Source organism: Mugil cephalus, chromosome 10 (assembly GCF_022458985.1).
Source record: "Mugil cephalus isolate CIBA_MC_2020 chromosome 10, CIBA_Mcephalus_1.1, whole genome shotgun sequence".
Lineage (NCBI taxonomy): Eukaryota > Metazoa > Chordata > Actinopteri > Mugiliformes > Mugilidae > Mugil > Mugil cephalus.
The window spans coordinates 24,801,636-24,873,724 of NC_061779.1; the positions used below are offsets into that span (position 1 = coordinate 24,801,636).

Here is a 72,089-nt window from a genome sequence, read left to right on the forward strand (position 1 = left end):
CAGACACAACGTGAACTAGCTTAAGTCTATAAGAGCTAGCTGAAATGTTAGTTTGAAAGTCAAGTGCTTACTTTGAATTTGATTATTTTTTGATACTTTGTTGGGGGCTGGGTGGATCTTTAAAATGTGTTCGATGCAGTGATATAAAATAAAGCTAATTGAATAGAAATGATACTGGAAGGAATTAAATCTAGTGAGTTGTGGTAATAAAAACATTCAGTAATCATATTACATTAATGACGCAGTAAGATGAGGCATTGTTTTAACCCACTGAAGATATTTTCACGACCTGGGAACACATGGGTGTCCCAGTCCCTGTCAGCGTCCTCAGATTTTGGTTTTCGCCCCTGCTGAACAGCATCAAGTTCAGCCCCGGCGTCCTAAGCCTGTGGATGGTTAGTGTAACCGGCCTGACGTCACTCCATGACGAGAGAGAAAAGGAGAGAGAGCAGGGAGGTGGGGGGTATTCACAACTGCACAGCTGCACATCCTCTTTCACTCTTCACCACCAGGCGACCGGGCACCGGCCCCGATCCGATCCAACGGGGAGACGTTCAGTGTGCCAGCTGTAGCTCCAGCCGGGTCCAGTGTCGGTTCTTCCAACCCTGGAGGGATTTACACGGGTGACACTCCTGATGCGTAAGGAACGCAGTTAACATTAAGTTGGAGGCGTACAGCTGGGAAACTTCTAGACTAGTTCGGACTTGCTCAGTGTTTTGGTGAACGTGATTCAGTGGAGGGGACCACCTGCATCTGCAGCTGCTTCACACTGTAAAGCGCCGGGAAGCGCTGCGAGCACCCCGAGGAGTGTGAAGAGAGAGAGAAGTAAAATAAATAAATAAACAAATAAATAAATACCTCTTTCCTGCGTAAAAATCTTCTCCGGTCTGGAGTTGACGCTTCTGCCTCGCGCGTGGTTACATATCCAGGAGATGACACCTGTCTCCTCCTCTGGGTCGGATAGGCATGGACGTGGCGTCGTGACGGGGACACCGGCCTGCGGATAATCAGTTTGGACTTTGTGGCTCACGGCGCGGCTCGCATCTCTCACCCATGCAGCTCCTCCGACTGGCCTGGGCTCTGACTGCCGCTGCGGTCTGCTTCCTGCTGCTGCTGTTCATCCACAACGAGGTCTTAAGAGAAGGTATGACTCTGTAGTCTGCTCACAGTCTCCGTGACGGTGTGTGTGTGTGTCAGTATTCTCAAACTAAGTGTCCAGAAAGTCTCAAGAGGCCGCTGAATATAAGAATACGGGTAATTATTTTATTGGCGTCATTTTAGTAGGCTGGTCCACGATTAGGGATGCAATCTCTGCGCGCAGTCGGGCATGCTGTTGTGCGCACCTGTCGCCCCGAGCATGTGTAGGAGTCGACGGTAAAAGGATAAAAGGCGGGAGATGGAGAACAGATGAAGCGAGAGCAGCATAAACGCAGAGCCATGCCTTTTACTGGGGGAATGAGGTCTCCAGTCAGCCTACGGTGATGTGTCTGTATTGTGACGAGCTAGAAATCTTCTGTGTCAGTAACTTTTAGTGCCCTGGGTAGCGGCAGAAACACAGAGCCATCCTTTGAGACAGGGAAACTCTCTCTGTCTGCCCCTCTCTCTTCCTTTCTCCCTCTCTCTGTGCTACACTCACACACACACACACACACACACACACACACACACACACACACACACACATTAACCGTACTGCAGGGATCGCAAACACTGAAATCAAGTGTAGGGCTGCATTTGCCCTGTCATTATTGTTTCATTTGTAGATTACTTATTCAGTAGCTGAACTGTTGATTCAGACGCTTGGCAGTTTATATTCAGTGCAAATAGCAAATAAATAAAACAAAATATGGTAAAAATAAAACCAAAAAGTCAGTGACTTAAGAGGAAATGTGAGAATAAACTTCATTACTATTACCTCTCAAAGTGAATGGACATGAAGTGATCACAAGTAGCAAAATACTATAAATAGGTAAATAGTAGAATTTAAATTAGCTGCACATATTCTATGATTAAAAGTCAAAAGTGCTCTAGTCCGTGCACATAAAAGCTTGATGCACACAGCAACTGTGCCATCTTGGTAAGAGGCCCAAACACAGTTTGTCACGTGCAGCTTTTTATGATGCTCCTGGCGACACTTTGACTAGTGACCACTGGTGATGGCTTAGTCAGTTGGGTTCAGTCTCGTCTTTAGTCCAGACGTTAAAAGGGAAGTCGCTCGTCACGCTCATAAAAGCACCAGACATGGCTGCTGCTTTTCTAGCATGTGAGTGTGTGCTAAAAGCCCTATATTCAGAATGTGCATTCCATTTAGCATTACATTTATTACTATTATTATTGTCATTGTTATGTGTTCACGCTGTTATGATTTCTCCAGGTTTTAATCATATTCTGGACAATTTTGTCCTTGCAGGATTTCTGTACCGAGGTGCAACATACACTGTTGCACAAATTATAAAGCACGTATGTTTTTTGCACTTAACACATAATATTCAAATAAGGTCCCACAGGTAGACAGGATTTAGGAGAATGTATAAACCTCCAAACAAATGAGTCCAGAATTTGAGTAGACTAGATTTACACAGGAGAAACTAGTGGTCTCATTGACATGTTGCATTGTGCATTGTACAAGGGAAAAAATCAATTATAGGCCATATATTCCTTTAAACTGTGTTTTTATTCTTTTTTTTTCAGCATTTTCTTTGCCATTTAATAGCATGTGTTCCCATCAAAAGAACTAGGAACTGAAATTTTAGTGACCTGGGTACATATGATTCAAATATTTGACGACAAAACACATTCACAATACAATTCATGAATGACAGTCAGAAAATGAAAGCATCAGCACCTCAGTACAGAAACGACTCTTTAATGCGGAGCCTATGAAGTCAGTACTGGACACTGCTGCTCTGGATCAACAGCTACAGCTCACTCATTTTCTCACAGCACCCTGCAGCAGGCGAAGAAGAACTGCCTCTGCTCGGTCAGTTCTGTCTGACTGCAGGGACTCTTAACAGCCGCTGACGTTCCTTCACCTTGTCAGTTGTTGTTTCTGCTGGTGCTCCTTTTTCATCTGCTGCTGAAAGCTTTCTACTTATCTCATTCGCTAAGACAAAGGAGGCCACCCTCAGCCTGACTCTCTCATGGTACAACCAGACCTGCTCAGCCACTGTGGTTTGGCATTCCGCTTCGGCTGTGTCTTTTTTTTTCTTTTCTTTTTCATGATCAGGGTTTTATTTTCTTGACTAGACAAGGTGTCGTTTTGGTTGAAGGCAGGCTCATACTCTATAATGATGACCATTTACAATCTTACTGACATTTTAAACATTAAACATTGATTATTAAATAAAGTAAGTGATGGGCTGGTTGCCATCTTCAGTAGTTTACCGCTACGGTGGAGTAATGCACTTTCCCATAAGTTGGTAAATTAACTTTGCATATCCACAGTCTAAAAAATTAAACAGTTGTTGCACATACCTGGCAGAGTGCAAGTGCCTCATGCACAACATGAATTCCTGTGTTTTTTTTATATTATTTTTCTTCTTTTCCAAAAGGCAGAGTCTATAAAAAATGGAAACAACTGTGGAATTATATCATTAGCAAAAATGAGGAATATGTTTCATTCATTTGATCCTTCAAAGTAGCCATCTTTTACTTTGAACAGTCTAATCACTCCTCATACTCTCAACTACTTTCACGAGGTTGTCACAGAGAGCGTTTCCAACAGTCCTCAAGGTTTTCCACATGTCATGAGCACCTGCTGCCTTAACTCAGTAGTCCTGTTCAACCCAAACCATCTCAATTGGGTTTAGGCTAATTGACTTTGGAGGTCGGGTCATGTGACGCGGCTCTCTGTCACTCTGTGACTGTGCCTACAGATGTGTGATTCTGATATTCAAACAACTATCCTGTGAACTGTAAACCAGTCATATTACTGTAGTAGACACAATATTATGAACATAAATCTGGATTTTTTCCGATTTACTTTCCTTCATGACTTTGTTTAATGTCTATTCTTTTCTCTTTACTTGAGTGTTTCACCAATAAGCTTCACCTATTAAAGCCATTTCAGAGAACAACCTCATGAAACTGGTTGAGATATTTCCAATAGTGTACAAAGCTCTAATCAAGTCAAAGCGTGGTTACTTTTAAAAATCTAAAATGTGCCATTTTGTTTAGGCATCTCCATAGTAGCATCTGTTATTTCAAAGAAATTTCAAGAAAAGAAAAAAAAAATTGTAAGAATAACAAAAAATCTTTGAGTCAGAATGTGTGTCCAAATGTTTGACTGGAGCAGAGTAATTCAAGTGTAGAGTGTTCGCTGTAGTGTACTTGAAGATGTTATTCAGAGGTTGCACAATAGTTTTTGTGTGTCTGTGTGTGTGTGTGTGTGTGTGTGTGTGTGTGTGTGTGTGTATTGTGTGATATCTTTACATATTAAAATGTATCTTCACCTGCCACTTTACAACAGAGCCTTCTCCTAAAGCTCAGAAGACTAACATGAGCTTGGAGCTGCATCATCAAAATCAACATAAAACTGTGTTCCAAGCTGAAGACCCACACAGCTTTTAGCAAAGAGAGGCCAGAAATAAAGTCAAGTCAAATCACATCGTGTGCACTGCCCTCCTCAGCACTAATTATCCTGTGAGATGGTGTCAGGCCTAGTTTATGCGCTGCTTGTTATCAGAGGTTTCTGCAGTGTTGAATTTATACCTCGGTGGGATGCCCTGCAGGAGAGTAGCAGCATTAATAAGCTCCAAAATATAAAATTTAAAGCGAGCAGGACAGTTCGGAGCAATACACATGCTAAAGCAGAGATTAACACAGCATTTTTTGCTGGTTATATTTCAGTTTGACCTTTCGGTGATTGTTGTTTTTATTCCAAAAAGAAGTAGGTGGTTGTGTCTATCTTTGGGGCTGTTTGTTACATTATCCAGTTGAAGGGCGAGCTCTTAGTTTTTATGCCAGTTCTGTTTGTTTACAGCTTTTCAACAGCATTAAGCAGTTAGACATAAAAATGATCAGTATCAGTATTTGAAGCTGCCAATCGAGAGTTGTCTAAAAGTACATGTTATTTAAAAGGCACAAGTTTCACCCATGAATGTAAGTTTATTTGTTACAAAACCGCGTGGGGAAGAATGTGATGCTTGTGCGCCAGATGACACATAACAAAGACAGATTTAAAGCTCCCTCTAGTTTCTGATATACAACGCAAACACAAAATTGCCTTCTGGTGGCTTTTGTTTGGCAGATGCTTCTGACACCCCTCCTCGTCTCATGCAGATGTTTCAGATAATCGGCGCTGCTGCCGAAAGAGGAAAATCATAAACTCCAGCAGCTGCTCATTGAAATTCATCGGTCAGAGCTCAAAGAGACTCAGCTGAGCAGGTGCTGGTTTCCAATGATGTTGCAGAGGCTCTTATTTTGGAAAGAGATGAGGTCTGTCGGTTCATATTACGTCAAAACGTCAGACTAAAGAGGTCAACTTTTACCCCGCTATAGAAGAACACAAAGAATCAGCTTTCGGAGGTTGTTTCTGGTTGCCCTCTTCATTGATCATCTCAGTGTGAAAAAGCTTTAATGAAGACAAACTGCAGGCCAACTTTAATTCCCTCACGCTCTCTGTTTAAAGAGTTTCTCTTTTCTTGTCTCTGTGCTCATGACGCTCATTTTGATCCTGGAAACAAGCCTATTATGCAGCAGACACACTGTTGTGCCTGCGGTGTAGAGAGCTTACCTAAGGAGCCTTCATAGTCCAAATTAATTCTCAATGCTCCATTAAGGCGAGTGTATATTCATGGGAATTATGAACGCACTGGCTCTGAATGAAAGAGGAAATCATCAGCTGAGAACAAAGACACACAAACAGAAATTAAGGGAGCAAAAAGGCACAGAGGGTGTAATTGGATTTGAATAAATGCATCTGGAGGAGGAACATCATCAAGTGATTCGGTTGTGAGTTTGAGACTGCAACAAAATAACATGTCCAAACCCCTCAGCTCGCTGAGACGAGATCAGTCGCCGCGCGCACGTACACACTGACACACTTTAATCTTCAGGATAAGAGCCTCTGCAGCGGCAAACGCATGGGTATTTCATCCCCAAAAGTTCTAAACAAAACTTGTCAGGGGACAAGAGGAAGCAATCAAACTGTGGGACTAAATAAAAGCTGTAGGGGGACAATGCCATAAATATTGTTCATTTATTTTCGTCTCACCCGTAAGATGGACAGTTTGAGGAGTGACAGCGAAAGGTCTCCTCACGCTTCTTTTGGTGTCACTGTTAAGTCTTTGTGGTATGCTGCTGTGCTGCAGCTGTTCGACCTCCATTTTGCACATGAAACACTCTGTCATTCCACACTTTATTTTGTCATTTATTGGTCCCCCTGCAGCTTACAGTATGTCTCTTGTCTGCTGCCGGCAATTGATGTGTCGCTGTTTGTCTGGCCGATGATTATCACCATCCACCGACTTAATGGTCCACAGAAATATACGGCTGTCATGGAAAATAAAGTAAGGTTCACAGCATGCTCAGAGCCAGATTCACTTCACCGATATTTTCCCGATCTTTTCTTAAGTAGAGGTAAACAATATTGTATTCCTAACTTTATGGGCAAAAGCACATGTTAAAGACACTAATTACACATTTGCTTAAATTTCTGTTAACTCTGCCATCTGTTAGCATGACCTTGGTCCAGCTCGTGGCATCGGGGAATCTGAGAGAGATCAAAGCTGCAGTAACGCCGTGTAAAGCGAGCAGAATTAGAAGTGGTAGCTTTTAAAATAATACGTCCAGCTTTAAAGCCCTGCCAGGTGTTTCTCTCGACAAGAACATTCATTTACTGTTGCTGTGAAGGGATGATAGAAATACTTCATAAATATCCCTTCTTGTTACATTTAAATCAACATTCATTTATGTCCACCCATTATCCTACGATTAATTATTTGAATCTATTGATGACCCTAGTGTGTATATATAGACAATATTTTTCTTTTAACATGTACTAACATGTAATATTGTAGAGCGTGGCGCATTCATTGATTCATTATTACGTTTTATTCTTAGTTTTACTACGATTAAGGAGTATAATATACTCCAAAACCAGACATTTGTTCTCGCAGCTTGTTCTTCACACATCAACCGGGCAGAAATATTTACTCATGTATACCGAGTGTGGGTGCATGCTGAATGATCAGTGTGATCTGATCTGACTTGGTCATCAAAACAACTGGCCGACATCTGAAAATGCCTCTCGTTGTCTATATTCTGCATCTCCCACAACACTAGAAGTGAGAACATATTTCACGCTTTTCGTACAGTATGCAAAAGGATTGACAGTTGTGGTGTACAGACAAGGAATGTTTTTGCAGCCTCAACTTAAAGACAGATGTCTCTAGATGTGAACCCTTTAATTCGTATATTTGTTGACCCACCATCCACCCAGCCTCCTCCTGCTCACTCTAATGGTCTTCTGGTCCATTACCTGAAACTAAATGTTGCCTCTAAAGGAATCCAGCTAGTTGCTGAAAGCCGTCAGTCAAACAGTCCAGTATGACCCTTACTAGTTGTTTTCTGCCTTAAAACAAATGACTGACCCGATGATGGATTCTGAATTTGTCTCCTGCTCCACAATGAAAGACTCATCTTGTCATCTGACAATCAGCAGACAAACAGACTCTACATCACGTCAAAACCAATTTCAGCCTCATTATTATTCCTCTGTCCTCACCCCCAGTGTAAACACTGTGATTTTCAATTTGCAGAGAAATAAAAAAAAAGGATGTCAATAATGAAAGCTCATATCAAGCAGATGTCAGTATATCTTTCTTCCTCTCATTCAGGAATAGATTAAATGTCAGTACTGATTGGACAGCAAACAGCAATACAGACACAGAAAACAATGTGCTCTAATAGTTCTTGTAATCTCATTGAGGCTCTGTGCTGCTGCAGTCACCACATGCAGTTTCATGTGAGTCCTTTGGCTGAATCAAAAGCTAGAAAAACATACAGGAGTCTCACTGCGGAGACAAACTGCAGAGATCAGAGGAAGGACATCACGTCCCATAGGCAGACAGTCAGCACAGGAAGTTTACTGCTGTAAACAAGTGGAGTATGCAGGACGGAAATCTTGATGAAAAATTATATGTATGTAACATTTCTTGATAGAGGTAATAATGATTTTCCTGCAGGAGGAAAAACTGCATTTTTAAAACTGAACTGAACATAATTCTTAGGCTGAGCAGGGATGAGATATGAAGGCTTGGTCCTGTATGATGAGGGTTGTTTCTTCAACCACAAAAATTAATACTACTTTCACATGGAAACAGTCTAAATATAACATATGAAGTTAGTTTCTGTCATCTACAACATTTATGCTTTGTGATTTATGCATTTTTCATATGTAGTTCAGTTTACAGGCACTTAAATACACCACGGTACGGTTGTATGTTCAGCAGGGTGTTCAACTCCACAGAGAGCTTAAGTGAAGATGTTATTCAAAGAATGCATGTACACTTGCCCTGAAGTGCTGCTTAGGGAAACACTGAAGAGCCTTCATTTAAGCTCTTATCCCTGACTCAGACTACAGAGTACAGTACTGACAATAGCTTGACAAGAAACACATAATGTGTCAGGACTGAAAATGTGTGTCAGGCATACCAGCTGATTGCATTATCTCTTATAGTGGACTGATTCTACATCTTGGATGCACAACCCAAGTTTGACCCATTATATATATATATATATATATATATATATGTGTGTGTGTGTGTGTGCGTGTATTTTTTCATAGTTTTTAGATTAGACAGATTAGACACATCTCCACATCAAGGGGAGTGAAACCATTTATATATTTGTTTGCTTTGTTTACATTTTTGTCCCTCCCTACATTACTCTGTGTGTGTTATTACATAGCAGTGGAGGGACCCTCCAACCCTGTTTGAGAGGAATTCTCACACAAATGGATGAAAGATGATCAATGTTATTTACTGTTATTTTATTTACTGTTTACAGTTGTTTTAATGTTATGGCTGATCGGTGTATGTGTGTGGGTGCACTGAATGTGCTCTGATTGTGCAAAGAGCCCGTTATCAGTGCTTTAAGTGGGGCAGTACTCTTTGGTACCCAGTACTACTACTGCTCAGTTTTACCCTCTGGCGTAGCAGACGTTTTCCTCTTGTACTAATCCGAACTCACAAGCAGTCCGCACCTTCTCCTCTTGGATCTATATTATATTACCAGGTTTTAGCAATTTTAATTAGTATATTTTTGTGTGTGTATATATATATACATATATATATAAAAATTAGAAATATATATATATTTCTAATTTTCAAAAAAGTTATTATTTATTATCATTATTTGTAACTTCATTTAGAACACAATTAATGAACACATCAGACATAACAATTCACAACATCACATCAAATAATGAAAAAAATGAATAAGAAGTAATGCTGTGCTCCGTGGGCCTCAGTGGACTACATGTCTTCCTAGTAGCCAGATGTGAGTAGCTGTGGTGACTAGCTGCTGGTTTGTTGTCGGATGATTTCTGTCGTTCAACTGCATTGATTTTGATAATAGGCCACATTAGTGTAAGCAAGTATGTGCTGCAGTGCAGATAATCGTTAAATACTGTGTTCAACAGCAGCACAGTGGAGCTGTATTGATGCTTAGTTAATAAGCGCAACACATGTTGCACATTTTACTTTGTAACCAGATACGTGAAGCTGTTCGTGTTGCAGTTTCTGCTCACAGCTCATTTAAAAGACATCCAGCAGTTTTTAATATGCAGCTTTAGAACAAGCAGAGTTAGTCGTCTGTGGAGCCGTGGAGATTTTTTTGGTTGCAGTCATCTTCTCTGCTGCAGCAGATGGTGAATTAAAGAAGGCCAGCAATGAGCTTCGGATAACGAGCAAACAGAGACATGCCGCTGCTCCGCCACTCTCTCAGGTTACCATGGGATACTTGTTAGCAAGCAGCTTCTCTTACATCAGCTACCGTACATGCAGAGTGAATCCCAATTACCCGACTTCTCCTGTAGCTGCAGCAGCAGGTCTGCTCTCAGCCTCTAGGAGGGCACAGGGTTATTGAAATAAAACAGCTGACATGCCGTGTTTAAGAAACACATTAGTGAAAAACTTTTTAGCATGTCGACTGGAAGTTACAGGGTGCATTCCACTATAAACGTGCTTTAAACCCTGCTCACTTTCATACTTATACTCTACATCACCCAGTGATTAGCACTGGGTGATGTGGGTCAGTTGTTATTGTTAAGTTAAAATCTGCTTTGATATCAGAAATTTCTGTTCAGTCATCCAACACTCACCTCAGCCAGTCGATCCATTGCAAAAGCGCCTCTGGTTGTATAAAGGCTGTAGTACGTATCCCAGGCCTGGCACTGTTTCTGCTACAGAACTGGAGGAGGCAAAACTCTGCGTATACAAACATACCTGTAGCCTGTAGTGGTGTGATGTAGCCCTGTAGTTGGAGACTAGAGCAGTGGTTCCCAACCTGGGGTCTGCGCCCCCAGAGATCACAGGGAGTGAACCAAAGCTTGTCTGATCTGAGCTCATCATCAGTTTTCACCTGTTTCACGAGTCACCAGTTTTTAACCAGTGTGTTTTAACCAGTGTGTTTTAACCAGTGTGTCTCCCTACATAGGGCTTAAAGTATTAGTATTAGTAGCGCGTTTGATCGCGATTAAAAAAACAATCAACATCTGAAGAAAAATGATGTCTGTGCGGCATGTTGTCGAGCAGTCAACTGAGTTCACCTACCAATGGAATGAGAGTAACCCTCTCCAAACTAACATCACTAGCCAATCAGAAGTACAGTGGGGAAGAGGCCTTGAAATGCATGGTTGATCCTGTTGGAGCTTGACAACAAATGAGCTCTGACTTGACAAACTCAGAAATTACTGCTTCCAAAATAACAAAAAATAGCTGCTGCACATATTTTAATGTTCAAAATGTTCAGCAAACAGTGACAATGTACCAAACTGAAATTCTGAAGTCTGAAATTTCTTTTTTGTGAAGGCATCATCTAAGTATTTTTTCATCAAAATCACTGTTGTCGGAAAAATAATAACAATATTAAATGTTAGGACGTAAATGTATTAAGTTAGAGTTATAATGTGATCTACAGTTTCTTTTTTTATATATTGAAACTGAATTAAATTTTTAAATTGCTAATCAAATAATTCTTCAAATTAATTAGCTTGAAACACCACCCGCAAAAATGTTCAGGCTGTAGGGTGGGGCTGCTTTTCTTAGATACAAGTCAGAGAGGAACCACTGCGCTAGAGGGTCTAAGGGCTGCCATCATCATCGAAACCGCAAACGCTCCGTATCTGTTATTTTCACCCTAGGACCTGGATTCAAAAACCTGTGGTTCCAGACACCAGAAAATTCAGATCTATCATGATGGTTGGAAACAAGATGGAAAACAAACAAACTGGTGAATTAATTCATCCAACTGACATTTTTTTTTTGTCTCTCTGGCTCTGATAGAATTGTCTGGAAACAGGTAAAAACAACAGCCGTCACAATTTGCGCTTTTGTGTTTGGTGAGTCAGTGATAAATAGATAACTTCCCAAATAGCTGCCACATGTTCATATGCACGTATGAGAGACAAGGCACTGATGGAAGGAAATGACAGAAGAGCGTATTTTTCGTAACAGGAAGTAATTCAAGTAATGAACCACTATCAAAAAGAGTTTATTGAAAATAATTTGTTCCCATTATGAATCATCAAGGTAACATTACCCTGTTTGTACAAGTATAACGAAACATTAGAGCAGATTGTGATGCAGCTGAACGGCTTGTTTTCCTCAACCCTAAGCTGGCCATCAATGTTGAAGAAAAAATCTAAAGTCAGCCTGTTTGATGAGATGTTTTCTTTAATGCGCCTCCACTCATTTGCCTGGTGGTGGAGCTTTATTTTGTTCTTGTTTGTTGATGTAGAACATTACATATTGAACATAAAGATTAAAACATAGCTGTAATGAGGAAAAACTCTTTTGAATTATGTCTTGTCTTGAGTTCATGCAGGCAGACAAAAATCGCCCCGTAATACGGTACAGGAAAAAAAAAAAGATGATGGTTAACATGTCCTCTACCGTTTAACCCTTTAAACTTAAAAGTAAACTACTTACTCCACATTGCTCACAGACATCTGCATTCATACAGAGAGGAGAGGGAGGAGCGGGAGGAGGTTGAGGAGGAGGAGGAGGAGGAGGTGATAACCTTCATCACAGCAGCTCTCAGGCAGAGATTAGATCCTTTATTAGCTCATGTAGCCCTGAGGTTATCAGGAGGGGGAAGGAACCTCAGACAGAGAGCAGCAGTGGCGTTAACGCTGTCAGGTGTAATTATGAGCTTTGTTAAATTACATTGTCTCTGTACTTTCAAAGTCTTTGCTTTTAGTGAAATATCTTGTCTTATGCTTATTTTATGTCTTCTGCTTGTTTATTCTGGAAAACTCATTTGCTTGCATACTGGCATTTTTTATTTTTGTATTATATGTAATATATTTTTAACCTGATTATTCGTCTTTGTTGTAAGAGTAGAAAAGGGAAAATATCAGTCATCATGCAGGCATTTATTTTTCAGAGCGATAATGCACCTGGAGCTTTGCAGCAAAGATTCTGAGCCGATGTGATCTTCATTCATGTTTCACAAAGACTCTGCTGATGGTAAAAGTCACTCACATCTTCAGAAGCTCTCTGCTTCTGACGGCTGCTGACCACATATTGGTTCATACCGCGACACCGATTTGATGCCATAGTTATGGCACCTCCCCAGAAATGTACCAACGTGTCAAGGCGACGCAGACTTGGTGCTTGGTGTGTTCACAAATTTCAAAGTGATTGTTTTGGATCAATAAAGACTGAATCCATTACCAGTTGGTCAGTTGACAAATCAAGTTTCAGCATCACTTTATTGATCCCTGCAGGGTAATTATTTTGTCTAAGAGTCACGGGATAAAAAGAGAAAATATGTGAACAAGACATAGACACAAGACTAAGAATAAAATAAAATAAAATAAGAATGAGGTAGAAGTAAAAATGAACAAAAAATGTACAGTCCAATTTACTTTTATTGTTGTAACAATATGAAAGTTTCATATCACGACATATTGTGACCAAAATTATCAGTTATCATTATTATCGCAGTATTGTTGAAATGTGCTTGAAATGTTCAAAAAGTTACTTAGACACACACTGAAATCATTTAACCTAATTTTATTTTGAAAAAAAAAGAAAGAAAAAAAGAGCGTAATGAACTTGAGGATGTGGTAGCCATCGCATCACTGGGTTTGCCTGCTGCACGGCCACTCTGTAAATAATGGAAAAGCAAATTTATTATTATGATTACTATTATTATTATTATCTGACTCACACACACACATAAACGTTACTCCTGTACACATTTCAATGTTTCTTTTAGGATTTGTTTTTAACACAGAACATTTTCTTCTCAAAATTTACCGGTTCTGTGTCGGACTTCCTGTTTGTTTATTGTTTATAAGTATCCCCATTCCAAGCATATTCAAATATTCATATTCACATTCAAAGGGACTAGAGCTACTGCAGCGCTGGAGCCGAAACAGACCAAAATACATGTTAGGTAACACTTAAAACTTTACTGGAAAGTCAGTCCAGCCCTGCTTGTAATTATAAAACCAAGCAGTTGCATAAGCAGTGGTGTATAATATAATGTCGTATGCCACCAGAAATCTTCTCCTTCAGAGATATGCCAGTAGCAGTGGGCCTTCTCAACATACGTTGTTCACGCACAGAACACTGGTTCATGAACCACAGAACGTCAGTAAATGCCAGTGACCGCACCTGTTTCTGTTGCTGCATTTTCCATTTGATTATTTCCTGACTTCCTGAGATGGAGGAAGCAAGGGCCCAGTGTTCAAGGTGTTAGAACTTGGTCTCGATTGTGAACATGAACTGAACCAAGGTGAAATGTTATACTGTCTCAATTACTCCCTGAATCAGGATTAAATATAGATGTGAAATGACGACACAAAAAAGTCACACTGATTTTTAAAATATGTATACACAAGGGCTTTAATTAAATACTGTGTTTCCTCAAATACTCACATGGACCTTTAAGGATTTATAAATAAAGAATGGAAGCAGGTCTGTTTTTATTTCATAAGCACAATAATACAATTTTATTATATAATAGTGTATAATAGTATAATAATAGTGAGCAAATCAACTAGAAAATAGGCATAAAACCTTATTTAATGCAAGGTAATTCATGTATAAAGCATGGTTCAGTCGTTGTCATGCAGGTGGTCCCACAGCTCTTACTGTCCACCTCACTGCTTTATGGACGTCTGTCCCCACATTTGTTAAGATCCTGTACGACTAGACAACTTCTTCTTCCTCCACTTGTCTTGTTGCTGGGAAATGTTTCTTCCCACAAAGGGATTTTTCAGATGTGTCTGTTGCCAGAAATGACCAGCTGCCCGGCCAGAGAGAGGCGGCTGAATCTTCAGAGAAATGTGTGCTTCATAGACAGATTTGTCATTAATGAGCTCCTGCTGCTGGTGTCGTCATTGTTGTTGTTTTCCCCACTGTCACCGCGCTGGCATCCATCTCTCTGAACTGATACTTTTTTCTTCACTGAGATTCCGGCTGTTGTGAGCTGCGTCCTCTCTGGAGAGTGGACACTCCATGGCCCTATTGATGACAGTTCATCAGCATGCAGGGGGGGCTTCTGCCATCCCCACAGCAACCAAACACAGACACCTACCCCAACCCACCAGCTCCCAAGGCTTTTTAGTCTGGCAATGATGCGATCCAACTGTCATCTCTCCATCAGTCTCTGCCTCAGCTGCACCCAGTGAATTATTGGAATTATTATTTCTTCCATTAATCAGTGAAAGGTTTAGTTTCAGAAGCGTTTCCAAAAAAACAAGATCATAGAGATCTAATCAATGACTTTGTGGGATCTGTCTATCTATCGTGCTTTCTCCAAAGGAAGGCACATTTGAATGAGAAAATTATAAAAAAAAAATATATATAAAAAAACAAACAAAAAAAAACATAAAATACAGTATGTTGCATGAGTTCTTGGAGCTATTTCATTTACTATGAGGGCATTAGTGTTTTTATTTCTTGTAGTTTGCCTATATATGTGTGTGCGTGCGTGTGTGTGTCTTTACATATATATATATATATTGATAGATAAAGGGATGTGAATGAGTCAAAATGCATTTCCTCACCACTAATGGATTTCCTTGTTTGCCTCTCTCAGGTCAGCTGGTGGCAGGGACCTGTGAGATAGTGACTCTGGACCGAGACAGTAGTCAGCCGAAGAGAACCATCGCCCGACAGACGGCCCGCTGTGCGTGCAGGAAGGGACAGATCGCTGGGACGACACGTGCCAGACCGGCCTGTGTGGACGGTAAGCAGCGCTCTGACTGCTGGAGAGACACTTGTACACAGATAGAGGGAGGGACGTTTACATTGTGGGTTGCAAACTGTAGAACTGAAACCACAAACTAACACCGAATGCCTTTAATGAGAAACTGCAGCATCTAAACCAAATATGTTCGCTTTTTTGTTTGAAAAAAATAGTTTGACTTTAGTTTGATGATTGCTCACAGTCTATAGAATTTCAAATATCTGTGTGTCTAAAACGTATCTACATCAACAAGCATCATGAAATTCACGAGTCAAAAATGAGATCTGGTAAGCTAGTGTTTAGCTTTATTTGTTCATTTTCTCTACCTACCTGTTAATCTAAATTGTGGCATAGCTCAGGTGAGAAATCCATAACCGTTTAGATTCTTTGTTAGTAAAAGCTAACCGCAGGTATCACAGCAGCTGGCTTTCACTTAACAGATCATAAATATAAATCAAAACAGATGTCTGAGATTCAGATGCAGGTTAGATTTGAGCCAGTGTGGTTGCTGCATTTTGTCTTTGTATGACCAAACAGTGTTGGTCATACAGTGCTGTTAGATTTGTGTTCATCATTGAAACATTTGGTTGCTTATAATATGAAATTATGACGGTTGGTGAGAAAACTAGTGCGTACAGATTTATAGACTGCGTCGCTCCTTCCACCACACTTATCTTCTCCTCTGTAACGTTTTTTTTTTCTTGGGTTTCTTATTTTGGTGTCAAAGGTATATTACAAACAAATTAATGGTGTCATAGGAGGATGGTTTAATTGTTTATCAGTATCACAGAGTACACAGAATCGTCTCTGAGACTGAAGGTCAGTTCGTGGTTTGACACTCGGTGGTTAACGAAGGAAACAGATAACCTGCAGCTCTCCTCTACGCCCTCCACGTCTCTTCATCTGTGCTGGGGAGTTCAGAAAGTCACAGCCCACATGGGAACTTACCAGAGTTGCATTACATTTCATCACCGACTGTCTCCCATTCTCTTTCTGTTCGTACCATCTGGAGATGATGACAACAGCTGGAGGGAGTAGGTCTGCTCTGCAGGGATTCACAGGCTCTCCTGGTGATTTTCACAACAGTTGCTTTGTGGAGTTAAATAACTTGTGCACAGTCTCCAGTTGAATAGAACTTCAAATGTTTTCTCATTTAAGTTTGGCTTTAGCACTCCTGTCTTACCGTAAGGACAGTTAGACAAACTTTTCCAAAATATCAGATGTAATAAAAATGAGCCTTTACCTGTTTAAACAGCTGTGAGATGTTCTTCATCAATGCTTTTCTCTTCATAGAATTAGGCCTACAGATTCCCTTCTTTATGCTAGGCTATACTAAATAAATCTGTGGCATATTACTAAACAATTATATTTAACACAAGGTTCTATCTATCTATCTATCTATCTATCTATCTATGAATGTATATGTAGTAAGGGTGTGCAAAGCATCTAGTATTTGTATTCGTATTTGTTGAAGGGAAAAAGTATTTGTATTTGAATAAAATTCAAAATAGATTTAGAAAATCCACATTTTTTTGATTTTTTTTTAGTTACAGTTCTAATTTTGGATATATCTTTAATTAGCCATAAAATTGTCCATTTTGTTATTGCAACATGCCCACACTTCAGTGTTATTTAAAGTAGAATTATCAGGTAATGAAGAAAAAAACTAGTTTCGAAGTAAATAAGCTGCGCCCAGGGCAGAAATGAAAGGACTGCCATATCTTACGTTTGTGTTGACTAGTTTACAGAATTTTTAGCGTTTTATATGGTGTTTATTTAATTATTGATTTTATAGACAGTGTAGATGGGTAGAACTCAGGATAGAATGGAGTGAAGTTCTTCTGGCCCTCACTGATGATTCACATTCTTTTAGACACCTCACTGATGATGTCACAGTCCTATGGTACCTCAGCAATCTGGAGGGTAGACAAAAGCTCACAGATTCATTACTTTCAGTTAGTATTCAATACAATGAGAAGACAGTTGGTGATAACTAAAGCTTGTTCTGAAAAGATATTTTTAAGACGCCGTCCTAGTTTGAGTGAAATGGCAACGAAGGCAACCACTGCCATGGACCAAACAAGAAGTCCATGGGAAGAGGACACTCCTCTAAACACAGCGGAAACAGTTCGCCCCATCATGGATTCTTTCTTCAGATGGATTGAACCCAGGCAGTGGGTACGTTTGCTCTCAGGAAACCCTGATGATGAAACCAGGTTCATGCTGGCGGAGCTGCTAACAGACATCGTGGTGCTCTTTACAAAATCAACGCTGGCAGAAGTCTCAAGGAGAGGAGTCAAGCCTTGGGATGACCTGTTGTCCAGTTTGGAGGACGCACTACCTCGAGCTTTGTCTCAATCTCTGGAGTTCCAGGAGACCTCAAATTCTTTAAGGAGCATCATGTTCAGAGAAATAGGAGCAATATGTGTCAACTCCATTTACTGTAGCATTTACCCTGTGACTCCATATAGACCCATGGCCATCCTAACATTGGATGAAATGGTTGCTTGCACCATTAAAATGCTACAAAAGTGCACCAAGAAGAAGAAACTGATGTACAAATGTCAACCACTACAGCTGGAACTCAGCCTGGATAAAGACACAAGACTCACTGAAGACGACTTAGAAGAGTCTATCAAAAGTGATGTCTCAGACACTTTGGAAGAGAAACCTGCTCCAGTATCACTGACAAGCAGGACTAAGAGCTTCTTCAAAAAGCCACTTCGCACAGCGTCATCTCCTGCACCAACACAGACACCCCACGTTACAGAGGTCACCCCCGTGGACGTCTTTGTGCCTCTAGACACAACATTGGAAGAAATATTTGTGAGCAGCGTTGCAGAGAACCTGATTTCCTGGGCCCTTAAAAAGTCCAAGAGGACCTGCGCTGCAGATACCCTAGACACCATGCACCAGAGGCTGTTCAACAAACTCTAGACTGAAGTAGAGAGACAAGGTTATAACATTACTCTGGACAAGCTGAAGGACGTGGACAAGGCCATTTTCAAAGACATCTGCAAAAGGTTGCACTGTCCCAAATCAGCCATGTGGACTCCTATGATGGAGTCATAGGCGATGCCTGCGATGACTCCATCATCGCAGCAATAGGGAGAACTTTCAACAACCTTACAGTCGGCCCAACAGTACCGTTTTTTTAAAGTTGAACATTATCATCACTGGTCAATTTTTTCAATTTTTTTTTTCCGTTTTTTTTTTTTTTTTTTTTTCTCTGTTGTTCCCTGTCACTGTAACACCATCATTTCTGTACAGGGATAACTAAAGTCTTATCTTAAATTATCTTCCTAGACGATTCCAACAGAGAGCTCAAGCAGGAGGTTACCTTCTAGTGAGGATACCTTCCCCTCCACTGACTGCTGCGAGACAGATAGCAGTGGAAGGGTTGGTTACTTATGTCTGGCGACACCTCCTCCTCTAGTTGCTGCGAGTCAGATCAGTGGAGGGGGGGAGTTGCCTAAATGTGGGAACACTTCCTGTTCCTGCCTGTTTGTGGGATTACCATTTCCTCTGCTGGAATCCACTAGACGGAGACCTGTGTAGCAGGGGGGCGTACAAATAGGGTGGGACTAAGCTCATATCGTCATCTCGATATGCTAGGGCTGCATGATTCTGGAAAAAATGTGAATCAGAATTCTTTGACACAATTTTATTTTACAAAATGTTTATTGCACTAATCAACTTCAATCAACTTGGGTGACTCTCGCCACTACCACCTGGGTTTCTTCCCCATCCATTTAGCTCTCTTTACCGCATACTTCTCTCTTCTCTCCCTCACTGTTTCGAAACACTCAACTGCAGACGGGTTTCCTCCACAGACGGAATCACATGTTGTAAAGACACTTTGCCATAGGTCGAGGGAGGAGTCAGCGGCAGTGCTGCCTTTGGTGGCGCTTGAAAAAATTCGGGGAGAAATGGGAGCATTTGTTTGTGATGCCACTCGTAAAATAAAATGCTTGAGAATTGTTGTGTTTCGAAATGAGAGCACATGCATGTGTGAATCAAGATCGCCATTTTTTAAAGATTTATCATGCAGCCCTACTAGTAACAACAAGTTTTTTTGTGGTTTGGGGACTGAACGGGTTGCCCCCAAAAACTTCAGCCACACATAGAAAACAGGAAGTCAGAAGGCACAGTCCTAAGCCTTAGCACTATATCTATGAAGTTGTGTTATTTTTTATAGATTAATAAATGCAGGTGCTATCTCTGAGAATTGAAACCATACTTAATACGTACTATAATATTATAAGAAACAATTCCATCAATGTCTGAGCCATTTGAAGAAAGCCTAATTTGTATTCATGTTGTTCCATGTTGCTGATGGATGGTTTGCATCTGTAGCTCATCAACACTGGAAATATTCAAGGTTACCATTGGTTTCAGTTGTTTCTGCAGACTATTGGAGCTGAGCCGCTTTTAGTTTGTGTTGCGGGAGCTGAACAGCTTAAAACGTGTGCTGTTGACTGATCAGAGCCGGTCTGAACGTGCTCTGCTGCTCTGGGAGGATATTTTCAGCAGCAGACTCGATGAGAACGCTGCTGATCACTGCGACCTGTTTTCTGAGCTCACAAACTCATGAGCCTCCTGTTTTTGACTCCCAGAAAAACTTCAACCAAGCTTTCTTCAACGCTCAGTAATACCCTGGAGAAGCTGCTTGTCATTAGAGACATGTCAGACAAAAACTGGAGCTGTTTAACACACTGGAGAGAAATAAAGCTTATTTCTTTAAGGCAAAAATGTATGTGTAGGCACCCAAGCATTCAACTTCAACTTCACCCACATAAGGAGAGGTGACACATTGTTTTGGAAAAAAAAGAACAGTGTAATTTATTCAAGAGAGCAAATACACAAATTACATAGCCTTCGTCTGAGTCTCTATGACCTTTACAGGAATGCATGTTGATATTTATGCCTGTGGTTTCTGATACAGTCCAAGGTAAAAAACAGTGCTTGCACTGCTTCAGTGAAAAAAACTGGGTTAGTTCTTATTTTAGTTAAAAGATATATTTTTAAAAACATCATGTAAGCAGAAGGGAGGCATAGCTTCTTCAGGATTAAAAAAACACATGCTGAAAACATACTGAAATATAACCTACTAAACAGAGACACAACAAATACTGCCCCTCATGCTTTGAGTCATTAAAAATATGGGACATTTGCACTGATGGACACAAATGAATGGATTCAATTTTGTCTGTTTTATTCAAGACATTAGAATTGAGTGAAGCATGGTGGTGACAGTATCATGAATAGTGGGTTCCCAGCATCAGGGACAATAAGACTGTTCAGAGCTGAAGGAAGGATATATATATATAAATGTGTGTGTGTGTGTGTGTGTCTGTGTAAAAATGTATTTATGTATTTATTTGTATTTATGTATTTATATGTCAGTTTGTATCTGAGGCAGCCACTCATTTTTTCTTTTGTTGTTTCTTCTGAAATCCACTAGCACCAAGCTCAGGGGAGGAATCAGACTGCAGTCAGTTCTTATCTGTCCTCTCACATTTCAGAGCTCAGGCTTGAATACCTAACATCGCCTCTTGGGTACCGTGCAGTGTGCCGTGCTCCGGTTCATTCATAAAGCCGTGTTCAGAGAGACATAACATATTTACAGATACAGAAACTACAGTAGCATGAACATGTCTTCAGATTATATGAAAAAATCTTATAGAAAAGGGATCCGACAGCTACCAAAAGAATAAACACCATCTTGTTCCACTGCCTTTCAACACTACAATAAAGAGTTGCCAAAGTTTCAGAATACCACCTGCTGCTGCTGTTTTGTTGTGACGAAAGCAGACAGACAGCAATTAATCATGGCCACAGGGCTCTGAGACTGTGCAGCAGCAACAAGACATGATCAGATGAGAGGCAAGAAGATTTTGTTTCTCGTCAAAGGGAGTCAAGCTGAAAAGGGCAGGGAAGCAGCGTGTTCAGGGACACAGAGACATCAAGCTCCGCACTGACCTTACAACTTAACACATATGAAAAGGAAAGAATCAAAGGGAATTGATCAAAAGGAAAGAATTTAATAGGGACAAAGAAGAAGAAGAAGAAGAATTACTAGACATATGGTGAAAGCAAATTCTGGACGTTTTCTTTGTTTATGTGCTATTAATCATGAGAAGAAGGAAGCACATACAAAGAAAAGTTGACTAAAAGACTGTACAGCACTTTGGTGGGATGTGGTTGTTTTCAAATGTGCTTTGTGAATAAATTTGACTTTGACACAAGGAGAGTGAGCTAAAAATGAAAAAAAAAAACAATCAAGAGAAAATTAAGACAATTTCACTTCTTGTCAAAAGAGTGATAGAATAAATGGCTTTGTGTCCACTTCATGTTAAGCACTTTAGCACTTGTTTTCTACTTTCCCAGTTTTTTGCCTCCTTTCCACTTTTTTTCCTTCCTCGCTCATTCCCATCCGATCATCCCGTCCTCTGGGGACAAAGCAGCGACCCTCCTTCTGGACGCCGTCTTTGATGAATGAAGCCATTACAAAATGGCCTCCACTCTTTCTGGATAAATGAACTATGCTGAGCGCTGGTGGATGGATCTGCATTGCGGCTGTTAATTTATCAACGCGGCGATGCGGCGCTTGCAGGTGTTCAGGTGTTTACTGATACCTGAAATTAATCCACTGCGTCTCCATTACACACCATTTGTTCAAAAGCGTGTTTTCTACTTCTACCTCTCTGTTTGTGCTTTTTTCCGTTCTGTGTTTTTATTGGTCAGAGGGAAAGAGACCTTCAGATCAATGGAAGTTTAATTTCCAAATCCTGTATGAATGATGGAAATCTTTTAATAGAGTTAAACATTTGTCCTTCCTCTCTGCAGAATCCGTAGGATTTTATTCTGAACATCTTTAAAAATAATTAGGGGTTACTCATTAACTAATAGATACCATGTTACCAGGAAACTCCTGAGTAGGTGTGTCCTGAATTTTGGCTGATACTGTCAAATATGAGGACTAGTGCTGTCAAAATGAATGTTAACCCATTACCGCAGTTTTTTTTTAACATAATAAATATTTTTTATTAACATAAAAAAAAGTGATAAAAAACTAAAAATTTGCTTAAACATTCATTTGCATTAATTGTACACTGACAGTGGTAAATATTCTATTAACAGTACTAGTAAAACACGTTTTTTTGCATACATAGTGCATACAACAGTGATGATCAATATCAGGTCAGATACCGTGCGTTGCATTCCACCTCAATATCCAGTACTGTGTTACTTGACATTATAGCGCATTGCACAGCTTTAATATGTAATGCTGTTTAATGTAAAACTGTGTTGCATTGCTTTAGCTTGAATTAGTATCTTGTGTTGTGTTGATATCGTGCCACGCTGCACTGCTTTGCATCCCATCATACTATGCTGTGTGAGCACCTCATTTAGGTGCTGCACACTTTAACGACTTGTCTGACCTGTAAAGTGGAGGATGTGACTGGACTGTAATGAAGCACGTCAATGTCTTGTCTTAATATTTGACACCTAATGTATAGAAACTCTGGGGCTGGAGTGGAAATTACACTTTAAGCAGCACTTAGGCCTAATTAGGCTAATGTGAGCATGTTCATATTCTCACTGCCAACATTTTGGTAGTTGCAGTCCTGTTCCTGTCACTCACAGTTTTGGAACTGATATGTATTGAGTCATCTGACTACACAAAGATCAAGAGGATTTACATAGTGTAAATGACAGTATATTAATTTAACCCTCAAGCTCTGATAAGGACAAAAGTGTCCTTTTCAATTTCATTTTTTTTTTGGTGGTGTTTTGTTTTTTGTTTTTTGAAAAATGTGCAATGCCGTCACAAACACTGGCATATAAAGGGTTAAAAGTGAGAGAATAATCAAACTTTTGTTTTTCATGATTAATACTGAAGTGGATTAAAAGATTTATGTGAAAAAAGGTAGAAAAAGATATTGACATATGCCATCTTTAGGGTGTTTCTGATGAGGATGCTTTTCTCCCTTAATGGTAACAACATAACAATTTTAAAATCAGGTATGAGGGTCAAATACATCTTAAAGAAAATGCTAATTTTAAGATAAGCCCAAATTCTAAAAATAACCTTTTTTAATATAATACAGGGAAGCTGAACTATTTCGTCACTCTGGAGAGTCTCTCTCTCCCTCTTGATAGAGGTGTGAGGCGATGTGAGAATTTAATTAAGTATCATGGGTGAGCGGAGCTGCAGTTGCTCAATAGGAAATTGGTTTGATAATTGGGGGCTAACAGGCTATCACAATCACACCACTGTGCTGCCGCTCCAAAGGGAGAACTGATTACCAGGTTATGTATTACAGGTCTGTACAGGCTTTCATTTTCTCCGTCTTTCCTGGGGCTGGCCTCACCGAGTGTAGTTTAGTCCCTGGGATGAGAGCAAAGCTGGAAAGATTGGGAATGATTCGGACAGTTAAGTATAGCCGTGAACAGCAGGAAATTCCTCTGAGGAAAAAAATAATTAATTTTCAGATGAGTTGATAAGTTGATAGACAGGCTCACAGTGTGTGGGTTTAACTGTCTGTCAGTGTAATTCCCTCAGTGGGCTGCTGCTTTGTGTACATGTATAATTCACCATTATGTTTCCTCATTTTCACTGATATGATGTTATCTCAGGCCATTTCACGTAACACTGTGTTACATTATGTTGCTATAGCACATCCTGTAATGACATCCTGACATACTAGCATGTTACAGTCCAATTGCTTTGTTACATTATGTTACATTACACTACATGCCGTTACGTGATGTAACAGAGTGATGTAACGCTATGTTACATTATGCTACATTATGTATTCATTATGTTACAGTTAAGTTTTGTTATTACGTTATACTATGTTATGATATGGTATGTTATGTTACACTATTTTCTTTTACATTAAGTTACGTTACATTATCTTATGTTATGCTATGTTTTCGTATGTTATGTTATGTGTGTTTTTTTGTGTATGTTAATTTTGTGCTGCATTGCATACAGTTGCATAACATGGCATAATACATGGTGCATAAGTTTTCTTGTCATGTACAGTTATGTGAGTTACAGTATGCTGCATTTAAGTATTAATATGTGTAATGTATTGTGTGTCCTGATTGGTTTTCTTAGTCTTTCTGATCGTCTGACGAGACAAAACCTAAAATCAGTCATCAGAAAATGCTTGATTTGTCTGTTCAGTTTGATACTTCTTCCTCATATCGTTCCCGTCTGTAAAGAGGATCGACACTTTCTATTGTCTCTGCGTTTTCCCTCTGGGACTGGCAGCCATTTTTAATGAGATGAGAGATACAACGCGGTTAATTAGAGGCAGATGTTGGCTCCTTGTTCTTCTGCTCACATTAACAGCATACTGCATTGTGTAGTTACATGATGATCCACGCTAACATCGAACTATCACTGTTGATAACGTGAGCAGTTGACATCCTTGTTACCCTATTCTTCTACTGCTTATTATTACATCTAGCCAATATTTACATGAAGCGTAAGACAGAGTCTAACGAACAACACTCTCCAGCTACACTAAGGCAAATGAAGGAGTCTCTGCTTTTGGAGCTTGAACAGTTGTGATACTATCTTGGGACTCTGTTTGTAGTTTGCTTCCTGCTAAATTAAACGGCAACAGGTTCCTCCCCATCATCACCCCCTACTTTGTCCCTGTTGGCCAATTGGTGAGCCGCAATATGCTAATGTGTTTTTTGAGAATGTCCTATTTGTTTAAAAATAGCTGGCTGTGTGATGAAGCTGAGGTCTGTGGAGTAAACGGAATCAGTTCTCTGGAGTTGTACTGACTTTAGTTTGCTTTTGCTCATTTCTGTTTTCAAGATTTCAGAAATTAAAGATGTAATAGTTTTGTAATAAAGTTCTACTTTCTATAATATAGGCTTATCTGAAAATACATACTATTTTGTGAAACCGGTCATAGTTTTACAATTTTTTTTTATTATTATTTTTTTTTTAATTTCAGAAATGTGGTACTTTTAAAAGGGGATTTTAGTGTAGAACATGTATGTATATAAATTGTTTTGTTTTGTTTTTTCCAAAATGTAACTTTATGACAGTTTAAATTGTAGGTGAGATTTAAGGTGAGATTTAAAACCCGAGTTCCAAACAAATTTGTGCTAAAACACGAATGTGTAAAATTAAAATAAAAGCTAAATTAAATAATTTACAAATTACCATAGAGCATACTGACAAACCGGTAGCTCCTGAAGGCTGCCAGTGCCTTGAATCACTACTACCGGTTTGCCCACACCAACTCTGAGGCCCTCCTCTAGAACCTCAGTGTTGACGGAGAGGCAGTCATCATGTTCCAACCAGCATGACTCAACCACAAGTTTGAAGACAGTATTTATTAGATAGTTTTCACAGAACAGGGAAGTCCACACCTAATGGCCTCATATCAAATGTTTAGATAGTTTAGATAGTTTATTTAAATCTCCACCTGAAAGCCAGCATCAAACTGAGGAAGAGAGTGGGAGGGATGGTTACAAATTGAAAATGTTTTTCTAAACATCTGGTCTGCTCAACGCCTCGTTGAGGTACTTAGACTTAAATAGATCCACAAGGGAAATTGCTTGGTCAAAGTAGCTCAGTTATGGATAAGAAGAACACTCTCGGGATACCACAAAAAGAAAAATATGTGTAAGATAGACAGTTAAAAACAAAAATAAAATAAGCAGACAAATTTGCACAAGAAAAAGAGACGGAAGGAAATATAGACATCGGAAGGATAATGCAATAATAGTGCAATGATGTGGATGGAGGAGCATTTACTAACATGAATAACTGTTACAGAATGGTGGCTTGTTGTGCAGCTGGAGAAAAAATCTATTGTCTTGATAAGGTTTATTGAATAAATAATTATTGTTTGCATATACAGTGTAGTGTATAAGAGTTAGGGATATTTGTATTTGTCTGTAATCTTACTGATCAAAATGTTGCATGGTAGTAATTAGTAAAAGGTTGTGGGAGTGAAGGAGTGTGTGTACAGGATGTAGAGCGTAGGCTTAATTAAAGTCATTCATCTGCAGTGAGATTACGTGGACTACTTCTATCTTGTTTACAGTCTAAAAACAGACACATTAAAGACAACTGAATCCTAATTTATTCCTGATAAACGGATAAAGTTTGATGATGCTCTGGGTAACTGGGTCTCTCAGCGAGCCGAGAGACAAATGACGTCAAGCACGAATATAAAAATAAAGATGAAAAACATACGCTCACGCGTGCTCCTGCTCTCCCCCTCCTCAGTTCGTATCGTCAGGAGTCGACAGTGGTGTGAGATGACTCCATGTCTGGACGATGAAGGCTGCGATCTCCTGGTCAACCAGTCGGGCTGGACCTGCACGCAACGAGGAGGCCGAGTCAAGACCACCACGGTGAGAACAGACCCCACAGACAGACATTAAAAAAATATATGAAAAGTGGAAGTGAATTACTATTTTGCTGCTACGTTTCACTTGTTACACTGCTTAAACATGCGTGGAATCTGCAGGAAACACTCTCCCAGTTTGGGTGTCACTGCCCAATATGACTACATTACAGATACAGTACATAGTACACTAATAGTATGAACTAAAACTAGACCAAAAACCTCAAACTAAAAAAGTGTGCCTGTGTTCTCTGTGCTGTTTTGGGGATAAAAAAAGAAAAAGAAAAAAACAAGGAAATTTACGAACGTCAGGAATGGTTCTGCAGGTAGAAACAGTCAGAAATAATTATAACGACTTCATTCTTGCCTTTGCTGGCTCTAATTTTGACATCAGGGTAATATTAACATAATAATATCTTCTAGTGAAGCTGCTGCTGGTCCTAATTAAAATGACAGTGTGTACATGTGTGTGTGTGTGTGTGTTGAATAATTGCTAGCCATCTGTCCTGTGTCTGTCACTCTTCATAGCACCTGATTAACAGCGTTTAGCAGACACCATCCACCAAAATACACTAACACACACGTCTTCATCTCATTTTAATTTTTCTTTCATGTTGATTATCTTTCTGCTCAGTGTGTTGTCTGTCTGTTGAACATAGTGAGGCGGCTCCAGCTTTGAGCCGTGTCCAGTTTCTGGTTGTATTAGTGCCTTTTTTTTCTAATCAAAGTTCTCTTTTCTAAACAAACTTCTGTCTTTCAAGCATTTTGTTTAAGCTTTTAACAGTTTCACACAACTCGTATCAGCACACAAGTTTTTAGTCTTTTGTTCATCAAACATTTTTTTCCCACTTTTAGGCCTTTTCATCCAACTTATTTACACTACTTATGGAGTCTGCTTTGTGTCCGTTTCAGATCTAGTTGTGCTTTGAATTAAATCTGTTTATGTGCAATGATCTCTCCTTTCATACAGACACCCTGCCTTTGCTTCCCATGAATCTGAAAGGTCATTTGTAACCTTAACAGTGAAATATTTTTAACAGAACTCCACTCACTGGTTTTCTTTTTACTATATTACTTAGTAAGAGAGGTTTGGTCATATCAGGGTACCTTTAAACTTTAAGGTACCTTGATATGATCAAACCTCTCTCTTAAAAGACTCTCTAAAGTTTAAAGAGTCTTTAATTCCGTTTAAAGTCATTAATGTGGCAAATCCTTCTCCTCCTCCTTATACTCCAACAGAACATATTGTGGTACCACAACAGCAAATGCATTTTGCAGAAAACTACTCGAAGGCATCCAGTGTATTCAGACTGACAGCAAAAAGACGGCACAATGTTTGAATCCAGGCTGACTGGGGTCTCTCTGTGTGGAGTTTGCATGTTCTCCCTGTGTCTGCGTGGTTCTCTGACTTTCTCCCACCGTCCAAAGACAGAGATGTGAATGTGAACGGCTGACTGTCTGTCTGTGTTAGCCCTGTGATAGACTGGAGACCGGTCCGGGTTGTATCGTGCCTCGCGCCAAATGATAGCTGGGATAGGCTTCAGCAACCCTCCAGAGAACAAGTGGTTACAGAAAATGAATGAATGAATTTATTGTATTCGCATTTAAAGATCTCCATGCTATATTTCTATTTATGAAAAAAAAAAAAAATAATTCCAAAAGGCAAAAACCCAAACAAACCCACACCAGGAGTCTGAATGCCAGTCCCAGACTGAGTTTCCTAACTGTTCACACCCACTTGAGAGCTGTTCAACACCAATAAAACTGCCCCTGAATGTGATTAAGCCCCTGATTAGGAATTACCCAAACAGAATTTAGGGAAAAAAATTAAATACATTATCCAGTGTGATAATTTGCTATCAGTTAAATGTACTTTATACAGGTTTTAAATACAGTGTTAAGTTTCACCAAATTAAAAAGACACCATTAAATGAAAATTCATACTAATATGAATTTCACTCCTCTAGTATACTATATTATCCAGTACAGCACACACAAAAAATGCACGTCAAACTATAAATGAAAAATGATACAATAAAGTGTTCATGTCTATTGTTCATGTATTTATTATTCTTCTCATTCTCTGTGTCATGTACGTGTTAAGCTTACCCTGAAAAATGGTTATGTGTGGAATAACCCAGAAATCACTGTCTCTATGATAAACGTAGCTGGGATATTCTACTTTCAGTTTCTTAAACCTGGCGGCAGTGTCCTGCATATACCCATTAAACCATGCCTCTTTATTCTTTCTTGTGTTCTGGTTCTAGTTTGAGATGAGTCACTCCATTGTCTGACTAATAAGGTGAGTCAAACTGAATTTGACATGTCAGGTTTAAGTGCTTTTCCTCTACGGGGAACTTTAACAATGGATGGTGGTGCAAGCCAGCTGCTCTACGTATGTCAGCTCTGTCAGATTGTTGTCAGATTGGTCTGACATCCTCGTCATGGTGTATCTCTCAACCTCATTGGGCACTGTGGTGACTTTTGACAGTTTGTCCTTGGAGACGAGGCCATTAGGTGCGGACTTCCCTGTTCTGTGAAAAGCCATGTGTTTTTTTACCTACGTCACAGTCCAAATTTACTTCTTTCAGCCGTCTCTCTCTGTGCTTGGTTGTATTAGCAAGAGCTTTTCACAGGTCAAAGGTTTGAACCCAATCTGAAACTAACCAGACCAAAACCTAGCTGAACCCAATGTGACCCTGAACCCACATCACTTGATCTAAAATGCGACCCACCCCAACAGACCCTGGCAACCTGGTACAACATTTAAAACAAAAATCCTAGTTCCTCCTGTATCGGTTATAAAATCCATATGTCTTTTACTCCACTTTGTTTACATTTGATAATTTTTTTTCCCTTTTTATACTTTTTGTATCTATTCGTTGTGTGGTTACTTATTTTTCCTTACACGTCAAAGTTTACATTTTTCCTCTGCAGTTGTGATGCAGCATGTGAAAGCAGACCCTTTGTAGTATTAGACATACTGGCAAACTCACCTGAGTCCCAAGGCAGAAAAATGAGACAGTGTGTCTCAATTTTTCAAATTTTATTTGTGTCCCTCAAACATTGTGTCTGATCTACGCAAATGAGATATTGTGTGGATCAATCCGCACCTGATGGTCCCTGGTACCATGTCAGGTTTCAGAGTTGAGTGGACCTGTGAATATTATCACGAGTAGTTACGCGAAATGTTTTCTTATCCACATTAGTAAATAATCCTTCTCATGGAACTTCCCTTTTCATTGTATTTTGAGGAAGACTTATGACAGTGATGATGATGAAAAGTTTGGGGGAACAGCATCTTGATCCAGAGCTCGGATTGGGAAAACTGAATCACTCCTTGGTCATTAAAATAATGTGCACATTTAAATAATGCTGTAAACTATGCAGATATCTATTATGTAACCCTTGTTTTTGAATGAATTATTAATCTCGATTTAATGAAGATATTAATAAGAACATTTAAAGCATAAATAGCCCTAAAACCACAGCATAATAGGATGAATTAATAACTATCTTGTTATTCTTTACAACCTGGACTATGATCCAGCCTCTAACTGGGTGATGCTCATCCCCAACTGACGAACATCTCCTCGAGTTCTGGCTCGCAACGAGAATCTCTCTCCTCTTGTCTTCAGTTAGTTTAAAGACGACAACTTTGTGTCTGCTGCCTCTGGCTCAGCTCTGAATACACAGAGGGGGGCAAGAATCAAATGTGCTAATGAAGGACAGCAGATCTGATTGCCTCGCTAAAAGGCAAAATAAATTACAGAGGCAGCTCTGAGTGGGTGGGCCAACGCGAAACTCTTCTGTGTTTACACAAAGGGAAGAGTCAGCGTTCATTAAAACGCAAAGAGCAGGATCAGAGCAACAAACAACGCGTAATTAGCCCAGAGGACGTTGGTGGGCTTGTAGGGACATACAGAAAGTGTAGAGGATTTAAATGGTGATGTATAAGGCGTCTTGACAAAAGAATCACAGTGCTCCTTCACACAATATGTCGGTACAGACTGATGGAGAGGCTTTTTAAAAAAATAAAAATAAAAACACACCTGAAATTGTCAGTGATGTGTATGTATCTTTTTACAGAGATATTTCTATAAGTTAGCGTGCTGACCAGCCAACCCTTTTTATAATATCAGACTTTCACATTGGTATTTTTGCTACAGACGTAGACTTAGATGTTTTTCGTTAGTTTTTCGCAAAATAAAAGTGATATTTCTGAGTTGCTCTTTGTACATGTTTCCATTGAAAGGTGTTTTGTGAATGAGCTGTAACCCTCATAAAGTGTTGTCACGTGATATCCCATAATACTCTTAAATTTTTGTCACATGAGACTTCGCTTTGAGAAAGATGGATTTCAATTTCATTTCATTTGTCATCTCCAGTGACGGCAGTGACAGGAAAACAAATGTTTCCATTGCACTTTTGCTGTAAACGTCTATATCAATACGTCTAAAAACAAACCTCATGAGAGCATAAACGTTTCTAAATGTAGGTGTCTGTTACCAGCTTTTATTGCAATATTTGGATTTTGCGCATTTCTAGGGGTAATGGAAACATCTTAAGTCAAAACGGTGAACAAAGAGTTATTCAACCTAAAAAATACGTTTCTTAGGGAGACAACACCAGAGCGTGGGTGTAGAAAACGATCTGATGTGGCATGCATAATGTTGTTTAACATAATCAATATTAAGTCAACGATGTCTTTTCTGTAACCTCCACCAAAGTGCTCCTATTGCCTAAATCTAACTAGATCTAAATCAAACACGACTCAGACTGTAAACCTTGATATGTGGTCTCAAGTGTTGTGTTTTGTTATTTATTTATTTATTCATTCAGTACTTATTTTCATGTCACATCCAGTTTCTATAGTGTAAAATAACTACCGTATTTTCCGCATTATAAAGCGCACCGGATTATAAGGCGCACCTTCAATGAATGGCCTATTTTAAAACTTTGTTCATATATAAGGCGCACCGCATTATAAGGCGCACTGTCAGATTTTGAGAAAATTGGAGGTTTTTAGGTGCGCCTTATAGTGCGGAAAATACGGTAGTTTATCGGTTACGAGAGGAAGGGCAGCGGAGCGGTGTTTTTTTATCGCGGGAGAAAAAGCTCTTTGGCATCATCGCGGTGAAGAGATGAATGACTGCAGCCATCTCGCTTTGTTCCCTCGGAAACTCTGTTTAGTCTTCTTTACTTGGCGCAGGTCATCTTGTTGCTTCCTCCACTTCCGCACCATTGATTCGTTAATGTTAAATTCTCTCGCTGCTCTATTCCCGTGTTCTACTGCGTGACTGATCGCCTTGAGTTTAAACTCTGCGTCGTAAGCGTGTCTCTTTATAGGAGCCATTTTGGGGTCTTTACATAAACACACAAATGGAAATGAAACGGCACGCCTCGCGCAGTCATATATCCCAGCATGCACTGCGCGCTTCTTCTTCTACGGGGGAAAATGAAGTCGGCGGCTGCTTACCGTAGTTGCGAGGCCTGTTGTGGCTCAATATTGGTCCATATATAAGGCGTACCGGATTATAAGGCGCACTGTGAGCTTTTGAGAAAATTGGAGGTTTTTAGGTGCGCCTTATAGTGCGGAAAATACGGTAACTAAAATTAAACTCCTCAGAAAAATGGATGCTTGAATTTTAACTACCATAAGTGGCAGAAACCATCCTTGAAAAAAAAAGACATGTACTTTCGTGTTTTAGTTTGGCCCAAGTCTAACATGGAGGAGGTGAAGCTCATGGCCTATACAGCAACCAGCCACCAGGGGGAGCTCCACTTGCTTTGGCTTCATTTTGGAGGAGATGTTCCAATGTCTGTTCTTATATTGTCTATGGGAGAGCGTGGTAAACAGTATACTTTTAGCATGCTAGTAGTCATCGTGAACAGGCATGCTAACGTTGGCATTTAGCAAAACAGAGCCGCTAGCATGGCTGTAGGCTGCCTATTATTATATTCACTGAAAAATGATAACATCTATTTATACAGCAGTTTTCAAAAGCATACAAGAAATATATTCCTACGAGATCAAAATCAATAATATAATTTAAAATGAAATGGACTCTAATGGAGAACTGAAAGGTATGGAAAGAACAGAAGAAACCAATTCCAGCCACATGCAGGAGGTTTTAAAAACAAACAAGTGTTGTCAAGTGTTCTGGCCCCTGTGACCTATGCAGGTAAAGTTCCCAGGTCTTAACCTACCTCAGGAGCATCTGGAGGTACAACATTGCAGTTTCTTAACCTGAACACTTAACTGTATATTTCCTAGCCGGACAGTCCATTCTCATGGGAGTTTTAGCCATCTATAGCCACTGATAATATTAAAAATGGGTTTATAGCCCTCTTTAATATTTTAAGAAGCTGCAGCTTTGCAATATTAATGAGACAATTTCTGGCTTGTTTTTGCCTTGGAAGTGAAATAAATAGAAACAGAGCTCATTGTTTCTCATCACCGAGCGCAATTCATCATAAAGCAATTACGTCGGAAACAAGGCCGCCTGCTTTCCAGTTTACTCCCAGCTGTGGTGTTTATCATGGAAATAGGAGATAGCGCACACGCGTGCACGCGCACGCAATCACACACTCTTACACTGCTACACTGATAACTGAAGGATGTATTTGCTGTTGTAGAGCAATAACATCATTTAAACTGATGTGTAACTAACAGCACCGTGAAGCTCGTTTGTGCTGTGTCTGTCCCTGATTTAATTTCTTTTTAATATTTTTTTTTCTCTTCGACTGGCTCTCCATGATACCGTCTCCTCTCGCCAGAGTCTCTGATGACTTCTGCTTCTTATGTTTGTGTTTTTTTTTGTATTTGTGTTAGTGAGCTGCAGATGGAACACTGGCTTATTTGCTGTTGTTTTATACTGCATCTTGTAATTTCAGTATGAACTTTATTACCATGAATGGTTGTATCACCACCACCAAAGAGCTCCAATATTACATAATGTGACTCTGTCTTTTTCTTGTTACTGTTCAGAAGAAGAATCAGGATTCTCTTTATTGCCACATATGCTCAGGGATTTGTTTGTGGTGGTTGGTGATTGGTGGTCCTGTTCACATAGTAATCAAATACCAGGAAGCATTGATTTTCATTTGCAATCCCTCAATCAAAAACCCTCTGCCATATTTGCGCAAACAGGAAACAAAAAAACCCACTTGGCAATACACAACACAAACCTATGCCAAGCAGCAATCAGCAATGATTTTTTTCTTGATCTAAATCACATTCAATATGACTGAAAATCATAAAATCCAGGGATGAGGTTTTAATCATTTTTGTTTTGTTATCTCATGTTTTCTTTCACTTTGTATCTCTGCTCAATACGGCACCTCACATGGATTCCATACATTTACATATAGACAGATAGACAGAGAAGAAATGTAATGCCCCTCATGTGTTTATTCTGTAAAAATGTAAGCAGCTGATAAGAAACCCTCTTACCCACAGTACATGGAGACAAAGCAATTTTTTGTTACTAACTGGCAAACGTAAAAACACACAGAGTGGGGGTGTTATGGTGATGTTCGGGATATTAGAAAGAGTAAAGAGGATGTTAGTGTTGTGCCCCTGGATTTGCCAGGATTCTCTCACTAGTTTCAGACCAAACGTGCGTGAGACCTTGAAAGCAGAATGGCGTGATTGAAATTCTAAAAACATTTATGTGAGGATGGTGTGTGGGGCAGGTGACTGGAAAGTTGAAACAAAAAGGGGGGAAACATTTAATTAGTGTTCCACATCTTTAAATTATTCACCTTCAGTTCATCTGAACCCACCTCTACTACATGAACGGAAAAATGTATATATTATTTAAAAATGGCTCAAGCGCCCTGAACACCACCAGTTTATTAATCTCCACTGGTTTTGTTATTTGCCCCACTGAAGCAGAATAAAGGGTGAAAGCCCTGGCCTGCAGTAATAGTCACTTTGATAAAGGGAGTTATAGTTGCTCATCTAATCCTATGTTGTGGATGGCCAAGTAAAAAATTGATTTAGCTTATATTCTTCAAACAAAGACAGTATTACTTAATACTCTGTGTTTAATGACATTAGTACAAAGAGAGACATGAGTATTGTTTCATAAGTCTGACTGCATCTTAAAGGAGGCAGTGAAGATCTTAGGGGTACTTCAGTATGAAGTGTTTAACCTGTCCTCGACATTGTCCTTTGACATTTCTATGTGGGCTTTTTTCCATGAAATATAGAATAAGTTTAGTCCAAGGCAATACTGACCTTTGTTTTTATATATATATATATATATATATATATTCTGATATCTCATTTACATTTCCCCCCACTATTAATTATCCCCTTAGAACTACAACTGTTTGTTTTCATTTTTTATTTGAGGTTATTAGAACTCATGGTTGAATTGGGAAAGATATTTTACTTTATCATTTTATTTATTCAAGTGCATGACTGCATTATTGTGCTATATTTTTGGCAGCTGAACATTTAGATATGCTTGATGAGGAGGTGTAAGAGGTGATTATTTAATTCCGTGGATGCTAGCTGCTCGTAACCTATAGTCTCTTGTTTGATTCATCATGATTCATACAGTCTTTCTATTTTAGTTCATCCCAAGATACTGAATAGGTTTAACTGTTGAAAAAGAATAACCAACTGTTTTTGGATCAAACAGCGTATGGGGTCTTATTTACGGGAATGCAGTAAACATGGGGCTGTTGTCATGTTGAAACAGGAAACTGGTACGCATAAACAACAGGAACATTATTGTCTAAAATATGATTGTATGCTATTGCGTAAAGTTTGGCTTCATTTGAATCTAAGGGGCCTGGCCAGCCAAAATACTTAAGTACTGTATGTGTATACCACTGCCCATGTACTCTCAGTTTGTGCCACTGCTCAGCATTCTGTGTTTTTAGTTTGTTTTTTTCGATGGTCCTTCTCAGCTCTGTTATCTGTCTAAACACCTGGCTGTGAATTAAAACCACTCTTCCTCCGGGGGAAAGGAGAAAGCGATGCGTGACAGGTACTGGATTCTGATTCTCTTCCTGTAATTGATCCGGTTTCAGCAGGAACTTGTTGGAGTGCGGGTTTAAACAGTGTGAGAGACAGCAAGTCTCTGAATATGACCAGACCTCAGCCACGCTGATCAAAGCTCAGATCACAGTGAGGAGTGAGGAACTGCTGACGGTGAAATGACCTCATGTGGTCCTGTTGTTTTTACTACCTGATATGGGAGGATTTTAAAGAGTTGTGGAGAGATAATCAGGCTTGAGAGCAAAGTCACTTCATCCTTCAAATATGCATGTAGAGTTTTTCAGCCAGCTTTTTTTTTAAATGGTTTGTGTTAATTATTTATTTTAACGAGTGGCGTACACTAAGCCTGACCAACAAATCCTTTTCTCTTAAATCTCTGTATGATTTTTTTTTAAAGTAATAAAGTGTGTGAGCACTTGATATGTTGATATGTTAATTTTGATTCCCCGTGTTTTCAGCCTTTGCGCTAAGCTAGCTGGCTTCACAAACAGAAGTGACTGATCTTCTCATCTGATTGTCTGTCAGATGCTAAAACTATGAGCAATGAATAAATAAATTTGATCCCCTTAATTCTACCTTGACTATTGTTTGAAGCCTCCAATAATAAAGTTCAGTCTGTAACTTTTCCGCAACTTTGAGGCCCGGAATTAGCATCCTTCAGCTCTACAGATAAGACACACTTTGGGGATTTTGATAAACAGTAAAGTGTTTGTACAGTGGGTTAGGGTCAAGTCCATCAAGATGAGTCACAAGTGTTTCTGGGCGGGGTTGGAGTGATTAAAGACGCGAATAATGTCTTAAAAAAAAGAGCACCTGGAGCTGAAAGTGTTCAGTAGTTCATTTCTAACATTTATACACGATGATTACAGCCCACAGAGGACAGTCATTTTCCATAGCAAAGGTGTTATTGGGCGTCGCAGCAGAAAGCACAAGTCATTTGCTGTCTGCTACATCAGAGGTCTCAGACATTACCTGTCTGTATGTGTGCGGTGGTTGAAACATTCAGACGTACTTTGCATCTATTTTTTGTCACACAGGGAGAAAAACACAGGGGAGCGAATCACAGTCTGCTCAATCAGGCTGTGATTCAATTCTCCTTGGTGAGACGGGCACCTGTTACATTTTGACGTGCAAATGCAAAGACTAAATAACATGTAAATGCTGGGGTTGTTTTTAGAACATGAAAAATTGCAGCTGCTTGTTTTCACCTTCTCTTCTGCAGGCACGAACTCTCAGGGGTCAGTTTCCACTGAAGCCTCCTGTAAACTTCCAGAGGTAGTTTGAAGGAAAGAAGTGAAGAAGCGGGCACATTAACACATTAGCCCGGATTTAGGACTATATTTATTTCTGGAAAAATTACCTGCACAAATACATGTTCATATCAGTACATATTATTTTTTATTGAGATAAGACAATATTTTAATATTTATAATCAAATTGTTTTACTTCAAATTGAGGAGGACCTGATTGAAACGAGACCATAGTTTGATCCTCCTCCTGCAAAAATGTAGGCAGCAAATCGGTCTGAAATGATTCAAACACCTTCACCTCCATGCTTAATCATCTGTGTGCGTGGCGTTTAGGGACCGTCTGAATGTTGATTCTTTTTCAGGGTGATGTATGGTTCTCAGTGTAATCCAACTCGTCCTTGTCAGACTCCTTCAGCTCTTTTAGATTCCAGCTGCAGTCAAATAGGATGGGCATGAATAATTCAGGGGTGAGCAGCTCTTAGGCGCTACTGCTGCTGCTGCTTCTTCGTCTTTTTCTGGTTTACACCTGGAAATTACCAGAAAGCTTCTTTTCCACAGCAGAGACAAAAATGAAGTGTCACCACTTAAGTTTTGTGTTTTAATCCCAGAGACCTCAAGGGGACATGTCCACTCTGTGAACTAGTGGAGTAGCAAGTTAAACATCTTTATATATCTTCTGTTGATGTGTAACACAGTTAAGAAATCAAGTGTCAACCAGTGTCACACATTCATTCCCATGAATCGTTTCCCAGCTGACTCCAATCAAACCTACGTGCACATCTAGAGTTACAACTGTGTGTTTTTATACGCAACAAAAAATAGACCCCAAGTGTTTTTGTCTAGGTTGATTAACATTTTGTAAAACCTTCAGAGCTCAGCTTTTAAGGGGAATCACTGAGCAATTTCTACCCTTAAATGGATGTGTTGTCTTGAAATGTGTTTTTGGTGAATAAATAATTCACCGTGTAGGCTGATTTATTTCATGAATATTCTGTCTTATCTTGTGATCCATTAGTCAGCACAGTAATCACTAATCACAGACGTGCTTGTGATCATTTTAAAAAGAGTCGTCTTTGGTTAATGGCTGTGCTTGGATGGATAAACGTGGATACGTTTCAGTTTTTTTGCATCCTTTCTTTAAATGTCCACACTTCTGAGATCTTCTGGATTCCCAACTTGGATATTTGACCTGAATGCAACTACTTGTGCTACTTTGTGGTGTTTTTAGCACCACGTTCAAAGCTCCTACGGCCACTGAGTCCGCACGTCTGTCGACAGGAATGAACTAGACACGGTTTAACAAAGAATAGTCCAGGCATTATTAAGGAAAGCTTGTTTTAAAAGGGACTGAGCAGCACCTATAAGACTTCACATGTATTTGTCCTTGAACATTACTGCAGTTTCAGCAGAGTTTATATGTCAGCTCCTTGTTACCGCCTCCGTCTGTGTCTCCGACACGTTGTATAAATTTCCCAGGCACTCAGTGACTTCGTTTCAGTGTTCAATTTTAATTGGAAGGAGGACAGTGCGGGCTCTAATTCTGTGGTCTGCGTGAGGCTTGTGTGTTCTCTAATAAAGCCCAGCAGAGTCAGCTCGAGGTTTGCTCGCCGATATCAGCTGGAACACGAACATGAAGCTAAGGAGTCAAATTTAAACCAGTTTGTGACTCAGCCCTCTCAGAGTCTCTTTACGCGTTTTACTTTATTTATAGTGGAGAGTGTGGTTGCGGAGACCTGATGCAGTTTGTCGTATGAAAGACTGCGCTGTTCTATTTATATGTTGCAGCCATCTACAGAGAGTACTCCTTTCCTTTTTCCTGAAAAGCATACTCAATTGGGGGACGTAACAGTGAGTAGTTTTCTCAGTATGTAGAAAAAACCCTGCAACTTTGTTAATTTTTTGACATCAGAACCACAGTCTTGCTCTGAATAGATTTAATGTATAGGCAGGTCCCAATAACGTACAGAACCGTGGAAAGATGTATTTACTTACTACTATTTTATATTTTTATTTATTTATATTACATAAAGAAAAAAAGACTAAGGACTAAAGACAAGATCTTGTATCTATCTTGTTTGCAAACCATTTAAGGGTAACAAACTCTACTCTGCTCTCCCTCACAAAGTACGTTGTTGTATTAGGAAAAGGCAGTTTAATACTGTATATTTTATAAACCCATTTGGTTCGGGCCCTGTGGTTGAGATCATGATTATGAAATTAATTACTTCTAATTGCTCTAGTGTGATATTGTGATGCTTAATACAAGCAGATGTAATTCACTTCATCAGAACCGGATCATACGTAGTCAGGGGAAGAGGGCTACAGCAGGGAAGGGAGACGGGAGTGGGTAAGAGGGAAGGAGGAAGGGGGTTCACAAGGAAGTTCACAAGGAAGGCTTCACAAGGAAGGTTGTCCTGCTGGAGTTGTTGTCCTGCTGGAGTCTTTGTTCTTCTCAGCTGTCTCCTCATTTGTTCTACCTTTCATCTCAGCCATGACTTTCTCTCCACTTTGTGAAGAAATGGAACTTTCGTTCCCCTTTCTCTCCCCTTGTATCCCATCTGTTATTTTTCTTCCTTTCTTGGCTTTTCATTTCTCCTCTTCCCTCTCCATCTGCTTCTGCGCCTTTGCTTTCAGTGAGAACAACATTTACTAAGTATGTTTTATATTCTGGTAAACAGTGAAGCAGTCTGAAAAACCAAAACTGTCCAAGTGTTCCTGAGGGACCTCCGCATGGATTTTATTATGAGCCCTTTGTTTGCCCTTTATCTGCACAATTGAGTTTAGGAGGAGCTGGTCGGTGTCCTGCTTCGCCGCAGCCGCCTCGTACTGATCTGAGAGACGAAAGCAGCACCAAGCTGCACTGCTGGTGTTTTCAACCTCTTCCATTTCACAACAATTAAGACCGCTGTGCTCCTGGGAACCCTCAGCATTTAGAAATGTTGATGCTGATCTATGCCTCATCATAATGTTATCACAGAGAATGACAATATGAAACTGGCTTGTTTTTTTTTTTTGACATACAGCGTGAAGTGTGGGATCAAGTCAAACTATGTCCAGTAATTTCTCCCGACAAGAGAGCCATGTGCCGCATTCATTGTTCACCTGAACCGAGCCATGTCAAGTCCCAAACACAACCACCACAATTCGGAGTTAATCACAAATTAACTTTGGACATTCATGTGATTAATCCTGATTACGTTTTTTGATTGATTCACAGCCCTCATCTCAACATGTTTTCACTTGGTCTGTGGATCATTAAGAGTAACTACATGGGGGAAAAGACAATTTTAGTCATTTAAAATGAAAGGAGTCTTTTCTGGAGCAACTATAGATAGCTAAATGTCTTCCCAACAGCAGCCTCACTGTGCACTCATTAGTTGTGAGACATTTTCTCTTAATGTGGGCTTATATGTGTCCTCTAGGTCTCCTGACAGCGGCAGCAACAGGGCAGACGCTCCCCAGGTAAAAAGCCTGGTTCCCATCGTCCATCGGCCATCATCGCCAAGCAGACCATATGGTGCCGCTACAGCTGCTGATGACCAGTCATCAGCTGCCATCAGAGCCGCGGGGCAAGGCACTCCCTGGTTGTACTGTGGAAATTGCAGCCCAGAGTTCCTCTTCTTGGGCAGAAATTGAAAGCAGATTGCGGTGCATCGTTGGATGGATTTTTTTTTTTGTGGCAAAGCAACTCTGTTTCGTTTTTACAGACCAAAGATGAACAGAGCCAACGATGAGACCTTTTTGGAGGGGTGGAGACACCCGCCCCCACACATCACCATATCCTTGTAAAGAAAACGAACACATTGTGATATTTTACAGCGAGAAGATTTGCTGAGCAAAGTGAATTTACATATGAGACAATGATAAAACGTGTGTCTGATACAGGAGAGAGGTTTGTGTTGGGACAGTCTCGCCGGCTGTGTGCTGAACTTCACCCTGGTGGAAAAATAAAACCATGCAGTTTTATGATAAAACATAAAACTCGTGCACTTTTAGTCAGCTGATGATATATTTTAACGAGGGCAGGAACAACTTGTAATGCGGTCAGAGCTGAATTTACCTTTATAGAAAACTATGAAACTCAACTGTTTATACACGAAAGGCATCTCGAACAACGACGTGGACCGTATCATAAAGCTCAATTTAAACATCTTTAGGCCCGTTTTTTATGTTATGCAATGCAGCTGCAATAGGAATCAACCTCAGATGTCACAAAGCGATATCTGTCTCTTATGATGGATCTATACAAATCACAACAAGATGCCACAGTACAGCGCCTCCCAGAGGGCAGGCACTGCTTCCTCTCATACCGCACCCAAAAATGATTCACGATGTTTGGCATCAGTGCGCAGAGTTTCTGATATTTTATCATAAAAACTGCATCATTCTCAATGATTTTTTTCCCTTTTCTTAATGAATGTATTCTTCACCAGACTTCATTGTGCACTTCATCAGATTTGATAGTTTGTGGTTTGGACAACATCCAGTCAGCATGGCAGATTTTAATGCTACAACAAGTTAAGTATTTCACAACTGACGGCAACTTGCAATTTCTGAGGGAATACATGACATGTATTTTCGAGTGTGAAGTTCTATGTATAATAATTTTATATAATAATAATGTTGTGTCTTTGTAGAAATCCTGATTTAACCCATGTTGCTCATCAGCTTTGAATGCTGCTGTTGTTCAGAGCTCGCCTGTGGTTTCTGAAAGTTTCATAACAGACACTGAGGAGGAGGAAGAGTTTTTGATACCACTTTCTGATAAGTCCTCTCTAAAACATTTCTAAATATTGACAAGTGTTAAAAGCAATAATTAAAATTCATCCACATTAGTGGTTAATACCTTTTTGCCACATAGTGAAAAAATCTGTTTGACTGGTTATGTCAGCAGTTATTAATTAATATTAGCCATTTCTAATGTTTTGACACATGAAGTCATCAACTCTGAAAGATGAAAATGTCAAGTTTCAACAACGACAGAACTATAAAGACAAAGCAAGTGACGTGTTGGAGGACATAAACTGATCGAAGAGATTTTTCACAATCTGCCAAGCTGAAAGTTGTCCACATTAAAGGCTGATAACTGACCTATTAAGTATTGGCAAATGATGTATTGACATTAATGAGGCCATTTTCATTACAAACCCTTTTATGAGAAAGTGGCAGTGAGTTCATTTATAATAGATCAATGTACACCAAATCGCAGAATGCATTGAATTTGCAGCCCATCTCTGTCTGCTGGAGGAGATTAAGTCACCATTTTAGTTTTGATGCTCCCCCACTATGAAACCATGTTTTTTTTCATTAAACAAACAAACCTGAGTTTAACTGTCTTTTATCTTTTTTAACTTTTCTCTCTGACAGATTAAGTGGTTTTATCTAGGGAAAAACAACCTCACGTTATGAGGCTTTTTTTTTCTTTTTTTGCCCCAACATCATGACATTTATATAATCAACATTTTAATTTGATAGATGTAAGGTTCCAGTTTCATATTGTCATTCACTGTTTTAGAAAAGAAAATATGGGAACATCCATTTTCTTACCGCACATGATTCGTTGATGGCTTCGGCTGTGAAGCATCCATGGATGGAGGTTTCAGAAACCCCCTACTACCAATCTTTTCTGACATCGAATGAAGGTTTTTCTATGTTTGTTTGTTTTTTTTTTTTTTTTATTTTTGTTTTTTGTCAAAAGTCTAAAGTCTATTATCATATCTATTCCTACTTCATGCAATGATTTACCTTAAACATAGAGGTGAAACAGAGATTGCCTGAAAAATCCTTGTTATTCTGCTCTTTAAAGGATATCACACCCTTTGAAAGCTAGCTTTTTACTTTGCCTTCCAATGTGCCTGTTACACTGGAAGCTAGTTGTGAGAGACTGCAACATGGAGTTAGGTGTCAGCTGAAGTGTACAATCTGCAGAGTTGAAGTATTGGCTGGAAGCACTAAGTCTTTTGTCATTACCGTAACATTGAAAGCATGGAAAAACGCCACACTTTATTTAAAAATATTATTAATTATTAATTACATTTTAACTCCGATGCCAGTTTGATTGATAGCCTTCCATTAGCCTGACTAACTAACCAGAGCCTCACTAGGGGGGGTAGCCTAAGGCTAATTCATTAGCTGGCTAATTAGATAGTTAACTTCAGCTATTTGGCTATGTTGGGCACTGATCATATAAATAATACTCCAAATTCACTTACCGGGTGTTCTGGTAAGAGTTAAAATCCAAAATGGACCAAAACCTCAAACTCAGTTGAAAGGTTGTCATTAGCTCAGGTGAGGACAATTACAGAGACCAAAGCTAGCAGCTAGCGGCCTCTGGCAGCGCCCACATGTCATCTGTCACTAAAAGCGGGAACGACCTTAATTATGCAGAATTTTAAACCTTAATAAAAAATAAACAAATGAGTTTCACCCTCGTACAGTTGTTATAAATAGTTAAATAAAGCACTGCTGCCTTTTGGAACCCAACCTGAACAGGAGGTTACCACCTGGGGGACATGCAAAAAAAAGTGTTTCCATTGCATTAACGCAGTAATGTAAGGCATTACAAAAAATAACTGGAATATTTTACCTGGTACAAATGTCAGTAACTGCCAAACAATGGATTTTAAACACGAAACTAATTAAAAAATTAAATTGTCTGTTTTTACATGCTTATATGCTCATTATTTTCAGCTCATCAGAGAAAATCATACGAAGAACATCGTAGTTAAGTGTTCAGTTACAATATACAGTAGTAGCTTCTAGCAATATATGTATTGTGCCATGAGCCATGACTGCAGCCATTATATTGTACTGTTGTTAGCGTCATCATCTACTGGATGGGTAAACAAGCTGCACTGAATGCAATAAGATCTGCTGAGAACACAAAACCCATATTTCCACTTATTTTGATGAAAGTAACTTAAAAGTAATGTAATACATTACAATTCAAAGACAGTAATATTATAATGTAACTAATTACTTAGTAATAAGTAATGAATTCCGTTTTTGAGGTAACATTCTCAACACTGCCGATATGTCTCCACCTGTGTTTCCGTTACTAGTTTTTATTGCGATATATCAGTTTTTCACATTTCTGGGGGTGATAGAAAATCAGCAATGATGCTGCGGAAAGTAGGAAAAACTTGAAGTGAAGAAAATAGTTTCACGCTGCCTAGGGCAGTAATACGCACTGTAGCTCCAAAACTGGAAAAAATTCCAAACAAAAAAGAAGAGTAAAGCAAGCACAAACAAACGAGCAGAAATGGACAAAAAATGGCATGTTCAGTTTCATAGTCCTTTCAGATTGTTCTCTTGACACCATCTTGTATAATTCATTAACAACCTAAGTATATTCATAAAGCATCTTTCAAAACCTTTTACAAACACATTAATATCTGAAACAGTCATAATAAATGGCAAGTTTATACCCATTTGCACTTGGTCCTATTATAGTTGTGTATTTTTGAAAGAAAATGCTGCCAATGTTGTAACTACAGAGAATATCAAGTCCTAAAAAGTGTGTAACATTACATTCACACACCACTCTGAAAGGTATGAATAAAATAAAATTAAAAAAATAACACTGCGTGAATACTGAGGAGCTAATTTAAGACAAGGTAAATAGATATGTCTACAAATAAGATAATTAAGATTTAATCTGGAGATGATGTGAGATAATGTATAATGAAGTTGTGATCCCAGCGCTAGTTTGATGTATGTAGATAATGAGATGATTAATCACAACCTAATGATTTGGTATCTAAGCCATATAATGAAGCTCTGACCTTCAGATAACACAGAAAGCACAAACAGGCAGAGTAGAGGAGGCGTGCTGTAGATGGAAACACGTACGTGTGTTTGTGTACTGTTGATTTACAGCCATAAGATGATTCTCCACACCTCTGACTGACAGGTGTTACAGACTCGGGCATTTTTGGTGAAGTCTTCGGACATTTTCCTGCTGAATTCACTGAGTAAATGCATATATTATCAGGCTTCAGATGAACTAAAAATACTGAGCAGAATGTAGGCTGAGCTCTCTGAGGCTTCACTGCTCTTACATTATCCTATTTTATTTATTAACTTTATATTTTGGCCTACTTCTCCTCCTCAACAGTATTAGCCTACTTTTATACAAAGGAAATGATCAAAAAACCTGCTTCTCTACATTACCTGTTTATTGACATCAAGATCAGTGAGAGCTGACAGGAAGTCGTTGCTCGTTGGTTTTTATTTAGAGCCGCAGATGAAAGATACTGTCAACATTTTAGTCTTTTATGTCACACATGAGCAGAATGCTAATGTCCAGTTCACAAGTTTACCCCCGACAATTCACAACCAATTCACAGGCACATTCTGGGAAGTCTCTTATTGCAGAGCCCACTCTTATTCCTAGGGTTTGCTGTTGACTGTAGCTAAATGTCTGTGCTGCCATCATCACTATTGCTCCCTACATGGCAATGAATAGTTGTCTGTCTAACTATCTACCTGTCTATCTGTTCAGCCCCGTATATTTTAACTTAAAACAGTGACTTTTTCTCAGCATTAGTGTTCAAAACTGACCAACAGTCCAAAACTGAAGTTACATTTAAACGAGAGTTGAAGCCAGCAATCTGAGCACACGTGAACACCTTAAAGGACAGGAGAGAACACACCCAGAACACATTGATGACGCATTTGACAACATTCCTTTGATAGTGTGAGTCCATAATGGATCCTGTAAAAAGAACACCTAATCAACAGGGGCGCAAAAAACAATAAAAAAAAATCTATTATTATAAATGATCACCTGAAAAGGAAAAAGCAGTCTATGTGATGTCTGTTCATTAGTAATGAGAGTCCTTTAAAACATGCTATCCTTGTAGCTTTAATCCAACTAAATGATAAATGATTCAATATGAGTACACTGTATGTGACTGAATCATTAAATAACATATCGACATGTGGTTTATTTAATTATTAATGTGATCATGTTGATGTTAAAGTAGCAGTATATATATATAAGTGTGTGTGTGTGTGTGTGTGTGTGTACAGTATATACACTAAATTACACAAAGCTCTAAAACTAGCCCCAACTATGCTTGCTATTTATATTTAACCACCAAATATTAGCCTGATGATATTAGCAGATGTCACAGTTAAACTATGTAGGATATTTCTTCAGTACCGACCAATACCATTTTTAAACTTCATTACTGGATATTTTTCTGTCACAGCACAGTGGAGAAGTTGTATAGTGAAGTTTTCAGGGTTCCAGTTTCTCATATGACTAACATCATATCAGAGATAAAGAAGATATAGCACATGGTTTAATATTCTACTGTTCTCCAAATTATTAAAATAAACAGGAATCAGATCTGAAGTGCTGGCTGGGGACACATAAAGACATTTTAAAGCCCGACGTGATCACAGGTATCTAAAACTGACTACTTGCGATAGTATTGTCAGGTCGGATGTTCATGCAGGTCTGAACGGGGAACATACAGAACATACAGTAAACAGCTCGGCGCCATATTACTTAGAATTTATCATCTTTTAATGTGCCCTTAACAAGGAAGCAACATAACAACACATGAGTTGCTGACAATGGTGCTGTTTGTTGGACGGATGTTGGACGGAGAATAATAAACCTCATCCTGAGGATTTTTGGATTGTATTTTGAATATTTCAAAATCCTCCAACAATAAGGGTCTCTCAGAGGAGTTGATATGGCATTGGTCTAAAAACAGGAGACTAGTAGCAGTAGCAGTATACCTGATGGCCTGTTGACTTGTCCTACAACAGCCACAGCACCAGAGGGTGTGCCACTGGAGAATGACTGAACCAAACAAAATCTGAGGCACTCTCTTTAAGAACACATTGCCTTGCAGCACTAACCTTCCCTTCAGCAGACAACAAACCAGAGGGAAAATTATCCAGGATGAGCCACCATTTGTTGCGGCCATACTCAAGTCTGACAACAAAGAGGGACACACACAGAGATAAGCATCAAAATAGTTTATATAAATCAATCAGTATTATGATACTAAGAAAATTAGTGTGACGTGTAAATCAGAAGAGTCGGTGACTGGTAAGTATGATGTGATGCATGTTGGAGGGTGCAACAAAACCAAACATATGAACAGGCTAAGGTGAATGCAGTAGGCTTGGCTGAAAGAATGAGACACTTACGCCCTTCTACAGACCAAGCCCACATGAGCAAGTACATCTGCAGCTCCACCTGAAAGCCAGCATCAAATAAAGGAAGAGTGTGGGAGGGACAGTCACATGCAAAATGTTCAAAAATGTTTATAGAGGACAAAAAGCTGAATCAAAAGAACTATTCACATTGCAATCATTTCTATCAGTCGTTTCTTGTCAGATTCACCCGTGACAACAAGAGAAAAAAGACCACACTGCTGTGGTAGATGAGCAGGCCATGGGGCAGCACAGCCTGTTTGAACTGCATAATAGCCAAAAGAAAGTGGACCATGGTTCAGCTTCCTGTGTGCATGAGGGTCAGAGAGCATGAGCAAAAAAAGCCTCACACAAGATTCACAGATGGTCCTGGTTCGTGACAGATAAACTACTTTTATCTCCATGTTCCTTCAAACCTCAGTGTAAGAGAAGCATCTTTTTTGAGGATGGTTACACAGAATGACAAGATAGGATTAAACTACAAATTTAAAAGTTAAAATGAAGCTGAACAGTGTTTTAAAGTATTCTAACCGCAAACACATCACAGCTGTTTTCATCTGAAGCTTCACAGTCGTGATGTAAACTCTCTCTGTCAGTCTGTGAATGTTAAAGCAGACTTGGCAAAGCTCCGCAGAGCCCTATTAAACCCTGCCAGCCACTCTGACATGATGCCATTAAAACATGACCCGTGTGTGTTTGTGTGTGAGAGAGAATTCTGTCCTCTGGCACCTCACGCTTGATGTTCCACCAGTGTCTGAAATAAAGATCAGTGTGGGAATCTGGAACTGGTCTGAGGTGCTCAGATAAAAAAATGTGTGAAAACCTTTCTGGATGAGGAGGAGTTAGGATATATATATATATAGGAAACACTAAATTACACAGAGCTCTAAAACTAGCCCCAACTATGCTTGCTATTTATATTTAACCACCAAATATTAACCTGATGATATTAGCAGATGCCTGCTAAACATTAGCACATGGATATTTTTGGTGTAAGAATGTAGTTCTAAAAGCTTCACACTAGCACTTTTAGGAAATACCACAACAACTAGAATGTTTGTCATCAGTGTAGCTTTTCCTGTACGTCCTCCCTCTGCAGGCCATGAACATCCAGCAATGAATTCAGCGACACATCCATTTATCCATTAGTTTTGGCACCATGCCCAGCAGGACCTGTGATGAAACATCTCAGACAATGCATTTAGTTAAAACTGAAGTTAAAGTGTCTCAGGGAAAGGCTGAGCTGGAGTCTCATTGTTTAGTTACACATTGGTGCAGTATGACATCACTGTGATGCGTTTCTCCTCTCAACCTCTTTGTGAAGCCAAACAGCTGCAGCCTCTGGTTGCTCATCTGACACCTAAATGAGAAAAATCACCCCCTCTGCCAGCTCCTTAAAAAGCCTATTTCCATCCTGTCAGCTCTCATTAAAACGCAGAGTGGTAAAGCCAGACCACTTGGCCCCGCCCACTGACTCTGACCTCATGAGAAGAATAATGTCACTGTGTTTCTGTTCATGATGATGATAGAGTGGATGAAAGAAATGTGATATCAGATTTAGTTCAATAAATACTGTAATCCCGAATGTTTTGATATTGTCTTTGAATGGAGTCGGTGTCATAATTTTACTTTTGAAGATACTGGTAAAAATCTGCACAAAATAATAATTTCAGTAATTTTAGGTTACTTGCATAACTCTGGGACACTGTGACCTCATCTGAAGCTCTTGTTATATTCTGTCAGGCGAGAGTGGCTGCTGCACATCAGTGTCTTAGAGCATAGGTCTTAAACGGGGGGTGCGCGACCCCTAGGGGGTCCGCATGGGTACTGCTTGCAAAATCTTTGGTTGATTAGACATTTTACATATATATATATATATTTTTTTTATTTTTTTTTTTTTTTCTTCCCACACATTTGAAATAAAAAAGGTAAACATTTGAACCTGTGTATTACTTGTATAGGTTAATAACGAATGCAAAATAATGATAATATGGTATATTTATAATTTGAAAAATTATTAATATACATATAAATTACATATAAAAACGTTGAAGACCCCTGTCTTAGAGGATGAAGACCAACACCCTCTAAAGGGGCTTGACACCTTGCTATCAGTCATTCAAAAATCTCTTCTTGCTATATGCAGAAGATCCATTCCTTTTCTCTTGTGCCAACTGTTGCACGTAAAACTACTTATAACTGACTTGAGCAAAACCTTGATCACCTGGCACTTTGTGCAAGTCGAAGCAGGTGGCAACATTTATCGAAGTAGAATTCCTGCTGTTTAACCCACCTAGAAGTCGCAGCATTTAAAACAGGCACAGCCTCCTCTGAGCTTCACAGGTAATAACCCTGCTAGTGACCATGGATACAGCCAATGCCTGCACTTAAGCAGATGACAAAACTCAATGAGACGTCAAGCTGGGACACTCACTACTTTAGCTTGCTGCGTTTCAGCCTACCTCCAAGATCTGTAATAGCAGATTAACTAAGATGCGCCTAATATGTGATTGTGTTCTCATCATATATTATTACACTACATGGGATAGTAAAATAAATGGCTGATTAACATATAGATTGTAATAATAGTATTATTAACCATATTTATTTTAATATTAACCGTTTTCTGTTGTAAATGAAAATGTGCCTTTTGTATTTATATTTCACATCTACTTTGCTTCTTATCAAGTGTACAGCCAGCTTCTTTATTTTTGAAGTATCCAGTTTTTTGTGTTTGCATCAGTAAGCATTATGTTGGATTTCAGGGGATAATTAATAGTTTATTGTTACCTGCATCAAAGAAGAAGAAAATAAAAAAGAACTATTGCAACATCTGCCAGGAAATAATCCTGCACCTGAGCAGTTTTCTATCACTGAGGGAAATGGGGAAAAAAGACAAAAAGAGTGTAAGAATCAGTTGCCTGACAGATCCTGAAGGTCGGCGTGACTTTCAAACTTCTGTTCAGTGCGAGGAAGCAAATGAAGACGGTGTTTATGTCTTCTGTCTCTGAGCTCAGCAGATTGTTCAGGAACATCTCTTTATTGCTCATCAGCAGGTGATGTACAACTCGATGAATTTTACCTTGAAGGTTCGGCTTGTCAGAAGTTACCGTCCTCATGTTTACATATTCATGAACACTGACAGTCACATGTAGTATAATAACCACTGTGCATCCTTGTAAATCTTCCACCATCACACAGAAATGAAAGTTGCAGAAAGGAGTGTGAAACTCCTGACACAACGATTCACAGCTCCACCTAAACCTACAGTTAAATATAACTTAAACAAAAATGTATTAGCAGTTATGATCTAATGCTAAATACAGCTTTGAGTGCTTTTGATATTTTAGGTGCCTGTTACTGATTTTCACTGCGTTCAAATCTCAAACATACAGTTAGAGGTTCTGCAGTAGCTTCACTGACTTGAACAGATGATTGTATTTGATAAATAAGTGTCTGTACTGGAGCAGCCCTCCAACTCTCATTTTGGTTTCGTTGCTCTGCACTCAAAGCTGAATTCGGTGGTCTTATCCCAGCTCTCTGCCACTGATAATGTAAAGCCAGTGCACGGGAAGAGATGTAATGGATGCAAGAGGCATGAAAAATGCAGCAGGTTCTTTTAAAACCCATCCTGTATGTAACATTAGTATGACGAGAAAACATGCATGTACTCTTTATTGAACATATGCAGACCACTCAGAGCGCCTGTACGCCGTATCCCATTAACCTGAATGATGTCACAGAAGCGAATGCAGCACACATCACTTATGTGAATGCGTGTGCAGTGCAGCTCTTTTTGAACTATTTTGCACAAGGCTGCAGCACGGTCGCTTGCATTATGAATTAATCTTGTTGTGGTTTAAGGCCCAAGGAACCCAAGTGCAGCAGGGTGAGAGCTGGATACGACTGTTGATATGAAAGATCACATGAGGGTTTTTTTTTTTTTTTCATACAGGTCACAATATCCTATTTAAAAACATGCTTTTAAGCCACTGACGGTACCAGATAACATAGAGTACATATATCTGCAGTGTACTGAATTACTAAGTTTGTGTGTTTATGTTCAGTTCTGTTGTGTTCTATTGACATTGTTGCTGTGGTTGTAGTGCTGCATGTTAGAAGTGTCAGTCTGACTGTGTTTATGGTGTTGACATAAATTACCTTGGAGAAAAGCCTTCAACTGTGTTTTTAGTCGGTAATAGTCGAATTTAAAATATCAGAAGTCGTTCAACCCCTAGAGTGGACTTTCAGGCTAAAGATGTCCAGAAGCATGCGGTGGTGTGGAGTCAGTGTTTCCGCTCGTGTAATTAAGCACACACACAAGAGAAGAAAGGTAGCGTGGCTCCAGCCTGGAGGGGGTAGAGGCAGAAACATTATAATATTAACTGACTGACTGGACCAACAGAATTTCAAACTTCAAAAGACATGTGTCTGTCACCGTGATGTTCTTTATACTGTATATAAAAAGAAAAGCAGGAAGAAATAACTAGAAAGGTCCAAAATGTGTTTTAAAACAGGCAACTGGAGAACGTCTTCCTCAAAACTCTACAAGTCCAGTTGCCTTTTTTAAATGTCTGTTGGATTAGCATGACCTGGATGACTGTGAACCTTCACACATAACCACAAGGGTCACGTGTAGTAAAATATTTCACTTAAGATACACGACAAGATGAGGTTGGGAAACACACATGTTGCTGCTATTTGCATGAAGAATATAACTGTAAGGTCTTTCTGACAACGAGTGCAGCAGAGATCAAGGTGACATTCAGGAATCTTCCATCGAGTGAGAATCAGCTTTGGTCTCCTTCACTTCACACTTCACACATACTGAGGGTTCCCAACAAAAGACCACTGCTTTCTGAGTCCTTCCTGCTGCTGTAATCCTGTTACTGCTCCTCCACCGCGTCGTCCTTCCGTCACCTGGAGCGGAGGTTTACCATCCGACATGCAGGATAGAAGGGCACAGAGAAACTTTGGCTTGTGTTATCAGACAGGAAGTGAGGGGTCAGTGTTGACCAGCAGTGACCAACTGTCTATATAGTGGCAACACAGAGGGGGAAGCTGTGACTGCAGCTTCATCTCTCAGTCAACGGAGCTGGATGTTATGTTGGCCTACTGACACCTCATTTCACGTGGGCATATGTTCAAATAATTGCAGCATGGAATTATTTGACACAGGTACACACATTACAAGGTCCCTTTTACAAACCAAAAAGAAGATGTGTCTTTTATCTCACTGCAAACGCTTCAACTTGAGCTGCTGTATTATGTATTTATGTAAATCTGATTCGACTCAGGCGTGCGCCTTTGACGTAAATGTGTCCAGGGCACTCATTCATAAATACTGCATTCACCAGAGGAAATAAGAGGGTTCATATAATCCTGACTTGCTATCACATATCACATCACATTCTGTTCTTATCTGAGAAAAAAGTAATTATGAGTTATCACCGTTTGTGAAGCCAGTGGCATCATAGTAACATCTGATAATCTTGATTTTATTTCTTCCTCTCGAAAAATTTGTCTGTTTATATTTGACTAAGTGATGACTCCTGTATGCACCTGCCCTGGCCTGATTAATCTTTGCCAAAATATAGAGCAACATATCCATTTTTTAACCAAATTACATCAGCACACCCAATCAATTTCAGCATATAAAAAATGTCCCAAACTCTGGAAACCATGCTTCCTTTTACTGTCCCAGCAGGCACCCTCACCATGCATGCTGGAAAAGATGCTCACATATGGTTCTGTGCTCATTGCATCACCACTAATAAACACTTCTAAAGCACATGCTGCATAGTATTTATCTGCATTATCAACAAGAGAGATTGCGCGTCTCACTGCACATATGGTCATCTGCGAGCACATGCATGTGATTGGTGATCAAGCACGGTCCTAGTTTTCAGAGGCCAATTAAGATCAGCATGAGTGATTTAAACCGTTCCAGCTGTATAGTAAGCCTGTATGAAATGACTCCATAAATAAACAACGCTAGAATTTTCTTGTTCCTCATACACACAACTGAGAACACAAAAGCTGAATATGCGTGAGGTTGGTGCAAACTGTTGACAACATTTAAGAGACAGGACAGGTTGGGTCACTAGGACAGAGAGACTTCAGGGAGTGCTCAAGGACAAGGATGCTGTGTGAGGGGTTGGAGTTAATAGGCAAATAAGGCACTCTCTTGGAAAGAGGAAGAGGAGGAGGACGGATACGACAGGTACAACTGCTGGTCTAAGTCTCTGAGGACGGAGCAACGGCTGCAGCGGCTCCCTCTGAGGCATATCAGGGAGAGCAGAGAGACGATGTTGCCTACAGATGATTAATGTCCGGGTGAGAGCGGTTTGTTGAAGGTTAGATGAGGACTGAGGCAGGTGAGGACTGAGTCAGCGGTCCCAGCTCGCCACCGTGACATCTGTGGACAGGGGACCGAGCTCCGATTTGTTCGCCCCTCTCGCAGCAGGCCTCAGAGGAAGCTTTCCTCGACTCCCCTGAGCCTCTTCTGCCTCCATTTTCCCTCTACTTTACATGCTCAGTTACAGCCCGTAGACATTTATCATCTAGGATTCAGCAGTGAAATTTAAAATGCCTAATTTTTTAAATGGAACCCTCTTTGGCATCGGTGGATTTTAAAAAAGGATGATTTACGATGTGAAGACATACAGTCGTAACCATTACTGAAATATAAAAAGGTAACATCATCAAACAGCTGGAGACTGTCTGATGACTTAAAGATAAACAGGCTGTGATTCATTTTAACGCTGCTGGATGAGCTCAGTTCATCTTTGTAGATTTCTATCCTGAAGGACTACGAGAAGCAGGGGCCTAGCAACTTCACAAATCAGGTACAGTAAATGAGACGAATGTTGTACTGTACTGATACAGTACAGACCGGATTTCCTAAAGCGGCTTGGGACAATTTGTATTGTTATTGAATCTAAATAAATAAAATTTAATTGAATCTGTCTCAGGAGTCACAGTGGATCCGTGGTTAGCTCTGGTGCCTCCTAGCGAGAAGGTTTGAGTCCAGCCAGGGTCTTTCTGGGTGGAGTTTGCACGTTCTCCATGTGTCTGCGTGGGTTTTCGCCATGTACTCTGATTTCCTGCCACCTCCAAACACTTATCAGGTTAACTGGTGACCAGGTGTGAGTGTGATTGGTTGGTTGTCTCTGTGTTGGTCCGGCGATAGACTGGAGACCTGTCTAGGGTGTACCCTGCCTCTTGCCCAGTGGGGGCAAGAGGCAGGGACAGGCTGGGACAGGCTCCAGCAACCGTAGCGAGGATAAGCAGTAGTAGAAGATGAGATGAGCTGAATTGGCCTTTGTCAGACTGTGAGCAGAAGACAGGGGGGGTTTAACTGAAAATGGAAAATGAAAAAACAGAAGAAGACGAGCAGGTACTGAGACACTCAGCAAAGACTGGCTTCGAGAGTGTGACGTCACTTGTCAGAGACCGATTGAATTAAAATGAAACAAAAACCAGAAAACTCTGCTGTCTCAAAAAAATGTGGTTGTCCAAACATAATTCTAGTGAAGATTAGACAACATGACGAACATATTTTGCCTGAATGTTGAGGAAATGTACTAATGATGGATCTGTCTACCAGCATATTGCACATTGTATAGACTGGCTACTGAACCCAGCCAGATCTGCAGCCAGTTTATCTATGTGAGTCTCAAGCGTAGTTTATGCCTCTGCGGGACTAGATGCTGTACTCTGTGCATACTGAAGCCATTTATACTTGTGCACTCATTAGTCTGGCTCGCTCTGTAAAAACACCACCCAAACAGTAGCTGGTGTTGTGTCTTTTTTGCTTCATTTTTGCTTTAAGATCCTGCTTCACTTTCAACAATAATGACTAAAACGTTCGCAGGAACTTTGTGGAATACAAGTAGTACAAATGGTGGTACCTTCAAAACACCTTAGTCAATTGTTTTTCGATGTGGTCCATCATTATTCATCAAAAATAATAAATTTGAAAATTGTAGAGATGGAAAAGCAGTCTACCCCTGGAGGAAATAACCAGCCTGGCTCTACCTAACATGAATGAAATTCCCCCATTGGCACATAGGAAGAACACATTATTTGTTAGAATAATCAAGTGTGGATAAGGGTGGACCAAATGATGCTGTTTAAAATGAATCATATCATGGTCGCCCAAATCCATTTCCTGAGCTTGTCACATTTAAACCTACACGAGCACACTATCCTTAACAAAACTTAAAAAAATAAAATTGTCAAAGGAGCATGTGAATAAACTGAGAAAGACAGAACAGAAACAGAAAGATGTTAATGAAGAGGTATGAAAAAAGAACAACATCCATGACAAAAGTAAAGAGTGGCAGAAAGTAGGGTTCCGAAGAACCATACTGTGTAAGCAGGAGGTCTGTGATGTTTCCGTTCTTCAGCAACAGTTTTTCCTTCTTCCTCTCTTCTTCTCCTCTTCTTGCTACTGTGCAGATGGAGCTGGAACTAACTCAACTGATTTCCAGAGGGTCAGCTAGGAGCCCAGCATTTTTGTGGGAATTATATTTCTTTCATTGGACCATATGTTAATGTGAGCTGATGTCATGTCATATCACAGCACATATGGAGATAATTTGCATCAATAAATAAAGTGTGTGTGTGAAGGTCCAGGAGAGGCTGGTCACCCAGTCCAGATAAAGAAATGCTAAAATCAACCACAGCTATTTTTCATTCACATCAGTATTCATTTCATCATCTTCTGACCTGTGTGTGAGCTAAGAGCTAGTATATCTGCAAATAAAAGTTTCTAAATATGGTTGAAGGCCTAAAGAAAATGTAAGAAAGTTAATGTATAAATATTAAATAAATCAAAAAGTGAACAAAGGAAGTAAAGACAAATGAGGGGCTAGGTGTAAGAGAGGTTTGAAGGCAGGAAAAATAAATGCAGAGAACTGAAAATTCAGCAATGGCATTGAATTTAAAATGAGAAAGGAAGACAGAAATTAATGCAAGAGAGGGAGGGAGGCAGGAAAGAAGAAAATGAATAAAAAAATACTAGATGGGAGGAAGATATTCTGCCAATTTAATGGAGAAGGGAAGACAAGAAAAATGAAGAGTAGGAAGCAGTACAATTTACATAAGACAAAATAAATATGTATATTACATGTAAAGAATCAACAATAAAATTAATGAAGAAAGAAAAGGAGAAAGGAGGTGATTTATCAAAGGAAATGTGGCAACAACAGAAATGAGATGGAAAATGAAGAGGAATGTAATAATGAAAAGAACTGAGAAACAGAGAGAAACACTTGTTAATAAAGTGAAGTGAAGAAATAGAGGAAGGAAATAATAGGGATGGAAAATGAAAGGATAATCAAAGGACTGTAGAGAAGTAAAATTTTAATAAAAAAGAAAAAGAAAAAAGAAAGTAAAAAATTATGGACAAAAGTAAGAGAGGAAGGAGGGAGGAATAATGCAGTCTGTGGAAAAGCAGCTTTCAAATGATAGTAAATAAAAATAGTTTATCTCATTATTTTTGTACTGTTTTAAAATAACATAGTTAAACATATATGGACTCTTTGTGCAGAGCCTTTTATTTTGTGATTGAGTGTCTCTCTTTAAATCTACATAAAGTGAAAATACTGACAGGTATAAATGTGTTCATTAGAAGAGACCTTTGTTAAGCCACGTTCTGCTGCAAACCCCTCGTTAGCTGATCTCAGTCGTTTCAACAAGCTGGTTAGAGGAGCCCCACCTGTTAATAGGTAGGAGTTTTCTCTCTGGATTCATTTTGCATTACAAATAAAATCAACACTCTTTCTGATCCATGTGCAGTTGTTGTTATGGTCCAGTCAAATTATACCAATTATATTTATAATTATTGGGAACACTGGTTGCATGGGTTGGCAGACTTGATGCACTCAGTGCTCATTATTTATTTTAAAAGGGCTGCTGCCTTTGAGCAGATCTGAGCAGTCTGCCCTCTACCCTCCCTGATGACATTGCCACCTCTAATTGCCTCTCCAGGACCAAGAAATCAGAGATGACCACCTCCATCTAGGACACCACATGCTCAGCCTGCTGCTCTCAGGACAGAGATACAGAAGCTTCAAAACCAGATCAGAAGTGACCAAAAAACTGCTTTTATCCATGGGCTTATCCGTCGGGTCACTTAACTTCCATATGAGCAAAAAACTTTCTCCGGTCTCTAAACTATCAGAATCAGATTCAGAATGACTTGATCCCAGGGGGAAGTTACTTTTCGGTACAGCAGCTCCAACCCAGAGTGTACCAGTGAAAATGTACCAGTATATATGCAGTTGAAAACATATGTGCAGTATCAGCTGCAATATCAAGGATGTGAAATATATTTAACTATTTTTTAACTGTTAGCTATAACTAAAGTTGCACTGTACTATATATAAGTATATCACACTGTATAGGTGAGTGTACAATGATAAAGGCTATCTTATGTTATCCCTGTTCTGTCTGGATGAGAAGGCTGAAGCTGCATTTGCATCTGGCTGTTGTTCAGTCTATGGTTCCTGATGTTGTTCAATCTATCATCCTACGAGTCTCTCCAGCTGTTCCTTTTTGAACATGTGGTGATTCTGTCACGGACGCGTTACCAACACACCACAGGTGCTCAGGGATACAGTGGCCTCGATGCAACGCTGAGCCAGCACAAACATCAGCTGCTGCGTGTCGGTGCCACGGCCATTAAGACTGAATAATCACAACCAAAGTGCAGCCGTGGCTACAGCAGTGTCATCCCAGGGCACTGACTCTGGACAGCTCTACTACAAAACACTTAATACAAAGTTAATTATAATATAGCAAACTTTCTCTGTTGGTCAGAGAAAATGCAGATGTTATAGTACGATAATACAGACAGAGTCGAGATTAAATTCCTCAGTGAGGCCTTTTCAGACAGTTTTTACTTTCATCCGCGATAATACAAGGTCAGTGAAGTGAAACCCATGAGTGGCTGTCATCATTTTTTGGTTCCATTTCTTTCCCGTGAGTCTCATTTCATACATGAGTCACACTTTAGAAACACTTTATAGATTCAGTTCTTGTGCACAGAATAAATTTTAAAAGTTGTTATTGTTATGATACTGTGTACTCTGAGTTTGGGGCTCAGATTATTCTCCTCACTGTCAGATGTGTGCATGAAGCAGCTCTGCATTGAGTGCTGTTTAACCTGCAGTGAGATGCTCGGCCTCCTGGGAGACATGTCCCGTTCCTTTCCCACACCATCCATCATGGCCGCCAAGGAGAGGCGGCGGGCTGTTTGGTCCCATGAGGAAAGTATGCAGCTCTGCGGGTTTCTGTTTTAAATCCACACAGAGCAGAAGGACGTGAGCTCCTTGCGATAAATAAACGTTTTGTGTGAAATAAATCAGCGGAGCAAGTTTCATCATTCAGTGTCGCGGGAACGTACAGGATCCGGCGGTGAACTTGTTCTTATTCTATCATCTGGAAAAACACCAAAACCAGGTTTAATTTAGCGTCATCGATCATTTCAGGCGAGGAACTGTTCACCTTTATTTTGCTCATATTTATTTTTATTTATACATGTGTATTTGAATAAGAAAACACAAGTCTCTCTAGGGACATGGGCAGAACTTTTGCAAAACAACTAAAGATTTTTTTTAAAACATCCCTTAATATCATATAGGTGTATGGTTCACGGAGCTGTTTAAAAATTAAGTAACTAATTTACAATCCATTCATTTATTCACTCAAGTTATTTATTGTCCCAGTTCTGTGTTGTTCAGGCATTAAATTAAATACCCTGCTCTACTTTTCAGTACATTTAGCAGGTTACTATTTGTAATAAGTTTGTAATACTATTTGTAATAATAAGCACATCAGTGCTATACTAATATATTGGAATTATGTCAATGAAGTCAAAATCATATGTCAAAAGTGAATCTCCCATTCTTGCCTGGGATATAAAATCATTAGGATTACCATCTGATCCTCTTCTTTATTAAAATTGTTAGTTTTACTTCCTGTTGTGTTCAGTGTCATTACTCTCACCTACGCCCCCCTCCCCCTTCTGTGGTATTTTATTTTTTGTGTGTTTACTTGCCACTGCTGTTGGATTACCTTTTTGGTCGTTGGCTGTTTGTTTGACTCTCTCTTATTGTGGCAGTTTCATTGATGTTCTGTTGTTCCCGCCTCCTGTTTCTGCCTTAATAAATGATAAAAGAATCAGTAAAATTTAGAAATGTATTCTTCTTGTAGTAGAACACTTAACTATTGATATCAACAAATCTGAACCTGAATTTTTTTAACTTTCTTCAGTACACCAGTACCAGAACTGCCCGGGTCAGTCACAGGCTAACATTAATTTGAGTCGCTTCAGTAAATGAGAGTAATTTAACAGAAGTTAAATTTGCTGTGAACATTCTCCCTGTGGCTATGAGAGTATTTTCTAAAGCGTACTCCCTCACCTTCCTTGCTCGTTTAAAAAGGGGGGAAAAAATCTCTCTGGATGAAGCTGTAATAGAAACAGAGTCAGTGTAGCATCACGGTGACACTGGAACAATGACACTGAGAAGACCTGGCTCCCACAATGCATCAGCTGTCCTCAAATATCAATTTTGCACTTGACTTCACACGGCTGGTTTCCAATCGAGGGCTCCTCAGGCTGGCTCCGTCCATTTGTCATTAGTAGATCATCAGCAGGCTGACACACACACAGAGACATACTGTATTATCACCACAGGCAGTCCTCACTACATTATCGTTTAAGTCTGCTTTCAGAGATGTTATCGAAGTGCACCTGAAATGGAAAACAGAAAATAGTAAATAGTAAGGGTGTATGAAATGAAGTGAAGTGAGCTGTGTTTGGGCTCTCATGTTGAAGGTTTGTCTACTTGTAGCTGCTAATGTTAGCATGACTACAGTGTCAACCTGTTGGTGAATCTCTGCCATCTACTTATGAGGGTATAAGTATATCACTGGATACTTTGGGGGCATGTCCACCACTCCGATTGGATAGTGTCTGACTCCAATCTCCCAGCTGATCATTTTTTTTCTTTTCTTTTCTTTTCTTTTTTTTACCAGACTGGAAATGTGTTTATAACTGTTTTTTTTTGGATCCTGCCTCTTGTGGTCATTTGAGGAACTGCAGTTTTTGGCACTTAAGAACTTTTTCATTTTTCATGGTTGACCATTAGCTATTATGGGCATAATTTGTTAATTACCATTGTTACCTTGCACTAAGTTATCTTACACAGTATGCCATGTAAATGTAGAAAATAATAAATATCAAAAATCTGGAAAATGTAATGTTCTCATTTATTAAGCCTTGTGCTTAAGACATGACACCTCGAACTTGACTCATGAATTCCTCCTGCAGTCTGGTCCTTAAACTTTAAAGGAAAAAAGACAGTTTAAATTAACATCTAAAGCTAAGGTTGCTTTATTATCTTAGCTTAGCTAACAGTGAAATATTGGGTTCTGTCATTGTTGTGATGACTTGGGTGCAGTGGTGCTTTCTTAGAGTAAATGTGATACTGATTGATTGATTGATTGTGCTGCACTTCTGGAAGTGGTGCGTGGGTGACTGGTCTGTGAGGTGAAGATTTGTGGGTTTAACATTGGTGGGGGTTTATGATGAGTGGCCTCTTTGTCTACTTTGTTGTAGACTACTCTGGCCAGTTGGACACCAATATGCATTTTCTTTCTTTTTTTCTCTTTAAGTAGCTAGTATTGTATAGTACTAACTAAGTGGCTAAGCTAAGTGGGTAACTGTCTATTTCCCAGCCACTAAAGGCTATAACTGCTGATCTTTGCGTAATGTGAACAATTTCATAAGTTTTTCATTTGGTTTAAATATCTTTTGTTGTACTTTAAAACCTCATCAAATACAACTTGAAATACTCTGTGTTTGTTAGCAATGTGCGTTAACCATAAATTATGACACCTTGACTTGAGCACATGTTTCAAAGATACTTATGAGTTCCGAGTCCAGGTCACAGTCAAGTTTAGTAAAAAGTGAACATATTTATATTTTTGTACCTATCCAGGTTAAGTTGAACAGATTCTATACTTGATGCATGGAAGTGAAACAAACCCATGTTCTTCTAATTGTTTGGGCAAAGTTTAGCAGTCGTTTGATGGAAGGGAGTAGAAAGTAAGAAGCATAAGGTAAAACTAGAAGGACAACAAGACTTTGGACTCCAACTGCCAGCCTTAAAATAACAACAAGAGCATTTAGGCTTTATCAAAGAGTGGATAAAGTTTTGCCAGACTTTTATTCTACAGACGGCATCTCCTGCGGCGGCGGAAACACGCCATGATCTGCAGTACAAAAAGGGAAAATGTGACATTTGTTGGTGAAGCCAAAACGCCCTGTCGCTTTCATCAAATCACCTAATTATTCCTCTAGAGGTCCAATTAGCCTGACGATGGCTCGACATGAAGCAAATCGCTTTACCAGCAAGAAGCCGATGGATTGGAGGTCTGTACACAGGGTTCAAAAGATGCTAAAAATACAGCGATTTATCATGGACAGTTTAAGGGAAAGTTTGCACTTTTTCTCAATAAACTTTTAATTGTAACCATGGTGGCACGCCGATGTGACGATTCTTTTGTGGAATACAAAACTGGAACAACATGTTACAGACAACACAGCATCTCTTGCTTTACCAAATGACTGAACGTTGTTCTGTGGTTTCAGACAGACGGCTAAGCAGTGAACTTGATCCCAGAACAATCTGAATATAGCTGTGGTTATGTAAACCGTGGTTATAACCTGTGGTTATAACCTGTGGTTATGTAAACCAACAAGAGGTAAACCTCTTGTTGGTTTTGCTAGCCAAGTTTCACTAAATTAAAAAAGAAAAGTTGAAAAAAACAGAGTAAAGGAATTCAGATAAAATATCTAATTGGAGATAATATAGGAATTAAGGTGGTGTAGTGTCAAAATGGGGTAAAACAAAACAACAAATGGTAGACTCAGTCTTTGGTCCAGATTTCCTCTGGCTTTATGTCCATTCCTTGTTTAAATGGGCCTTAATTGAATCTTAATTGCATTGGTCGAATAGCGCTTTCCTGGCACCAGTGTGAAGCTCTGGTTCACAAAGTCTTCTTCAAACAGTTGCTGTAGAGTTGTGTCCCTGGGATGCATGGGTATGGGTTATAATTGGAAATGGCATTAACTGTTGACTTCTGATGGTGGTAGCTCCAATGAACTTCTCCTGTGCATTAGAGAGAACCGATAAAGTAGTCCTCGCAAGAGACGTTTCACAATGATGGATAACTATTATGGATGCACTTGAAGAAACATTCAATTTTCTTGAACTACTCCTGACTGCCTGATCTTAGGGTACAGTTGTTTCTCTTAACTTAGTTGGGCAGTTCTTGACATAGTGTGATAATAATCAAAGAGCACTTTTTCCATAAACTAGCATTATCAGCCCTTGGCGACATGGACTCCAATGCTGGGCTTTGACTGGTCTATTCATGAACCCTCCAGTCCTTCTTTTAGAAGGATTCATTGATGGATTTATGTCGGTGCAGAGGGACATTATTCTGTTAAAATGTTCAAATGTAGTTACACATCAATTTTCAGCTGGGTGGCCTCACATTTTCTTCTCAATAACCTATAGTTGAATTAATTACAGCAACCTGCACAGTCCTAGAAGCAGCAGGGCAACCCCAAACAATAACATTTCTATTACATGTTTCACAGTTGGTTATTTTCCTCCTGAAAAACCGCTTTGGTCTACACCAAATATTTCTCATCAGGTGACTTTGTCTGAATGTGGTGGGACATCATTCATCTATATTTTTACATCTCTTGTAAGAGAATGACTTTTTTCTGAAGCTCTTCAGATCCTGACACAGTGACATGACACACTCTTCAATACCAAAGAGACTCTAAATGTCAATGGACTGATCCTCAGTACCAAGGAGAATCACATGATCGGCAACTTACCTGGTTATTACTTGTGAACCCAACAACAAGGACCTTTCAAGATGAGATAGCAGACCTGTACAGACATCATATTTACACATCTAGCTATTGGGGAGCAACATTATCATTCATAAATGACCAATCTTCTCTTTTAGTTCAGCTTTTGGTTTCTACCAACTCAAATAAAAAAAAATGGAACTGTGTGTATCTTCTGATTGGAGCTGAACAGACAAAAAGGAGATTTTTGAAGAAAAACAACATGATTCTAAAAATAACAAAATACCAAAAACCATACCCTGGCAGCCAGCCAAACTTCCCACCCACAATTTCTCCGATCCGTTTGGAAGTGATTATGCTCCAACAAAGATCTGCCAGGGCTTTATGTGGTGAGGACAAAAGACTACAGCAATGCAGTCAAGCACATCATTGGAGCACTAGTAGTTTACAACAAATTGAATCTGATTGGTTGGGGGATTACTCCATTGCATTCAGGTATTATGTCTCAGTTCAAACACGCCCCATAATGAAATCCTAATGGACTGATACTCATACTCCAAGTAAGTTCCATTAAAGCTCTTTCGTGACCAGTGAATTATGTCTGTAAGTAAACTATATAATCTCATCTGTAATTTTATCTTCTACCACCGCTTATCCTCACTAGGGTCATCAGGCGAGGGGCGGGTTACACCCTGGACAGGTCGTCAGTCCATTTGCACTCACAGTCCCACCTAGGGTCAATATAGGGTCATCAAATAGCAGACACGCTGGGAGGCATCAGTGCTAAGCATGGAGCTGCTGAGCCATCCTCTTACCAATCTCTTCTTACATTTTTATTTCTTTGACTTTATGATGAGACCTGTTGCTGAATGATAACCTTTAATAAAGGTTTTTCTATAACCAATTTATAAACAAAAAAAAAAAAGAACCGTCTGAAAAGAATGGGTCTTTCACTGAACTTGAGTAGAAATATTTCTACTCAAGTTCAGAGACATCCATCTTGTCTCCATTCTTCCTCCGTCTCTTCTTCCTCTCTGCTCTGCTGTGACCGGCCAACACCCGGGACTGCATGTTAAACAAAGTTTCTTTAACAATTGATAAGGGCGAGTGTAAAGCACAGACAAATGGGCCAGGATGTGCGCCATCCATCACACCCACAGAAGACTCATTGTTTGCAGATTTTAACCTAGAGGAGTTCTTTCTATTCCTCTCCTGCGAGACTCACAAATCATGAGCTGACGAGGAGTCGGGCTGGGACAGGGAGCTCACGGGAGAGGAAAGAATTTTCTGTTCTGTCTGCTTGAAAAAGAAGTTTGCTCAGAAATGAGCCTTTTAAATCTCATCAGCAGCTTGCAAATAGTGATTTAATTGAGAAAGTTCATCCAATTAGCTAAATTCTTATTATGCGTCTTTTTCTGGTCGTTGCAGAGAAAATGTACTTTGTGACAAATGAAGTGAAAAATTCAGTGTCTCTTGTATCACTACTGCAACATTACCTTCAAACCCTTAAAACTGAACTCACAATAAAACTTTAGTGCCAAACTCAGCGTGAATCCAATGCTGTGCAGATGTCGGCAGAACAATAGTGACAATGGTGGTGGTGATGTAACAAGGTTGGTAACTTCTGGGACTTAGTGAGTCCTGAGGACAGCTGGAGAACAGAGAGATTCTGAGTGTAAGCCAAAGGAACTGAATTGTTTCTCCTCAGAGATCAGAGATTGATGAAGCTGCTGCTGGTGCTGCTGGTCCAGCGTGTCCGAATCATTTTCAAGTGTATTCATTTCACTTTGTCTTCTTTCCCAATTATCCCAATTTCTCAGTCTCTTACTAGTCCAGTGTTTGGTAAAAAGGATTTTAAAAACATCAAAACTAATCTTGTACAGTGTGGTACAATCTTGAACAAGTTGATAAACTGTGCCCCTTGTGCTTTCTCAAATAAGCGCGAACAGTGAGAAATAATTCTTTGGTGTAACAGGACCAACCTTTTCTACTGACATTTTTTCATAACGACATTCAGCAACTTTCTGTAATAAGGAAGTCACATTGCTGGGAGGACCATCACCAAATATCTGAGAAAGATCCTGACCTGCAACGAGAAGTCTGGCTTGACGAAGTTGAAGTTGGCTATTCCTCAACAACAAAGCAAAATACAAAGTTGAAATATTATTATTACTCATTATTTTGAATAGCTGGAAAGCCAGGAAAGCGTTTTTTAAAATGTGTTTTTTTTTTTAGTTTAACAGATCCACGTTGATGGACGTTTCTTTGTTTATGTGTAAAAGATAAAAACTGGTAAAATTACGGTGAAGAAACTCAATCATTTCAGTCAGTGACCATTTGTTTGGAGGTGTGATGGCACTCCACACTCAATGTAAAAACAACATGTTTACACTCATCTGAGTAGATGGATTGAAAATGAATACAAATATCAGCTGTGCCTCATTTACCACCTCCAAATGACCACTTTGGTGAATGAAACTGTGTCTGAGATTCACCATCTGGGAGTACACATACGGGACAGAAACAACGAGTGAGAGAGAGATACAGAAAGAGAGATTCAAATCAGATGAAGAGGATTTGTAAAGTTATTCAACTGAAACAGCATGAAGGAAACACAGCATGCTGTTTTTTTCCCCCAGATGGTCGTTCTGTTTCCCACAGGTCCAGCTTGATTGTTTTTCTGGTCTGTTAAAGTTTCACAGCAGCTACAGCAGCTCAAACAGAGCAACTTGGTTGTACACAAATTCAACCCTACGGTGCTCATGTGATGTGTAAGACTATGTCACAGTTACTCTTCTGCCCATCACCGCATCAACCCCACCCAAACCATTTGGCAACATCACTCCAGTGTGATAAGAAGATAATCAGAGACAATACTGTCAGTTAAACCAGTGTCTGAAGCATTGAAAAAAAAAAAAAAAAAAAAAAAAACATCTGTAAACATCTGATGTTGCTGTAATGTCTGTAAATGTGCTGCTCTAAACCACCTCTAACCTGCCTCTAATAACTAAAGACTTTCTTAAATCGTGGAGTGGTGGCAGGCAGCAGTGTGGTTAATTTTCCCAGAGGGACAAACATGTGATAAATGGTAGAGAGCAATGTGTCTGACACCTGCGATTAGCTAACATTCATCAACAGGAACTAGCAACTCTCCTAGACGTGGCTTCCAGGAGACAAGTACCCCACCTGTTATTGAAAAAAAAAAAAAAAAGAAGAAAGAAGAGAAGATAGGGGGAAAAAAGAAATACTCATCTTTGATAAGAAGTCAGTGAAAAAGAAAAAAAATGAGTGTATAAATGAGCTACTGGAAGCAGAACTGGGAGTCTCCTGACGGGAATAAAGGATGAAGTAAAGCATTTTCTTGACAGGTTAATATTAATCTGTTCACAATCTGATTACACAGAATAACAATGTGAAATATACATAAATAAGAGGCAAGTGCTCCTATAGGAAGCTCTCTGTTATGGGGTGTGGACAGTTCATTCTTTCCAGTGTTCGCTACACACTAAAGTAAACTGAATATGCTTATTCAAAGACACATGAAGACATGTGAAACATGACATTTTGCTAACATCAAACTGTAGAATGTGAAAAAAATCTATAATTGGTTGCCCAGAAACAATGAAGTCTGGACTGTTGCTACTAAAAAACTCACCTTGAGGGTGATACTGCACATGTATTAACTGTATATGTTTTCCTCTTCCTCTTTTGTCACAAATATTGTAATGTCTCTCAAAGTGGAGACTCAAGATACAAAACTGTCTGTGTGTGGATTATATTTATTCTTTAAATAACCCCTCTCTGCCTATTCTGGGGCTTCACTATGGGTAATTGACAACTTCAGATCCTACAGCATCATTTCCATGTGTGCATAGCCTTAGTCCAGGTTCAAAATAAACACCAATAAAGCAGCAAGATTGTGACAGTATGTATTAGTCCATGGTGTCTTTCACCTTGTGTGGGACGTCTTCCAGCTCTCTCGGTAACGGACATATTGACGTGTGGATGACAGCACTGGTAAGACCCTTTAACCTGTTTTCTATATTAAACGTTGCATTTTAATGCGTCTCAGTTGTGGGATGAGCCCATGAATGTGATTTACAGTAGGGAGTCACATGCCTCTATGTGGCTGAACTGTCCTATCACATATGATGTGTGCATGTAAACACATGTTCTTTTTGGTAAAAATCACACAAGCATACAGTACATATGTGTGTCTTGTCCTCTCTATCTCTTTTCACACACAGACACGTTGGATGAACGGCTAACCCTAACCATAACCTCATTGTAACCTTTACAATAACTAAGAGTCAAATGATCTCACTCCAATGGTGTAAAACTTAAAGTGGTCCTCAGAAAGATAGCTGTACAAGTGCACATACACACATTTAATTTAAATAATTTAAATACTTACGCTCAGATTTATTTAGATTTAAAACTAAGATTTAAAACCAAGACTAAGAAATAAATTTACTCATATAAAATAAAATTCACAACAAATTGTCATAGTTATCACAATAAACAGCAATGTATCAACTGTTCTCATCTCTAGCGATGCTCCTAACTTTGCTTTTTTTTTTTAAAAAAAAAAATGCTTTGCGTGTTTAGTCAGATTTGAGTTGTTACCTCCCTTGCACAGTATCGCCTTCAAGCACCTGTTGCAAGTTGCTGAGTCCTTGCAGGTGAAAAACTTTTTTTTGAAAGTTCTTGGATTAACAAAAAAAAAAAAAAAAAAAAAAAAAAAAAAAGGAGCTAAGAGGGCGAAATGAAGCACCAAAATCTGCATTGCTCTTTGGTCTGGTTACTACAATTTGAGTCAGCTCAGCACTGGTGTCATTATGGTGCGGAGTATTGATGCCCATCCCTAACCAGTAACCAGCTCAACTAAATGCCTAACCCTAACCCTAACCCTAACCCTAAAGAAGTCCTCTCTTTGCTCAAATCTGATGGTGTAAAACTCAAACTAGTCCCCGGGAAGACATAACAACACACGCACACTGATGCACACACATACTGTACTGTACTCAGTGGTGCTCTGTCAGTTATCAGACTAATTAAATGGATTCTCTGTGTTAAGTAATGGTGAGACTAATTGAGGCTGTTTTTCATTGCCAGAGATTCTTTTCTAACAGTTGTCCCAATCCAGACCACTTAAAGCATTAAAGGCCATGGGCAGGATCCTTTTTAAAGATCTACAAACTGCTTATGAATACAAATACATATATGAAAATTGCTTCTCATAGGCAGGTAGAGGAAAAGGGACTCAACACTCCTGGTTATCTGTCTTGGCAACCTCAAGTCAGCCACAAACCTGATGTTCACATGGGAGAAAAAAAAAACGCAGATGTCCTGGAAGGAAATGATCCAGATGGGAGCTAAGCCAAAAGGAACATTTCATTACTGGAGGCATCTCACTATGGCTGAGACTTTTACCTTCTCAAACACTCTGAAGTGGCACTTTCTTTTCTAAGATTCACAGTTAACGTCAGCTACTGTCTTCTGTCAATTTTAATAACACTGTCTAGACTTCAGCCCCTATTTCTGAAAACTTGTTTCCAAGGACATATCAGTGTTGCTTTTGAAGAAATGTCGCATGTAACAACTTTTTGGTATTATTTATTTTTATATTCTGATTAGAACCAGCTCATTCGAATAATGATGATATACCGTGTATGTTTCCAAATTCATTTCACTTGTGAGACGTGGTGTGGCGTCCGGATTTTTTTTGGAGGAAGCCAAGTGAGACAGATACTCTAATCTATATGCTTTTTAGGAGGTGGGGGACAGAAAAGAGTATGTTGCAGCTTGTATGTCTCTATTTCATCTAACTTCAGCAGCCATTGGCAAAATAACCACTGGAGTTTAGCGCTACCAGGACCCACTCAGTGGACACATAAGTTTTGTAAAATAGTTTTTTACTAAATCCTCCAAATCTCCACCCTCCATCACTGCACTTGCTAATTTTGCTAACGAAACTTGCTAAGTGACTGGTTAAATCATTCTTCTATTTTTCACCAAAGGATGCAAACTCCACTTGGCCTCTGCTGCTGTGTCATATTTCACCACTCTTTCAATATGTGATATTTGGAAGGGCATTGTTTCGCACATTGTAAAATTCTCAATAATTTGAGAAGAGAAATAAGAAAGAGATGACAGTGACACAACAGAGGAGAACTGAAACTTTTAAATGGAGTGTTTTTATCTAATGATAGCTACAGAGACGAGAAAAGTGAGGAAGCATGGTTTCCACTGGCGTCCAGAAGAGTGAGTATACTGTATACTGAGTACACTGTGGATGCAAATACATGCTTGTTGTGCTTTTCGGGAGAGCAAGTTGGTTGAGTGGACATGTTGGTTGCACTGGTATTTGAGAGGAAATCATGCTAAATGGGATGAGGACACTGTGAGAATAAAATGTCTCATAAGGACTCGGTTAAGAGGACATCTTGATTCTGAGCAGAGTGTGTTAGTACATATGAACACTGTGAGGACTACTGGTGTTCAAGAGTATTTGAAAAACATCTGGTTGGCAGGGACATGTTTCTTGTGACTTACTCGATTTTATACAATTTTACCTTAAATGCTGTTTTTGTTCATAATGTAATGTTTTGTTTTTTTTTTTTTTATCAACATGAAGGATGTAAGAAGAGACACGGATCTGAATGTCAAAGCCCAAATGTAACAACAAAAATTAAGAAGACATCATGTTCAAAGTTGCTTTTAAAAAAAAATGCAGACCTCCCGTTGAATGGAGGCGAGGGTCTGAGTTTCAAAGGGCTTTTGAAGGAATTTTAATGTCACCGAGAGCCTCGCTGAGGCTTAAGGAGAGGCTTTAATTAGCGTTTGTTAAGACGGATGCAGGCGTGTCCTCATTAGCGTGGCAGTGTTTAATGAGCAGCACCATTACAGAACGCTAATCACCAGGATAAACAAACGTGATAACAGAAAATGAGTACCTGTTCAATGAAAACATGAGTCATCTATTCGGACCGTGATGGTTTACAGACGCGACAGATACAAGTGCAGGACAATACGGGCATGGAATACAAATTACAATGAAAACACAACAAATGAAATCCATGGCTGTAAATTGCCTCAATGTTAATTTATTTATGAGGCACATTTAAAGAAAAATGATGACTGACCAACGTGCTGCATAAACAGAGTAGCCTAAATGTGCAAAAAAATTCAAACAAAAGATAAAGCAAATAAGCAAAAATACAAGGAACGAATCACACAGTAAGAGAAACAAAATGGGTACATGTGGGAGGACTCAACCAAACAAACAAAGGGCAAAGATAGGACTATATGGCAAGAGACAGGTGAACAACACACCACCAAGCATGCAAACTCTGGGCTTTGGACAAACAATTGACAATTTAACAGATATGGTTCAAAACTCGGCATCAAAACAGAACAAAAAGATTCAAGTCGACACCATGACACATACTCATTTAGCCTTTTTAATACACAGCACACCATTCTGTTCTAATTGTGCAAACCCATACGATTTTCTCCCGTAACATATTTAAAAATGCTTTCTGCTTTTGTTCGCACTCAAATGCAAAACAAGTCCACGTTCACCTCAGGCTCTGTCATCTCCACCATTATCGTCATAATAACTTTTAGCAGAATTAATGGAAACCGAATGAACTGGAAACATTTACACTGACACACATTTGCATACTAATTAAAATACCATCAAATCCCACTGCGCACACATCCTCCCACTCCTCCCACTCGCTAACACATCTCCCTTCGGTCTCCTCCTGACCTTTAACCCCTCTGCACTGCTATGATGACACTGATTTCATTAATCCTTGGTGCCCTTAGATGTAATCAACCAGCCAGCGGAGTGGCAGGGGGTGAATATCAAGCAGTGGAGTGGTGACGGGGTGGGCGGCAGCTCCTCTGTCCTCCCACATGATCAGACCTGTCCATCAAAAGCAGAGTAGTACAGGGATGTTTAATATTAAAGTCACCACAGACTCAGATCCTGAGCTTACATGTCAGAAGAGGAGAAAGTGAGCTTGTTTGGGTTTCTGTAAGAAACCCCCGCTTTCCTGGAGTTATCAGTGACGCATAAAAATGTCAGTATGAGTTTTATCACCACTGTCTCCAAGCAGAGATGAGAGTGTAATCTCAGACAGAACAGCAAATATGGCCGTGGAAGATGACAGGTTGGGATTCACATTCAGACTTTTTAAAGCAGTTGGCTTCATTTGTGTGCTTCTCAAAACATACAGTGCAGTGTATTTTGCACATTTTAACTAGTCTTTCTTTCATTTCAGTTCACACTACAAGTTATCTGAGCTGATGCATCAGATGCTCACACTAAAAAAAGAACAGAGCTCCTGGTGCAAAATGAAACAATGTCAGAATTACTTTATGCACCCGTACTATGAACAGAGTTTAAGAATAAAGAATAATAATTATATGATTGGAAGATACAGTAAAAATGTCCTGTAAAATGATGCTACACTGAAACGTGGCCTCATGTTGTGGGAAATCAGACCAAAGAATAGCTTAGACTGTGAGGCCAAAATGTTTGACATGACAGAAATATAGACTCTTGATTGTTCTGATGTCGTGACTTCCCTGCTGCAATCAGCATCATTTTTTGCAAATGGCAACCTGGCAGTAAGGATACTGTGACTGGGATGTGAACAAGGCAGCTGTCTTTTATCGTCTCCTTGGCTCTTATGTTTCTCAGCTGGAAGTCCTAAAAACCATGTAAAAAATGTTGCTGACACCAATACTACATCAACAGAGCCGATATGATCACTGTGGCAGATTGATATTCTGAAATATTTATTGACTTTACGTATGTTTTTAAATTTCTCAAGTTTACACGGAAACTGAATGGCAGCTTTCAGTGTCTTCTCTTGTGATTTGTTCAGTAATGTTTGCAGTCCTAGTATATATTT

The 72,089-nt window shown here is 39.4% G+C and overlaps 1 protein-coding gene across 1 annotated transcript; it reads left to right on the forward strand.

Moving 5' to 3' along the window:
- Positions 1–346: 346 nt before the first annotated feature.
- LOC125014376 (chemokine-like protein TAFA-5) lies at positions 347–42,410 on the forward strand. The gene is made up of 4 exons (XM_047595368.1): positions 347–1,144; positions 15,277–15,426; positions 26,699–26,826; positions 40,508–42,410. Exons 1-4 carry the CDS (start codon positions 1,054–1,056, stop codon positions 40,514–40,516), a joined length of 378 nt encoding a protein of 125 aa, XP_047451324.1. The 5' UTR covers positions 347–1,053; the 3' UTR covers positions 40,517–42,410.
- The last annotated feature ends 29,679 nt before the right edge of the window (positions 42,411–72,089 follow it).

Bases quoted from the DNA above. Each gene is read 5' to 3' on its own strand.
- LOC125014376 (XM_047595368.1), top strand. From the start codon at position 1,054: ATGCAGCTCCTCCGACTGGCCTGGGCTCTGACTGCCGCTGCGGTCTGC. The intron at 1,145-15,276 runs GTATGACTCTGT...TGCCTCTCTCAG, and splicing joins CAACGAGGTCTTAAGAGAAG to GTCAGCTGGTGGCAGGGACC. The intron at 15,427-26,698 runs GTAAGCAGCGCT...CCCCCTCCTCAG, and splicing joins CAGACCGGCCTGTGTGGACG to TTCGTATCGTCAGGAGTCGA.